General features: G+C 46.8%; 1 protein-coding gene and 1 long non-coding RNA gene across 4 annotated transcripts; both read right to left on the bottom strand.

Moving 5' to 3' along the window:
* Window positions 1–22,927: 22,927 nt before the first annotated feature.
* Window positions 22,928–26,799, bottom strand: LOC130153027 (uncharacterized). The gene is made up of 3 exons (XR_008823186.1): window positions 26,527–26,799; window positions 25,237–25,377; window positions 22,928–23,036 (listed from the first exon to the last, which is right to left on the bottom strand). It is a non-coding gene; the product is annotated as an uncharacterized LOC130153027 (long non-coding RNA).
* Window positions 26,800–48,326: 21,527 nt separating this feature from the next.
* DACT1 (dishevelled binding antagonist of beta catenin 1) lies at window positions 48,327–63,223 on the bottom strand. 3 transcript variants are annotated; one of them, XM_056347237.1, is made up of 4 exons: window positions 62,674–63,223; window positions 60,353–60,485; window positions 58,595–58,750; window positions 48,327–56,158 (listed from the first exon to the last, which is right to left on the bottom strand). In XM_056347237.1, the coding sequence occupies exons 1-4, from the start codon at window positions 63,013–63,015 to the stop codon at window positions 54,411–54,413; spliced, it is 2,379 nt and encodes a 792-aa protein (XP_056203212.1). In that variant the 5' UTR covers window positions 63,016–63,223; the 3' UTR covers window positions 48,327–54,410. The 3 variants fall into 3 exon arrangements, with proteins under 3 accessions (XP_056203212.1, XP_056203211.1, XP_056203210.1); XM_056347236.1 differs by having other exon boundaries at window positions 48,327–56,272; window positions 58,688–58,750; XM_056347235.1 differs by having other exon boundaries at window positions 48,327–56,272; window positions 62,674–63,222.
* Between the last annotated feature and the right edge of the window lie 8,465 nt (window positions 63,224–71,688).

The following is a 71,688-nucleotide window of genomic DNA, read 5'->3' as shown; positions in this document are numbered from 1 at the left end:
CAAGCTCTCAGGTAGTTACCAAGGAGGTGAAGACTTGATGAGCAAGAAGCAAAGGACCGAGTCTCCTTGCCAATCAGAAATGCTTGGCAGATAGGAGGGGAAGGGTGCGGGAAGGCTGGCAAGATGAGGATATAATTAACAGGGTATCAGTTCCCCTAATAAAAGCGTGCTGGGATAGCAGCGCCTTGGCTCCTTACTGACCTGCATAAGCTTTGTGGGCTCTTTGAAGTCGGCTGCCTGCCGGGGCTGCGACAAACACACACACCCGCTGCACGTCCCATCCTGGCGGTGGCACATCGTGCTGGCTGCAGAGCTGGGGGGATTATGAAGCGTTATGATTAGTTCCTGGAAATCCCTGCGTGTGTTTTGGCTGATGGTAACCACTCTGATAAAGTGTAAAAAGGAGACCCGCTGGGCAAATGCACTCTTACCACCTCCTGCCCGGGCTGCCAAGTGAATCGGCCTCGGCAGCATCTCTGAGACTGGGAATTTCTGCTTGCATCCTTGCCAGTCACCGTCTTGCCTGGCCAGTTTTGTCAGGGAAAGGGATTCAGTGCATATCTTAAATCTCTGAATCCTGGAGTTACCTAAGTTAAGAGAAGCATGTTGTTGGAAAGAAAATTAGAAAACCTGAACCAAATCTACCTCAGAAGTCTAAAAACAAAGGGAAGTAAAAACGTCCCGTGTTAACCATAAGTCGTGTGACTCTTAAACTCACCTTTTTTTTTTCGTGGGATGCTGCAGGACTGCAATCCCACCCGCAGGACTGATACTGCAGGTGTCCACGCAGCTGTGCAGCCTCTCATCATTTGGACTGTGGCTGCATCCAGCTCCACTGATTGCAAATCTGAGCCCTGGAGACCTATGAGCTTTACAGGGACGGCTGAGAATCACCCGGCTCTGCTATAGATAGGAAGGAAAGAAGGGCACTGAAGCTGTGGTCTCACATGTGGTGGCAGGGCTGCTTCAGCTGAGTCCCCTATCCCCTGCCCACCAGCTCTGCCCACTGCAGGGCATCTGGTCATGCAGCTCTGCTCAGGGAATGGATGTGGTTTGGAAGGAAAAACCTCATTTAGGAAGAAAAAAGAAAGAGGGGTTTTGTCACCTGGGTGATCTCCACAATCCACTAGCCTGACAAAAGAGGCAGAAGTGAGAAGCTGGAAAACAGTCTTTAGGAGAGTGTTAATATAGTTGTGAAAACACAGCCTAAGGGGATGCGTCCATCGCAATTCATTGCCCATCAGGAACAGGGGACATTTCTCCTGCTCAGCACTAGTCCAGGGTGGAGGTTTCTCACTTGTCCTTACAAGGCAGCCTGTCCCCAGACTGCCCCTCCCCACCCCCATCAGTCTGCGTAGAAACAGTCAGGGATCAGGGACACATGCCACCCACAGCAAAGGAGCATGTTTCAGATCATGCCCTATTAAAAGATCAGCAGTACAACACAGAAAACAATTTTAAAATGACAATGACAGATGAGCTTATTTCACCCTGTCTAGAAACGCTGTTCAGCCTTCCCAGGGCCACCCTCTGCCCTGGGGACCCAGCCTCCAGCTTGCTTCCAGGGGGGAGCCCCCCTTCTGCCAGCGGGATCCTGTTGTTCTCCCTTGTATGTTCTACAAACCCTACTTGGGGTTGTGAGTCTGTGATTGGGAGAGTCACTGGCCTGGCTTTCAGCACAAAGCGGACTTACTTTGACTTTATTGGATGGGAACACAAATATGGTCTGCAAATGTAGCCATCTAGGAAAGGATCCACTTTTGTTTCCTAAAAATTAGCATCCTCCAGCACCCTGTCTAATAGTAAGCGTTATTCTGCATTTTGAGCCAGCCCAGATCTAATAATTTAGACCAAAATAATTCACTCCTTTACCCTGCCCAGTAAATACTCCCAATATGTAGTTTCTGTGTCAAACTTCCCAGAGTCATTACCCACCCCAGCATCAGACTCCACGGCGACGTGCAGGGTAGCCTGAGCCAGAGACTCCTGCCACAGTCAGCAAATGAGTGTGTTTTACATTAGGCATATTAAGAGGAACAATCCTATTGCAAGGAATATTAAATTGAAGGAAAACAGCAAGGAGAAGGATTCAGCCCTGGTTATACACAGCAGAACACAGGACCAGCCCCAGATTTAAAGCATGTGCAAGCACATTATAATTTTGTTGGTCTATTTGAGCTGTCTAAAGTTACAGACAGTTATGTTTGTGCTTCATAACTCTAGAGACAGATAACAAATTCAGTCTTATGTATCTCCTCGGCTTCTCGGGACAGTCATGTTATGCCATAAAGTCCTTTAACCCATGACTCCAAAAAGGGAAATCCTCTGTGGTCCCACATTAAAGCTCAAACACAGCCTTGCTGAAGAAGCGTGTCTGTGCGTGAGCGTGTGTTTGTGTGTGTGTGTTACCTGACACATCTGCCAGGGCAGCAGCCCAGGGCTGTGACATTTCTTGCCTACGGCACAGCACCGTGTTGCAAACCGTGCACTCAGATCCCAATAAATCAGCAAACCTGTTCTGTCTCCTCACATGGGCAGACTCCAGCTGCATGACAGCCACTCACCTTCCACAGCTACTCCCCCGCAGTCCTTCCACAAGGAAGCACATGCATTTTTGCCTCACCTCCAGGCATTTCCCACTTCCTCTCAGCCTATAGTACTTGGAAAAAATATGAGATTCCCCAGCTGGCATTTACTAATACCAATAAAAAATGCAAAAGCACCTGCACTTCTGCATTGTTGTCTGCTACATGGGATGATGGCTCAGCCACAAACAGTGCTCTGGGCTTGTGCAATCACTCATGGTTTGGGGGGCAAGACCCCTTGCAGCAGCAGCGCAAAGCAAAAAGCTGGAAGTAACACCAGGAAAAATGGGGAGAGAAGATTTTCAGGGTGAGCCCATGGGAAAACTGGGCCCATGGAAAGAGTGGAGACACCAGCAGAACAACCTGCATGAGAGATACCACTTACCACATCTAGCATATAGGTTTTCAGGTGAAAACTTCCATGCACTGTCCCCAGGGCATACAAACAGCTAGGGGTAAAGTGGGCAGCATGTGGATCCTCCAAGGGCATAGTTAGGGTAAGGTCTGCTTGCTCAGCAGGAGCAGCCTTAGAAGACACAGCCCTGTGGCCAAGTGCTGATACAGATCACATGCTCTCAGTGCTCATGACAACAGCTTAAATGTAAATGCTTTACTTGTGCACAGGACAGGTGAAACATGTTTACCATCACTCAGTTGAAGGGTGGTGACTAGTGGAGGCATAGCAATGCAGCAGTATCTCATCAGGTGGCCGTTTCCTACTTGCAGCATCCTCCACAGCAGTTGCTGAGGTTGCTGCAACCATTCTGCCAGATTTTATCTTTGTATGGACATTTTGCACCACATCCTTTTTGTAAGCGTAATCCAGGTCTATACACAAGGCCACATAGTTCTCTCTTTAATCCAAGGTGGCTCGACAGAGCCTACAGAAGCTAAGCTCTAGGAAAGCCCTGCACAACCGCTGCATGTTGCATATTCCTGGAGCAGACGAGATCAGAATGACTCAGCTGAAGCTTGCCCAGAGCCGAGGTGGACTCAGGACTGCAGCAGCTGGACTGAAATAGTCAGGGGACTACTGAAAGACTGACAGGGTGGTTTGACTCCTTATGAAGACGGAGGCCAGAAGGAAACTTCAGATCCTCCTCCAGATCCAGATTTTTCGAAAACTTGAGCATACTTAGGTCTGAAGGTCTGGCTGGGCCTTTTCTCTGCTGCTAGCAGCATTCAGTGTGAAATGTACAGCATGCTGGAGAATGCTAATGCCTTGCAGACCTGCCTTATGTCATTCCCCAGTGTTATTTATATAAAACTATTTAAAAACACAGTGTAAAACTTTTAGCAGTGTCAATGTGGAAGATACATTTCATGCAACTTTATCCACCTACAAGATACATGCTTTACACTGGACACCCAACTTAGAGCCGACTGAAGTCTTCAAGGCTCCTTCACAACCAAAGGGCAGAGACAAGCCTCTCTAGCAGGTAATGTGTCTATCCTTACCTGGAAACCCATCCTGGGAAGAGAAAAGTCACCTTCTAGCCATGTGTCCCTCTCCACCAGCCACACACTCAACTTGCTTCAGCTAAACTCTTGGCTGTTAGCTGGGTAGGTCAGGTAAGATGGATCTTGCTGCTGTGATTGAAGAGCCTGATTGCCATCTCCAGTAGTGACTTCGGCACCCCTAGCTGGGCTGTTGGATTCATCAGGGAGGTAAAAACACCAGTAATGATTTGCAGGCTGTTACAGTAAGGGATGCCAGGCTGTTCAGCAGACTTTAGGTTCATTAATCACACAGCTGCCTGCATACTTTTGAAGAAGTTTCTTCCCCCTTTGGTGTCCCATGTCCATAAAGCCTTGCACACAAGCCTGCATACAGTTTGTCTATCCAAGGCAAGATGTGGGCTCTTGGGGGCAGAGCTGTTGGTCTAATTTGCCTGAGCACCACAAGACACACTGTCTCCCAGGTCTGGACTTTGAACACTATCAAGAACAAGAAAGAAAGAACATGCCAGGCAGATGCCAGTGTCATGCGTTTGTCACTCCCTTTTAAGTCACATCTTCCTTTCTCTGTAAGCATCTGAGGAACTTCAGACTTGGCTTGGAGCAGGCAGGACCCTGCCTTTAGACCTGTCTCCTGGTCTTCGTGTCTGCTCCAGCAGGAGTGCAGATCTATTCCTCTCTCTACCTTGTGTCCTTCTAAGGAGAAGGAATTGGGCTAAATGCGAGCAAGTCACAGGCAAAGCTGACACGAAGTTCCTTACCATCCGCAGGATGAACAGCAGTGTCTGTGGCAGAAATGAGCCAAAAATGCAGCGAAGGCAGAAAGCCAGGCAATTGCCACAGTGGTACCTCACACTGTACGACAGCTCCCAATACCTGTCCTCGTTAGCATCAAAGACCAAACGGTCTGAGGCAGATCATCTGCCTTTTGTTAGGTCTGGAATTATGCTGAGAGTGTCTCATTAGATCTCCAGCGCTGCCAGACAAACCCGGCCAGCCCACTCAGTGCAGCCCCAAAAGTGTTCACTCCATCTGTATTACTGCTGCATGAGCCAGCGCAGCTCTATGAAATCCAAGGTGGCCTGACAGTAGTTTCCTGTGTCAGCAAAATCCCAAGGTAAAACAAAATAAGAAAAAAGCTGGGGGGGAGAAAACATAGCAATAAACTGGATAATCAGCTGCAATTCAAAGCAGGGAGGATATCTGTTTATTCCCCTGATCTACCCGCTGCATCTCAGAGCTTTCCACTATGCAACTCCCATCCTGATGCTAAGCGACTAAATAAATACTCCCAGTAATGAACTGCAAAAATTAGCCACCGCTAAATGTTCTTGTTTTCTCTGAGCTCTTTTCAATCATCCCAGCAAAGCTGAAATTATCTTTATTAAGATAATTGCCTCACTGTAGACAATTTAGTCTGTCACCCGCAAAATGAAGAATGACCAAAGGAGCTGAGTCCGCTCCATGCTGCATCCCCGCACTAGGGTTGGAGCCCGACATGCTCACTGCCAAGAGCAAGCCCTCCCTCTGCGCGGCTGCCCAAAAAGGCTGATGATGTCCCTTCAGAGGCTGCTTTCAGCACTCCCACTGCTCCCTTTCCACAGCCCTCCAGCCCTTGAAGGAAATACGAAGTGTGAAATATTACAAACCAAAGAAAAACTCACTTTAAAGGCAACACATTCAGGAAAAGGAATAAAAATAATAATCAAGGGGCACAGCTAGGAAGACAGCTTTGAAGAGCTGGCGACATGCTTGTTAATACCCAACATTTCTACCTCCGTCGAAGCAGGGGGAGACAGAGCAGCCAGAAGGTCAGAGCCGAGTTGCGGAGTAACAGCCAGAGCACTTCATACTTGAAACAAGGCTTGGAAAAACTTTGGGAAATCAAGATTTTTGTCAGACTTTGTCACTGTTGTTGCTGGGCATTTGGAGACAAAATAGTAGAAGCTGAGGGGAAAGGGACTGCTGTAATTTAACCCAAGGACCTATGTCCTCTCCAGGGCTCAGAGGAATGGATGACCTGCAGATACTGCTTGTTGGCTTGTACACTGTGTAACATACCGTTCACTGCTTCGCATTTCCTCTCTGCCTTTTGTTTGTTTTTTTAAAACAGGCTCCCTGGGCTGTGTTTTTGCATTTTCCCCCCTATTTCAAAGATTTCCACTCTGCTGGATCTTTTGTCTCTGCTCTGAAGACCTGCATTATACTGAGAAGGAGCGAAACACACACAACCTGACTGTGGTTTCTGAAGCAAACTGGAAGTCCTCCCATCTAGACTTGCTGCCTCTAGGTGTCTGCTCCTCAGACTGGTCCCAGGCACTGGTTTATTCTGTATCCATCATGTGACCAGAGCAGTTTGTACCATCATTCCCAAATCCACCGCAGCAGTGACAAGGCAGGGTGGTTTAAATGGTTGGAAGATTTGGTGTTTCCCACCTTGATGCCCTAAAAGGAGGTGGGTACTAAGTGGCGGTGCTCAGCAAGTGCCTGGTGTCTTAGGTGGGCAAGGGCTGTGAGTGGTGGCATTGCTCACAAAGCCATCATGTTTCATGCTCGCAGATCAACAAGTTCTGATCTGCTAGGACCAGGTGGGAACGGTTTCACCTGGTGACATTTGTTCTTTTTTCTGTCTTTATGCATGAGGACACTGATTAGGAGCAGGCAGCACTGAACAGGCAGGCACTGATCTCCTGCAGGCCCTGGGTTGAAAATAAGGCAGACTAAGAGATCTTGCTGCAATGTGCATCTGATGCTTCCAGACCATCTCCTCTGCTGGCTCAGCACTCCCCACAGGAACTGCTCATCATTAAACAGAAATGAGTAACTAGTCCTTTTCCTTCTTTTTTTTTTTTTTTTTTCTTTCTTTCTTTCTTTTTTAATCCACTGCACAAGCACAGTCTGGAGAACGTTTTCTGCAGCTGCCTATATGTCACCCATCTATGTTCTCGGGGTCCTGGAAACAATGGGGCCTGGTGTTTGCTGTAAGAGGCTGAGACGCAGCTCTGCTGCACCATCTGTTCAGGGCAGTAGAATAGTCACGCTCTGCTCCTCCTGCCTGGCACTTATGCAGTGGCTCTGAAAATGGAGCAAGATGAGGCAGATGCAAGCATCCTGCAGTGGGCAGGGGGGCGAGGGCTCCTTCCAGAACACTTGCAAGGGGGAAGGTGACCCACAGGAACCTCCTGTCTTTTGGGAAGCTGCAGCAGATGACTTGGTGTTGGCCAGGGCTCAGGCATCCACCAGAGATTGGTCTCCAAGGCTCAGATGGTTGATACGAATGATTTGTCAGAGAGCTAATAAAAAAATCAATGCTGGGGAGGATGCCCTCAAGTAATTGATAACTGGGGTCCTCCAGGTAACAGCTGGCACTGACAAGTAATAATCACCTGGCCAAAAGAAAATTGCCGCAGTGCAGATCACTGTCAAAGATGTCTGCTGCAGGTGATAGATGTCACCAGTGCGTTTCTCTCTCCATCTCCTGCTCCACCAACAGGGAGTGAATCCACTCTATTTGAACCCCCCACCGGCTCCCCAATTACATCTACCACAACTAGATAATTTTAAATATTTTTCCCCAGCCACTACCTACTCTGAGCTTTGCAAACAAAAGTAATGATCACTGCTCTTTGTTTTATTACGGGTCTGCTGAGCTCAGAGACCTTAAAATGCCACCTTGCAAATATTAATTCATGATGCTGCACGTTGGCCTCTGGTGTCAAGGAAACATTCACAACCATTTTCAGCTAATCATAAAAACAGAGGCTGTTCCTCAGTATTGTTCTCAGAAAAAGTTGGCTAGGTCATATGCTCCATTCATTGCAAATGTTGTCTTTAATTTATTTTTAAAAAGCCTAACCACTCACTCATTTTTGTGCCTGCTATAAATCAGCTCTGTTTGAAAACTAGACAAAAAACATCCCATTGGTTTAGCCTCTGGGCTTTTCTTTTGTTTTTCCACAGGTCTAGATAAACCATCGACTGCAGCGAAGGTTAAACACAACAAACCAGAGCAAAGTCACTCACCTGTTTAAATTAATTTACCCACGAATCCTGTTTGTGGCTCCCACAGCTGCAGGGCGCTCCTGCACAGTAACCTTCAGTCTGTACATTGCACCTGCCCCTATATCAAACACCTTGGGCAACCCTGACCCCAGCGATTTAACCCAAATTCACAGGGCAAAGGGGCAATTTCACCTTCAGCTGAAACATCTGGAATGCATCGAGCTGCCAGCAGTCGCCTTGTACTCTCAGCCCAAAGTGCTACATCTGATCATATAGTCAGGGCCCAGTTCATCAAAAGCACCTAAACCTGAGCCTAATGTTAAGTTAACTTTGTGTCAAGTATTGTGCTGAGTAGGGATGGGTGCTTGTGTGCCCTGCTCATAGAAACCATGTGCGTGCAGACAGCTGGAGGAGCCTGTGACTTGATGATTTTTCTAGCCCCTTGTCAATCATGTTTTTCCCTCTGCAAATTCCCCAGCACCCAAAACATGTTTTCTCCCTCCACAGTCACTTATTTATGGTGCTAAGGCTTTTATATTGGTACTTGGTAAATGTCCTCTGTGAGGGAGCTGGGTCAGCACTGCCAATATTATAATACAGCCTAATAATTTATCAGTTCTCCCCTTCACACCCTTATTCCTTGTCTAACAGCTCCGGCTTTTGGCAATGAATACTAATGTCACAAGCTCATCAGTATGCTGGAGGGCTGCACGTGCATCCCAGCCATGTACACTGATAGCATGAAATCCATGGAGGGCGTGATGAAAATTCACATGCAGCTCCATAATACCATCAGCATATTTCAGAGCCTCTTGCCTATCACTGGCATAAAGACCTGGCCCCGGATGTCCCATGGATTTGGCCCTGCCACACTCATCACTCTCATCACTACAGACTTAATTAAGTCTCCTTTGTGAAATGCAAGTGAGCTGCCCAGGAAAGAAAAAAAAAAAAAAAAGGTCCTTTCCAGGCTGGCTTTACCTTTCCCATTTTTTATGCAAATATCTCATTCACCCAGCTTCCACTGTCACATTGAAAGCGTGACCTTGAGTGAAAATGCTTTACTCTTCTTAAGGGACCTAGCAAGCTCCTGAAAGCACAGAAAACCATGCAGGCACCTGCAGGAGATCAGCAGCCCTATAGGGTGTGGGATGGGATACAAAGCAAGGCAGTGAGCACCTTGCCTGAACCAGTGGGGTCCACCGCTCACTCCTCCAAGAAAGGTATTTGTCTGAATTTAATATTTTTATTACTGTATTTCCATTCCTTGTGGCATCTCCCTGGTCAGGCAAAAGGGCTGTGCTGTGGTTGGGGCAGAAGCCTTGCAAGTGTCACCTCCACCCAGGAGCAATGGGGCTGGTGGGCTCCTTCCCTCCACTGCATTTCTGGGTTTGCTCATAGCACCGAGTACTGACACAGCGCCTCTGATACGAATGACAAGCTGATGCCTGCCAGATCCTGTCAGCGGGGTAGATCCCGACCACATGGAGAAGCTATCAAAATCTAACCCAGTCTGCCCATTCTTAACCAGTAAGCAGTGAACCTGGCTTGGGGTAGAGAAGCAGCCTCGGGTCTGTAAGGGCAGGCACCTGTGAGTCCCATCCTGTTTCTCCTTAGGCAGATGCACCAGTCTTAATGCCATCCACACCCCTGATTCATGTGTTTGCACGACTTGGGACTCTCATAAAGATTATGTTACAGAAATAATGGAGAGGACAGCAAAACCCCATCATCCCAGGCACTGAGTAACTTCAGAGGCACAGATGATCCCTGCCCCAAAGCACTTACGGTATGGCTGGGCGAGAGAGAAAAGTTAGGATGGAACAAAGAGGGAAAAGATGTATCTAAAGTCACCCAGCAAGGCAGCAGCAGCAGCACTGAAAACAGATCTAGCTCCCAGCCCTGGGCTCAGCACCCTACTGACCTGCACGTGTCACCTCCCATTTCAGGGACATTCAGAAAAGAAACCAAACATAACACAGAAATAAAACACACGAGGCTAGCTAGCTGTCTCATTATATCTCACTGTACTAAGTGTCTGCTCCAGCGCTGGAGCTCTCTCTTTTCATCCATTCATACAATACACCCACTGTTAGCCCCTCTGATGGCGGAGTCGCATGACCCAACCATGAAAAAATGGTTCTGATTCATTTACATTAAAGATGTGGATATTTTAAGGGGCATAGAAGACCTTCTCTCGTGATTGTTAAATGCCCACAGTGAAGCACACAGAGCAGAAGCCACTGGGTCATGAAATGTAGCATTTCTTTCATTCTTATCTCCTTTCTCCAGCTTGCCAGAACACTGCAAGCCATCATATTGATATATAAGCAGCAAAATCTCCCTCCCAGAATGGAAGAAAAATTCACCTTTAAACAACATTGGGTTTTGCCAGTGAAATGTACAGCTACAAGTGCAGGAAACGCAACACAGGTTATTACAAATATTAAATAAGAGCAACCAAAGGATAACAAGAAAGTGCAGCCATGAGCATCATCTCGATAATTTGTGGCAAGCTGTGTGGTGCCATAGGGAAGCGAACATAGCTGGCATGCGGGTGCACAGATCTGAGTTTTCCGGGCAAGCCAAATTGAAATCAAATAGGATGGAGAAAACAGGTTGTTCTGCAACCAGACTTCAGACTCAGTTCCTCAATTAGCTTTCTGATGAAGCATTGCCTTTACTTTGAACCCACTCCTGGGGGAACCAGCATACAGCTGATGTATGCTATGTGCAGACTGCTCTCGTGTGCTGGAAATACCTATTTACAAGCAAGGCAGATCAGAGGAAGAAAATTACAGCCAGCTCTCCTCTGCCTCCCACTTACCATACAAAGTCTCTGGCTCCATTTTTCTTGCATTATGCCTAAGCAGTTGCCAAAGGCTTTGCTGCCACAAGTGCTGTCTGAGTTAAGGGATCACTTCCCTCAAACCCACATGCATGTCCCACAGACCTTAGAGAAAACAGGTATCTTGCCTTGAAAGTCAACGGCAAGCACTATGACGACCTTCAGGAAGGGTGTCCCACTGACAGCAGAACCAGTGGCTGGAGGAGACACAGCAAATCACAACAGCAGAGGGACCCGTCCCCAGGCTGGGACAAAAGGGACCTCAGGGACCCATTATTAAGACCTAATAATATAATACCCATGCACGGAGCAATCAGTCGTGTTCTGCCAGCCATCATGCACTGCAGTCTATCTTTATAAATTAGCTTCTATTTCCCCTTCTGTAAAGGAAGAGGAGGAGGAGGAGGAGAGTCTCTAGCCCATTCCCGTACCTTAGAGAAGAAATCCAATATTAGTAATATGGTCATTCGTCACGCTGTCTCTCTGTAAGAAATGTACTCCTTTTAACACAGAAATCAATCCTTTCCAATGGAAAGGAACCGCATGTAATCACTACTAAGTATCGCTAGTCCTTCTTGGCTTTTGTATCTGGGGCCCTGAACATCTTGATATTCCTCATGGATTTTCAGTCCTGACCAAAAGTTGAACTCACTGCAAGTGAAATTTCTGGAGAAAGCTGGGAGTGTCCCATCTGAAAGCTATAAAGAGCTCCATGAAAAACAACAGAAAACACTCATGTGTCTGCAACAGATTTATTTGGTGGATTAAGGAAGTCTTCCCTAAAGTTGCATTTTATGTCCCAAACTTGGGAAAGCATCCCCAATCAGGGTACTGCTCAAACACATGATTAATTTTACAGCAGGCATGCCAAACACACGATCAGTTGACGAGCTCCAACCTGCATAATTCATTCACCATGCACTATACGTCATATTCTCCAGAACTATATTTTCATTCCATCAATACTTTTTCTTGCATTCCTGACTGCAAAGACCAGCGACCTGCTACGACCAGCACAGCTGCATCTGTCTGGCTGTGTGAGCAACCAACAGCAATGATGCTGCGGGGCAAATACCATGGCCTCCCTCCTTTCAGATGGAAGTCAGAAGCCATCCTTCCCATCCCACACAGTGAATCTGGGCCACTACTCACAAATTCCTGCTTTGTCTCCCCATGGTTCCCCTGGATCTCAAAGGCAGTATTACTCCTACCAACCTCTCTAGGTTCCCAAGAGGGTGTCTTGCTCAGGGCAAGCACTCCAGCCCATGAACTGCACTCACAGGGGAATTTGGCTGCAAATTCTGTCTGCAGCATAGCTCAGATGTCTTTCCTGAACAAAGACCTCCAAAAAGGAAGAATTTAACCAGCTATTTAGAGAAAGAAAGGAGGAATGCAGAGAATGGACCCACCAACATCAAAACCCAGGAAACTGCCTTTTAGGCACCGAGACAATCTTGCTGATAGACTTGATTTTTCTCACCCCAGTCGGGAGTAATGTTTTTTTTCTTTTTTTTTTTTTTTTCCTTTTGCTGAATGTGTTCATTCTATGGAGGATTTTTTTTAAAAAAAAAAAAAAAAAAAGACAACAGACATTCATAGCTCCCAGCTGTCAAAAGCCACAAAATGCCTGAGGCTGTCTGTCTTCTTGTAAATGCTGAAGCCATTTTCCTGTAGTGTATGTTCTCATTAATCAAGTTTCAGACTCGACTCAGTCTGTATCATTGCCCCTAAGCCAAGAGAGACACTTTAGGGTCAATAATGTAACACAGCATCACCAAACCTACCACAGCATTGTTGGATGCAAACGTGTCAGCTGAGCTTTTCTTCCACTGAAGTCAGGAGGAGTTTCTTATTTTAATGTGGCTCAATTCAAAGTCAAGATCAATGACTGAGGAGTAGAGGTAATATCTACAGATTGGAGGACTGTTTCTTTGAACACCATCGCCAGAAAAAAATATAGCCCCTGACCCATCAAAATTAAATAGTCATGGTGGGTTTACTGAACTATATCCCAGCCAGACCTAATACAATAATGTTTAATTTCCACTGAATCACTAGATGTGGGCCTGGCTGGTGATTCGTGGTGTGTTCTTCTTGCTGACATCCAGAGAGCAAACAGGGTCTCGGGACGTGGATATATGTGGGATGCCAAGAGGGGGAACAGCCCATTCACCATTTGCTGCTGCAGAAACATACATGCCTGGGGTTCTCACTTAAAAAAAAATAAATGTAAAGTTTAAATAGTTCAAGGAAGAGCTCTAATAAAGGGAAGAAACTGGTTTTAAGAGAGAGGTTAGAAAATCAATCTTCTCGGCTAATGCAACAGAAAGTTCAAAGGTGCTGACATTGAAGCCTGTAGGTGTTGCAAGAAGAGACAGTTTCCAGTATCAGAGCCTCTCCCAACCAGCAGAAGTAGAATGATGTCACACAGCTGCAAGTTTGGGCTGAAGACATTCAAACTGGCAATCCAGAGCTACAGAACTCGAAGGGTGGCAATCGTGAAGCAGTGGAGCAGTCTCACCAGCACTGGCACGCTTGCAGGAAGCTCCTAGGCTCCTGCTCAGCCAGGGGCTGGGCAGAGGCAGTGCAGCTCCAGCACACTGCCATGCCTGCAAAACCCTCTAATCTTGCTCATGGCCACAGGGATTGAACAAGTTAAAACTGAGGCCGGTGGAGCGCAAGCAGTGACATGACCTGCCGCTCACTGCCAGCTCAGCAGCATTGCCCACAGGCCCAACCTGGCCAATGCGGGCTGGAACAATTGGATGTAATTGCACCTTCTTGACATTCTTACCTCCAGAGAAGCCGCAAAAGGGCCTCCCACATCTCCGGCAGTGGCGGAGGACCTGGCCCTCATGTTGGAGTCTGGCAGGCTGCTCACAAGCCAACGTGAAGGATTACCTTCATTCTGGTGCTGAGGTATTCCATGTCTTGCACTTCTCTCCTTTAAGTCAGGTCAAGAGTCAAGGCAGGATGGCTTTACCATGAAGCATTTGTCACATGTCAATATTCAATTAATGGCTGTGAAATTGTCTGTCAGAGTCCAGTGGCAGCCAAGCAATGTGAGGGTCACCACGGGAAGACACAAAGCAGCAAAGAAGCATGAAAAATTAGAAGAATCCTGCACACGATCCTGGAAGAAAACCAGGATTTTTCTCCATCTCATTTCATTCACAAAAATGCTTTTGCTTAGAAGGTTTTTATCTTGTCTCATCACTCAGGTCATTTTCTAACTGCTGTTACTTTTAATTTCAGCAGGCACTTACACTGCTAATCAAACCTGATGGCTCTCAGCAGCATGGAAAATCCCAAGTGTAGATGTCATTATTGGGCTTCTAAAGAAAAACATTGGCATGTAAAGAGAAAAAAACACACATATTTATGTGTAGGGATTATCTACTGTTTTTTTGACTCCACACATTAATTCACCCACGTTGGTCTGTTTCATACCTGGGGTTATCCAGGCACATGTTGCTGCATCCCAGAGCAGCAGGAGGGATGTGGCACGGGGCAAATGGTAATGGAAGCTCCCTGTTTCTTGTGCCATTAACCACAGCTCTTCTGCTTCTCGGAAGTTGACAGCCAAGCAAAAATCTCACATCTGCAATCCCAACAGATGCTCACAAGGACTGCGCGCCTATTCCCTTCAAGAGCAGATCTTGACAGTGGATGAAGGTGCAGATGTGGCCCAGAGGCTGAGGACAGTGCAGGCACCTCAGGCACGAATTTCCTATCCTCAGATTCCCGTGGCAGCTCTGGGGCTGGGGACCCAGCTGAGGAGATGCCTTCAGCATGGGATCCAGGTTCCCCTTACCCCTCCTTGCTGCGAGCTCCTGTGGGTGGGCTCACAACTAGGAAGAAGAGAAATTTCTTTTCCCCTTCCACTGACTCAGGCTTGTAAAATACAGCCTCTTGGAGAGACCAGCACACTAATAAATCCTAACCTGCCTGGGTGACTCATGATTGCATGATATGATCAGTCCCAGAGGGAGGCAATCTCTGCCTGACAAGATTAAACTGACAGGTCGAAGTGGGTGGGCAGGATGGGGAAACTCCCAATCGTGGTCCAAGCCTTTCTCCAGCCCCTTCATGAACAGTGGAGCTCCCAGGCAGGCCAATGTTTGATGGAGGAGGAGGAGGCTGGGCAAAAGGCTGCAAGCTACATGCCCAAAGTAAATCAGCCTCTTCCCCAGCCAGGAACAGACTTCAGGATTGATCCCAAGACCAAGAGTGGCATCTTTGCTCCCTCATGACCTGGACCTGCAGCATCCCCTGATCAGTAAAGTCTGTACTCCAGGAACTGCTGCACAGCCACCCAGGATGGTTCACATAAGAGAAGCATGGATAAAAGTAGTAAAATTTCTCCAAGGTCCCAACATAGCTCTTGCAGCAATGACGTTTCTGTGCTGCTTTCCTCCCCAGTATCACCAGTCCCTGTTGATAGCCAGACCACTGGTGCCAAGGCAGCTCACACCCAAAAGCCACACAGCCTCAATGCTCTCAGGAGAAGGAGCATCCCAAAACCAGACAGCAGAACAAGACACCCCACAGACAGTTCCACTCCAAACCACCATGGATCCCAACAGGTCCATGCAACCCCCATGCTGGAGGTGGCTCAGAAGATCCATGGGCTCAGTGCAGAGCCTAAAACAGGGGTCAGTGCAAGGCTGAGAACTGGAGCAACATGGCTTGAGCAGCAAGGTCTGGTGGTCCAGGACATGAAAACACCAAGCAGACAACGTTAATCCAGGTGGCATTGACCTGGACTGTTGTCTGCCAAGCAGCACATAGTCCAGCAGCACTGAACAGCTCATTACAATGGTAAATACATAATGGTAGGAAATCTGCCCCTGAAGCCCACCCTTTACACACAGCATGTGGCATTCCTGCCTGCTTATGCTTGCCCTCAGGTCTGCTGTGCAGTTGTCCTTGGGAGGGCCCACCAGCCCCCTCTGAGGTAGTTTTCAAGGAGATATGCAGAGAAAAATGGCCACTTCTGTAGCATTTACTTCTTGCCTGTCTACCTGCCAACAGCAAATTGGGAACTCACTGCTCAGGCAGCAGTACACAAGGGCATTCATGGTATAAGTGAGTTTTGAGATGCTCAGCTTGCAAACTCTTTGTGGAAAAACTACAACTCCTTATCAGCCTGGGTCCTCTTGCGTTTCACCTTTCAAAGAAATCCAATTAACCTGCTTCCCTTTGTACTCAGTAGTTCTAACGTCAAAGAGCATCACCTGGAGGACCTTTTATAGGCACAATAAATGCCATGGCAACTGCAAAGGTATTTCCAAGAAAACCCAGCTGCAGCTTTCATACTGCAAGTCCAGGAGACATTTCCCACATCGTAATTTCTCTCTTTCAGTATCCTCGTTTCTGGGGAAATACTGACTAAGTGTTAAGCTTCCAGACTGAATCTCTGAGTCAACCTCTTGAAAGAGCAAGAACCTATCATTTCAATTTATCTGGAAATTCTTGTACAGAAACGCTGATCACTGTGATTAATTGTCACATCTGCGGGAGCATCCTGCTCAGGGAAAAATTAGACTTAGTTCTACATGGGTTATTTATGACCCAGCTGCTCCAGCCATTAAAATTGCCCTGAATATCTGCTTTCCCTGCCAGTTTGAACAAGTGGATTAGACCCTGAAATCACAAGCCCCCATGTTTTCCAGCTCAGTACAGCTTAGCGCAAAAAAAAAAAAAAAAAAAAAAAAAAAAAAGGCTTTGCCTCAAAAAATAGCACTCTTAAGGGCAACCTCTGCTGGAACGAGCCTTCCCTAGCAATGCTTCAACTCCGGAAACAGCTTGTACTGAGCATTAAAGAAATCCATCAGAAATAACCTTGGAATTTGTATGTTTATGTCTATGTAGTTGTGGAAACACAGTGGAAAAGGGCTGGGTTTTTTATTTTCAAGGCAAATAGAAAATCTTCAATATTCCAAGGCTTCCCTCCCCTCCTGTGGCAAGCAAAGGGCTCTCACCCAAGCTGGGCTTTTTAATAAACACCTCCCCTGCCCCAGCACAGAGCAATCCAGTGTTGAGCACATTCCTTGGCATCCTCATCCCTAATCGCTCTCCGGATGTTGCAACACTTTCCCGGCTGGATGTGGCAATCCAAGGGTTGACTTGGCTTTGGAGGAGGCTAGGCTGACCCCCGGTCTTGCTGAATCCACGCTGCTGGTGGGGTGCCTGGGAGACATGCAAGGAGCCTGGCTGAGAGATGAATCACCTGTTGCTTGGGATGAAACAGATTCTCTTCTCTACAGCTTGCAGGAGATACTACTGAGATGGCTGCAGCCAGCAGAGAGGCTGGAGAGCACAGTGCAAAGCATCTGCCGAAGCATGTCTCTGGTTGGATCCTCACACAAACAAGTGCCTCAAAACCCTCCACAGGAATAACCTAGTTTAATATTTTTTCATTTTCACTGCTTCCCTCTTTTCTCCTCACTGCTCCTGCTCTTGTCCCCACCTCCTTTGCACCACTGCTGGGAGGGCTCCCTGCTGCCTCCTTCTATCTGATTTCCTTTTGAACCTGCAGCCCAGCTTCAAAGGGGTGAAGCCTGAGATGCGCTGACTGAGCTGTTCTGCCCAACAAGTCACCACACTGCCCCACCACTGAAAAGATCTCTTCCCAGCAGAGCAAGTAGCCTTTGCATCTTTGCTTTCCCTTCCCTTCCCAGACCATCGAGGAGAGTCTGGACCCCTGCAATGGGAGCAGACAGAGACTCCGTCCTGCCGCCAGCTCAGGCATTTGTGTAGCCTCCTTCTAGCACAGAAAAACTTCCAGCCAAACCTCTGTAGGGCAATGATCAGTTCACAGACACCCACACCACAAACCCCTCACAAACCCCCATCGTCAACTACTTACTGCTTACGCTGAGTCAAAATTTCTTTCCCAAGTACCTGCACAGCACCAAATGCCAATCCCAGCTGGAGCCTCGAGTGCCACTGTAATGTTAATAATAGGCACAACCCATTAGTGCAACCCAGCTATTGCATGTTGCCGCACACACGAGCTTGCCTGTAATGATGTCTGCATGCACAAGCTGCTATTCCCTGGAGCAGCCCCAGTGAACAGAGTAACCTGAGGCAGTACAACATGCTACTCTGAGGCAGGGTTAAGTAGCTGATGATAAACTATCACCACCATAATCGAAACCCACGCACGCAGCGCCAGATGTATTCAGCATCCTGCAAACAAAGGCTCCAGGCCAGCACTTAGTGACGTGCAAGCCAAAGGGTTTTCCCAGAACTAGGCTGAGTCTGGCATAAGACTTGGGAAGGGCACTGCTCCTTGTGGCAGGACTACCCTCCAAGCAAGTGCAAGGGACACAACCAGAAAAGGGGCATAGGACTGACATTGTCCTCCATTGGTAATGCAGAAGCAGAGGCTCCCTGCTGCAAAAATATCCAAGCAAGTTGTGGGGAGGAGAGGTTGCTCCATCAAAGGGGATTTTCCAGACCATCTGTTGTAGCCACACTGTCAGCCTCACCCACAAAAGAGGCAGGTCCCAGGACTGGAGGCTTCCCACCGCTGTGTTCATTAGGAGGACAAATGTTGTTAAGTGGTGGCTAGTGATCCGCAGGGAAAGCAAGGGGCTGCCCAGAGAAAGGCTTTGCTGTGAGACAGGGGTGTGACCACACTGGGGGCTCTGGATTCCTGCCGTTGCCACTTTGCACAAGGCACTTTGTGGTCAGATATCAGACCATGGTGCTCACCAGGAGCATTTATAGCCACAACGTTTGCACATGGCTTCTGCCCCTGTTTGCAGCATGGGTGAGGAAGGGAATAACCCTGGGAGCAATCTGCAGTTTTACAGGGGAAAGAGAGGCAGAGGAGAGCCCCATGCCCATGCTGGATGTTACCATTGGCCTCCTGCTGCTGATAGGGTCAGACTCTGCCACTGCTGCATAATGGGAATGAGATCCAAAGGATACATGAGGGAAATCAGGGTAATCAAGAAGACAAGCCTATTGGTATACCCATTGCACCTGTGCTGCAGCAGGACAACCAGGGCACGCATGTGTGCCCAGGGCCCAGATTTCAGCCATGCAACACATAGAGCTGAGGACTGGGCTGCCAGTCTGTAAGGCTACTGGACATCTCCAAGTCACAAACCCTGTTTTCATGTGCCCTGGCCGGTGCTCCCTGCACACAGCATTTCCTTGAGGTGGGGATCAAAACTGTTGGCTGTTGCAGACGATGATTCATGTGCCTCATACACAGGATTGGGAAAACTGCCTGATTTAACGCACCCTGAAGCACTCTGATGGCCTTTTCTTTGACCTTCCCTGCTGCAGAAAGCAAGGGGTGGGAAATGAGTGAGTCTCTGTAGCAGGAATGAGCTTTCGGCCCCAGATTTGATGAGTGGGGTAATTTTTTCCCATTCTAACTCTGCTCATGAAAGCATAAGCATATGGAGGAAAATTAAAACCTGGATTTGGGTAGGATGCAATGGCAGGACCAGGCAAGGAAACCATGAGTGAGAGACAGGTCATCCCAGGCAGACCTAGGGGAAAACCATGGGCAGGGAGAGGAAATTATGGCTGCCTGAGCAAAGTCACTTCTAGTATTCCCCAACCTTGCAGTGCCTGGCTTGGTAAATGTGTCATCTTGTGTGCAAGAGCCTCTGAAATGGAGGGTACAGGAGTCGTTTTGATGGGAGGTGTTTGAAGTAAGATGCCAGGGTAGGGATCAGGAGTCAGCCAAATCACATAAATCAATGGGGTTTCAGAGACTGATCTCAAGGCTTTTGGGACATTTAAGTGTCATTGCAGATCTGGGACCCTCTCTGCTTCACACCCCTGGTGCAGGTCAAGGCCAGCAGCATTTTCTTGATGCATAATAAACTGATTAATTCTTGCCAGGAGTGGAGATAGTATGCTGCAGATTTCCTTAGGTATGGGCATCTTAATGGAGATTTAACATACACTTTCCTTTCTGCATTAAAAAAAAACCAAAACACTTACAGAAAATTTCTTGCAGAGCCATAAGACCAGCTCCCTAAACGCTGCATCCCTTTGCAGTTGTGCATGTCATTCCCCTTCCTAGCTTCAGTTTGTAGACTATTTGAATGCTGATGGTTTTTAAATAGCTCCCAATGAGGATTTTACATACAGGGAATGGCAGGGGAAAAAATAATAATAAAAATCTGTGGGCTGGAGATTTATGTAAACACAAATTCTCTTGCAACAGCAAGTTCCTTGCTGCATGTCGCTCCTTTTATATAAACACACCATCAGATAAAGGAATGTACGTGATTCATTCATTGCCCTCTGATGTGGTGAAGCTCCTGAATGAAACGCTTAAACTATCCTGCTTTTACTATGCTGCCTAAAATCAGGCTCATAGGACTTACAGGCTGAAGGTGGTGTGCCAAAAGGCAAGTTGAGTTTCTAGCAGATAGGGAGTTGCACAAAATGGATTGCTCCATGGGTGCTAAAAAATCTCATGGAGGCTAGAAAAGAGGTTTTATTTCACTGAGCCAAGCTGTTGGTGTGTGGAAGCTAGGAAGTCACATTTATATCTGCTGGACTGCTCTGGAAGCTGTTACAGGCTCGACATTCATCGCCAGTGCCAGTGGATGCTTTATCTTTCCTTGCTTGTGTTAGAAATACCATGGGACCACAATGATGGCAGACTGCTAGATAATGCAGTCATTGTTAGACCAAAATAGATGGGCCCTGTCATTCAATAGTGCTTCTGATGCTGCTAAGTTTTCAGTCAGTCACATTTGCTCCTTCTTTCCAGGAAATGGGCCAAAGATGGTAAAATAGCTAAGCATTTTGGGAGAGAGCTGTGGGCACACATGCTTCATGGAGGGGGAGTGAGCCCACACAGCTCTCTGAGATCTGAGATAACAAGCACTTTCATGATGGAGATCCAGGACTCTCTGCAAGGAAGTCTGGTAGCCCCATTCCTCAGAAGGGAAGCTAAAGCCCTGGTAGAGTTGTTTCCAGTCCCATAAGAGGCATACACTGGGCCCTCAGCCCAGTCTGCAGATACCACCGAACTGACCCCGCTGGCTGTGATGCATCAAGGATTGTGCTGCTGTATCCAAAAGAAGAATCTGACCTCCAACTCCCCAGCCTCTATCTCCTTGCCACAGTCTGCCGAGCCACAGTGATTACTCATACTCATATGAAACAGGGGGGCCTGTTTCAAGTTGGGGCCCAGAATCCTGTTTTGTCCCTTAAACCTATGTAGGAAATGTGCGCAAATGCCCAGTTCCTCCTTCACGCCACCATCAACCCCATTATGGGTGCACCAGGGAGCACGTCTCACATTAAGAGATCTCACTCTCCATTAGTTCTCCAAGTGAGAAAACACCAGGGCAGGACTTGTGCAGAGAAAGGAAACCCTGGTCCCTGGTCACCCCTTGGTAAAACTGCTTCCTCCTCCCCAAAACACAGCCCATATCTGGCCACAGAGACCCTCTGTCACCAGCCGATCCCCCCATCTCTGCATGTATTTCAGACAAATTGAGTGAAGGCAGCCTTCAAGCACAGGTGTGAGGATTTTTGATGGGGTTGGTGGGCAGGTTTTCTCCGGAGAGCAGGCTGAGATCAGTGCACAGGGCAGATGAAACTTCCTACCTTCCTCTGGGCATGGAGAATCATCCCCCCTGACAAGAGGCAGCACATCCTTGGTCAGCACTCCAAGCAGTGACCAGAAGGGGGTTGGTAGCAGAGCAAAACTGTGTTCTTCAGCAGCCACCAAACACACTTGCCAATGGAGCTGAAAACCAGACACTTCAGAAGAAAATATTAAAAACTGTATTTACATGGTCCTAAGTCCTAGCGCTGCCTCCACAGGCCATTTGCTGAGAGCTCCCTCTCCTTTCCTATGGGATGTGTTATTCCCAGCTACTCCCCAGGGACCAGAGAGGAAATTCCCCTGTTTGAACACAACAGTCCCTGGTTTGCGTAGTGTCCCACCAACCCTGGAGTTTCCCTACAGGAGCCTGCCCCGATTTTGCTCCTGACCACAAAGCATTTGCTTTGCATTTAGCAGGAACAACCAGTTTAGTGTTTGAATGAATGATCGGTGTTAATTAGTAGCGTTCAAAATTAAAATAAAGGTCAAAAGAGGGTAGGCATTATCAAAGAGCCTTGTTTGCTCAAAGGAAACATTAATGACACTTGTTCAGTGCTTCAAGATAAACTTGTTCAGGCACCAAGTTAATGAAGAAATAAATCCTCCTCTCCATGGAACGTCACTATTCCTCAAGCACAAACCACGCATCTTTCATCTCAAGGTGTGTCCTGCCCTATCTCTCATCTCTCCTCGCTGTTTCATTTTTCCTCACTCTTGAAATGCCAGCTCCCCTTCCTGAGCGGATGCAAGATAGGCCCACCACCAGCTCATTGGATTTGGGCTGACAGCTTCCCGCTGCAGAGGAGTCACCCCAGAGCCTTCTGCAAAGGCATCTCACTGCCCTTCTTCCAACTCTCCTTTACCGTGAAGCAACAGACAAGGGGGTGTCACAGGGCTTTGGGGTATATGCTTTCAGAACCTCAGCCTTCTCCAGCCAGTCCAGGCAAGCATGAGCTCCTCTGCTTCTACCCTAACCTGGCCATCCAGAGGGACCTCGACAGCCTTGAGAGGTGGGCCCATGTGAGCCTTATGAAGTTCAACAAGGCCAAGTGCAAGGTCCCACACGTGGGTGGGGGCAATCCCAAGCACAGACACAGGCTGGGCAGAGAACGGATCGAGAGCAGCCCTGAGGAAGGCTCGGGGGTGTTGGTGGACGAGGAGCTCAGCATGGCCCAGCCCGGAAAGCCAACCGTACCCTGCGCTGCATCACCAGCGGCGTGGCCAGCGGGTCCAGGGAGGGGATTCTGCCCCTCTGCTCCGCTCTGGTGAGACCCCTCCTGCAGCTGTGTCCAGTCTGGGGCCCCCGGCGTGCAGCAGGGCTGGCCAAGGCTCCCGGCCACGCAGGACACGCGGGTCCAGACCCTTCCCAGCTGCCTGCAGGTGCTTTGCTGGTGTGGCTTAAGAAGCAATGTACGAACCACTCACCTGGCAGCTGGGCCACCTTCTGCAGGTGCTTCACTCCATCGACAACAGAGGGAGCCCGAGGATGTCTGTGCTCCGGAGTCAGGACCTCGGGCAAATTTAGGGTGGGATGAATCCAGAGCTAAACAAGTATTAATACGTTCAGAAGCCAGCAGTAGCAGCATTCAAGTATATTTATATATAAACAGAGAAAAGGAGGGAGGGAAAGTGCATGCACACGCTTTGGCTTCTCCATGACCCCCAAAATGCCATAAATCACTTCCAGCAGGAGAGCAAGATGCAGCAAGTTTTGCCTCCTGCCCCTGCCCTTCCGGCATAATTAGGGCAAACCCTGCCCTGCCATCAGCCGTGCAGCCAGGAGGCTGCGGCACCGGCGGGAGCAAGGCAGGGTGCAGGAGCTGGGGGCTTTCAGCCTGCACTGAGGCCCCTACGCCAGGCACCGGCGGGAGCAAGGCAGGGTGCAGGAGCTGGGGGCTTTCAGCCTGCACCGAGGCCCCTACGCCAAGAACGCGATGCTCCTGCTCCCACTGCTAAAACCACCGAGGGTCAAGGAAGATGATATTTCCATCTTTTGGAAACTAAATACTGGGAACACGCCTACACAGTCTTTGTCATAATCTCCCAAATTCAGTTAGAAGTAAAGAACAGGCAGAGGTCAAACTTTTCCAGGCTTAATAGAAACGCTATCAAAATTTAACCTCTTCCCTGCTAGCAGTGCTTGGATTTCCCATTCCCAACAAAGACAGGGCCACAGCATTCACGTGCATGATGAACACATGCTTGCCTTTGCAGCAGTGTTATTTTTCTTCTCCCCCTTCCCTGTGTGCACAGGCAATGCAGACAGCAATGTTTCTGACACTGGCAAGGATGAGAAGATTCAGTTGCATGACAACCGTCTGTGGAGAGATGCAATCTTGCATCACACATCCCATTCGGCTGCAGATACTCAGCAGAGCTGCTCTGCTGTGCCATGAACATACATGCCAGCTTGACGTTGCTTCACCCCATCTCACATGCTAGAAGAGAAGAGGCATGAAAGATGGGCTTCCAGGGGACCAGATGGGCACCTGTCAGCAGCCATACATCAAGAGATCAATGCTTTGGATTGTGCATAAAAGAAAAAATAAAAGAAGAAGAAAAGGGGAAAAAAAACCACCTTCTGTAAGATTTTCAAACACATGATTCTTAGATGCTGTGTGAAAAAAACCCAAATTGGCAGCTCTCCCCTTTTTTTCTGAGTGAGCAGGAGTGAAACACATTTATTGTAGCACCCCTCACCATTTTGGAAAAGCAGTAAAGAGGGGCCCATTTCTCTGAGTCACTTCCCTCTGACATTTCAGGGGAGCAGTGGGCAGCTGCATACAGATGGCCAACCTGGAGAGCAGGAGCAGTGAAGTGGTGACAAGTTGAACGCTGCAGCTCAGCACTGTCACTTACCAAAAGGTCAGGATTTAATTTTGATCTATAGATTGGTGTTCATAAGGATCCCAAGCCCTAGAAATCAATAGTGGAGTCCAAAATGTGACATGTTAGGCAGCAGAGATGCTCAAGTAACTTTATCTTGCCTAGCAGACCTCTGTGTCAAGGCTCTTTGCTCCAGCCCAGCTGTCTCCGAGCTCAGGAGCCATACGGCTGGTAGGACTTCAGAGAGAGATCAAATTCAGAGGCAGCAAAGCATACGGTTGTTTGCTTTCCATGTCCCTGCTCAACTTTTGGCCTCCTACTTCCATAATGAATTTCTCGGAGGTTCTCAGCATTGCTTGCTCTTTTGCAGACTGCACTTCCAGCTACAAAAATAGCACAGACACTAAAACAATCATCAGAAATCAGATAAGAGCTCCTCCCAGGAGGAAGAAAAAGATCTCTTTCTTCTCTTTTCTTTTTTTGTTCTCTGTGTTTAAGAAGGCTGATGTGTTACAATCACAGATTGTGATTTTCATCCCAAAGTGCTTCGCAAGAGCTTGCCAGCACCTCTGTGCAGAGCTGGCAGCAGGCACTGCTGGGACGAGCTGTACAGCTTCACTAGAGCACAGCCTGCCTGAGCTGCTCACACAAACCCTCCAAATATCTGCACTAGACATTCTGGTGTAGAAATAACTGAAGACAACAGACAACACTGTTTTCTGACATTGCTTCTTCCTAAAATGCAGCTCAGAGAGGAAAATGCATAGGTAAAAACTCTGTCACACACAGCTTTCTGTGGTCTTGGCAAGTCATTTTTGCCACTGAGTTTTGCCAATAGAGCCTTAGGGAGTCTCCCGCATCTCCCCCAGTTTCCAGCTGGCCACCCCACTCCTCCCTCCCCAGGCTGTGATGCTCACCAGACTTTCCCCAAGCCATCTCAGTTCATTAACTCAGGACGAGTGCCTGGGCCCTGGTCGGGTTGGTGTTCTCCCATCCTTGGGAGTTAAATCAGCTCTCAGAGGGGTCCCGCCAGTCCTGGAGCTGGGGTGAGATAAGCCCTGGGAAAACAAGGATGGGAGAGGGCAGGGAAAGGAGTGTGGGACTTCCACCAATCCTTCTCCCCACTCACTGCTTTCCATGGAAACACATTCAAAACCTTGCTCTTCTCTAAAATGAGAGGTTTATGACTCCCTTGTCTGTGTATCATTACTGATAAGCACTCTGATATATATGCCCGGTCACACTGTGAACTCCCTGCCCCTTGCTCATATGCATGTGCACAGAAACATATACCCACAAGCCCCCAAAAAGAGCCTTTAAATGTTACGTAAACACAAATAAATAAATACAGTACAGCAAATGGGGCCATAAGGGACCTTGAGTGGCCTCCTAGTTCATCCCCCAAGGCAGGGTCAAATTACACAGCTTATTGCCCGACCCAGTGCTAAAAATACCCATTGGCCAAAATTCCGGTCTTCCTGGGCAGCTGCTTCCCGAGACTCTCTCCTTTTCACTCTTCAAAGCTTTTCCTGGATTTAGATGTCCCTCACTGAAGTTTAAGCCCAGCCACTTTCCTGTCCCCGGCAGACACAGGGAACAGTTCATTCCCATCCTGCTCGTAGCACACATCTGGAGACGGTTATGTCTCCCACTCTGGCTCTGCTGCATTTGCATCTCTTTTCTAGACAAACATCAGCAGCTTGTTTGAGAAAAAACAAAGAGTCAGTGGTTGGCCATAATGCACAAAGCATAGCTGGTGATGGTGCTGGAAGGAGCCGATGATATGGCTCATTTGTTGGCAAACTGGTGGTAGCATGAAAATGGGGCAGGTCTCAGCAGGGGCACCAGGGCCAGGCACCATGAGACCCCAGCAATATTTTGCAGCACGACTTGTCTACTGCTAACAGCCCCAGTATCCTACTCCCACCTCTGGGCTGGCACATGTCTGCAAGACTGTTTTGCGGCATTTTTCCATTTTTAATGTTCTTTCAAAGATTGTTCTTGCAGGAGGTCAGAAAAAGAGGCATAGTTATAAAAACAGACCAAGCACATACTGGACCAAAATGACATGCTCCCACATCTGCCTGAAGATATAACTGATCTGAATATGAATTTCATCATTTGTGGTGATTCTCACTCAATGCTCCCCCCACCTTCAACATGGACCATTGCTTCTGCATACAACAGCACCTTGCAACATGACTCACCTCCACCAAGCAAAGCACATTTTCCACGCACGTAGCTGCAGCTCCTCTTCTGGAGGTCACCACTGTGACTGTGGACAGTAGCGCACGTCTGCCCCACTGCTGATGCACCTACTGAACAAACGTGCCCTGCTAGCGGTTGCACTGATATACCAACACCCTGCACGGGAGCCCTTGATAGGAGGGCTCACACTCCCATTCCTCAATGCATCTCCTCTCACAGAGCCCTTGAAATGCAAAGGAAGAAAAAGTTGCTCTCTTTTCCCTTTAACATCAGCAAAGACTCACTGAACCTTAGCTGTAAAGCTGCAATCACCAACATGTGAGAATTTTTGGAGTCCTAACTGAAAGGGGAAACACCATCTACTGCAAAAGCCACAGCTTAGCTGGCCTGTCCCTTACAGAAACTCTGAGAGTTTCACCCAGCTCAGTATAAGAGAGCTGATGAAATCCCATCTGAAGGTGTCAGGGCCTCAGGTCAATCTAAACACTCTTCTGGGAGCATCCTGAGTCCTCTTCCCTCCCCCAGCCTCAGAGACGCTGCTCCACATTTTTCCCTCACTGTTTTTCTTGGCAGCTGTTTTCTTTCAAGTCAAGCTATGGCTGTGTTGCTTTTAGGTACTTAAATTCATATTCTTGATTCATTTCTTCCCTAATCACTTGGGATACTGCATTTTACAAAAGGGAGTATAATTAATCTTCCAGGTTTGTGCACGTGTGATGAAAAAGATGTGATCCGTGACAATTTAATGCCCTAGCTATCTGCTAGACAATGGAAATTTCTGAATTATACCCAAAAAAGCCACACCCAGGCTCACAAAGACTGCAGCAGCTGACAAGCATCTTCTCCAAACTCTTAAACAGGAACATTTTTCGAGGGCTTTTTTGTTGTTCTTGTTTTAAACTTGGCCCCAAAAATCAGTTGCAAAAGAGCAAAGCTGGCAACTTATGCAGTGGTTCGATGAGTTCCAGAAGCTGTTGAATTTCTCCCTACGTTTTCAGCCATCAGGGAGACCCACCAAGGTGCATTTTGTATGGTGATTGCTGTTAATGTGCTCCCACTCCCCTCTAACATGCATTCCTCCTCCTGCTCCCCTCTAACATACATTCCTCGCCACCTCGGTGGTGGTGACGGTGGTTCGGCAGTCAGCATTGCTCACAGATAGCTCCATCCCATCTCAATCACTCTCTTAGATGCTAACAACTCTGCAATGACCAACGAATATATTGGCTGCCCGTAACAAAGCTATTAAAGTGATTCTGGTAGGAAATTGTGGGAATGTTGCAGTAATCAGACGGAATTATAAAAGGTTAATGAAGATGAAAGGACAGAATATACAGAGGAAAAGCCCAGGCAGCCAGGGAGATTTTGGCAAGATTTGCTAGGCTGCTGCCTGGCCACACACTAATACATTTCCTGCATTTCCCAATCCAGCTGCTCATTTCCAGTAGCCTCAGCAAATCTGTATCGCTGGAAGAAATGCTGAGCTACTGCGTGGCTGGTAGCATTTGTAGTGACTCTTGCCCATTATTGACACAATGGTCACGTTTCCAAAAGGAATTTGGGAAGAAAGCTCATTTAATCTAGATACAGTATCCCTGGGGAGGCTAAAGTCACAAGTGCTCCAGCTCAGCCTGGAAACCATAACTGATGTATCATCGATGTGTTGCTCAGCTAGAGGACATCTCTTTCCAAGTCACCTCAGTATTTTTGGATGGAAATGTTTTCGTTCAGTGTTATCAGAGAGCTGCTAAGAACAAGCAATCTTCTGTTACCGCTGGGTAGGAGAGGACAGTGCAAGGCACTCCTTCAAAGCAGAGGGGAGGAAACTTCTTAATTTCTTTCCATCCTCATCACGGGACAATTTCTGACAGTACACTTGTACTGTAGTATCCAGATTTCATGCTATGGGGCTCCACTCATTCCCCTTAAAAAGTTATTTAATGCCTTAATAGATGTCCTCATCACACTTTCTTTTTTTCTTAACCACACCACTGTTTTCTTCATTATATCTCTCACCACCTAAAATATCCCTTCTTCCTCACCAGCACTTCAGACTTTCAAATGACTGCAGGCTCTTGCCTAATCTCTCTCCTACTCTTCATCCGATGTCGAGACGGGTGCTTAGCTAAGCTATGCGCATAGCTCACTGTCAGCATCACCACATAAATCAGTCTCTCCAGCTCCAGCATGCTGCCGGTGCTATTCTCTGAATTCCTGCCACTCGACACCGCATCTCCTTGGGCAGATGCCAAGAAGGGGACACAGACCTGCTGGGTGGGACCAGACAAGCTCAGCAGAGAAGGACTTGCAGCTCTTGTTGTCCCCAGCACAGGGTATCTGCACATATAACCAAGCTCACCACCCAGCAGGTTTGCTGCTGTCTTCTAGAATTCACCTTTCATATGATCTTCCACCAAAATTTCTCCATGCTTTTTCCAACTTCCCCATCTCCTTAAAGAGAAGGTTATTTTTGGCCATGTTATTTAGCTTAAGTATTTCCAAAGCAAGCCTTGATCTCCTCTGTTGCTCATTTCTCTCAGTTCCTCCCAGTTCCACAGTGACTGCAGGTTTGACTACACTGCATTTAGCACTGAGATTATTTATAAAGGGACCATGTTCAGCCAGATTTACCACCAGCACTGTCTGTAAGCCAAGAGACACCTCTTTCATCCCACCCACATGTCCCCCTGCAATTATGGCAGTCAATACTGATGCTAAGGGTACGTGTAGGCAAACAGAGTTTACTCACTGCTAACTCAGTCTCCATGCAGCTTGCCCTTTGGGAAACTGGAACAATTGCAGCCTCCTTTCCCTTTCCCCATGACAGCACAGACATTTATGTTTCGTCGTTGATGTGATCGTGGTCACAGTGCACAACACTGGCCACCCCAGTTGCAATGCTGGCCATCCCAGACACTGCACAGCCTTGGCAGCAGAGACCCAGTGCACAGCAATACCCACAACTGACAGCAGCATCAGCCTCCCCAGCCTCCGGATTTTTGTAGCCCTGACGAACTTTGAGCTGGCTTTCAATTTATGCAAGCTGCTGTATGCGTGCCACTTTGAACTGCCTGCATGAGTAAACCACGCTGATGAGGGAGCTGGAGTTCATGGGGACTGCAGTCAGTCATATCACAACCCATGACAGATTTAATTGCAGATTAGAAATTCCGTAGCAGAAATATTACAGGAGACTTGAGATCCTAATTGTTTCCTGCATAAGGTAGGAGCTTAATTTTATTTTTAAACTCCCAAGCGCTGACAGCCAATATTTTGGTGTGAAAAAACTAAAGAAGCAACTGCTACCTCACTGTGAACAGGTAACAACTTCCAGAGTTTAATCTTACACCTTAATTTGTTCTTAATATTCAGATCGTGGCAGCAGCCAGGAAGCATTATCAAGCTAAGTGCTCCTTTGTGTCAATACACAGCAGTAGAAAAATTCCCCGCCCAAATGAGCTGTGATTGTTGCATCTGCTGGAAGAAAGCCATGCTCTCTCTTGTGCCATACTAATGCACTTTTAGCGACAGAACTGATTAGGATTCCTGCTTTGGATTTGCTCAGATCTAGCTGGGTTGGTTTTTTAATCTTCGGGATAAGCTGTGGATAGAGAATTAGCCATTTAGATATAAATGCATCGCTGGGAAACGGTTTGCCAGTGACGGCCGCAAAATGACTTCAGTGTCTGATCTGGCGAGCGGCTGCTAGATAATGAAGTGATAATCAGGGGTGTGAGGGAAGAGGGGGGATTTTTGTCTTTCAAGAAGCACCAGATATCTTTGCCTGATTCTGTCTCCACTAGCACAGGAGTCAGAAGAGTGCTGAGGAATGTGTGCTAAAAGTGAAAATAAGCACCCTCCCCTCTTCTCAGATTTAAATTGATGCTTGATAGCGGAATTACAGAGTCACCACTGGCAAGCTGAGGTGCAGGGAGCATCGCTGGGGCTGTTTGAACCTCATGGCTCTCCGGTGCTGTATTTTGATACGGCTGCCTAATGAAGTCTGGCAGGCCGTGCGTCCTTCACATCTCAGCGAGGCTGGCAAGCAGCATCGCACAGGTGAGAGGCACCAGGTCTCAGGTTTAATCCGACGGCAAGCTTCTCCCATCTGAGTCTGCAACGTCTGACAAGGGGAAATGCTCCCTGGCGTGCTCTCATCTTGCAAACAGAAAGGAGGTCAGGTGCGCTTCTTCCAGAAGGCTTCTTTCTCCAAAGCCATTATTTTTCTTCTGTCCTGAAAAAGTCTGACTTAACCACCTCCCCTCAGCTGCCAGTCGCATGGTCTCTGAGCAGGACCCAGGAGTGACACACCACCACGATGGTCTTTGCCACAGCACTCGAACACCACAAACTGCTGGCACCCTGCTCCCACACACTTACCACCCCACTTGCTCTAGGGCCGCCCTCAAATTGGGCAGCAGCACACACAAACCACAGCCTAAAGATCTCGCATTCTGCAGTACTGGCCACACTCCGCCTGAAATTGATGTCCTTTCTAATTCTTATGGATGTCAGAAAGATTTATCCAGAGAGATCTTATTTTACGGCCTGTGTCTGCTGGTGTATTTGCTCTTTCAGCACTCTGGGTTCACAAGCTACTGTACTCTCCCCAAACCCTCTCTCACCCGTGCTGGAGGGCTATAAATTATAACAACCTGCAATGCTTTCAGCTATGGTCCTGTCCATCATCTGTGCGTGGCATTAACCCTGTGAAACTTGGTCACACAGATCTGCATTTCCCAAGCTTTGAATCCTTATCCATTGCTAAAGCCCCTCAGACAGCCAAAGAATGAAGCTCATACAGCAGCCGGCATTTCTAAAGAAAACTTGATGGCTTTCTGACACCCGACACATGCAATTCCCAACAGAGTTAATTGAAGCTAATTCCTCAAAGGCTGAGATGAGAATATCCCCATAAATTATGTTCCTGCTTCATTCCAGACAAGGATGGCATGAATGCATTACACGCAATCCCCCAATTTACAGTATTAAAACTGGCAAGTCAATCAAGGAGACAGCATAAAGTCACTTGAAAGCTGAAATTCATTTTCAGCCTCACTCCATCTGTACTGTAACCTGAAAGGTTGATTTTTGAGGGCATCTTTCATATTCCCCTGCACAGCAGGACCCATTCAGCAAGAGAAGAGCCTTCTCCATGGATGCGACGTGTTTGGTACAGCAGAGCCCCTGCTTGGTGTATTTTGCTGGGGTGCAGGTTTTCAAGGCCATTATTGAGGCATTCTTCAAAGATGTCTGTAGAGACCTTTGAGTTTCCAAGACACAGAGAAAAACAACGCAGGACCAAGGGCACCATGTCTCTGCGGCCGTCACAGAAAGCCAGGGCTGATTATCGGAGAGGGCATGCACACACACACACACAAAAATATCTAACCTATAACATTGCTACTGCCAATCCATTCTCATGAACAGAGAGTTATTTTTAAATCCTGTGTTTTTTGGACACAGTCCTAATAACAAGTTATTTTTAAATGGCACTTTAAAGAAATAAGCACATTTCGTGTGCCATTCATGTCACTCTTTTAGGGACTGAAATATCACTGAATTGTACTGTGGGGATTATGCAAATTATATCCAGATTCAATAAAAGAACTGCCCAGCTTCTGTGCTGCTCAAAATCAGAAGGACTGAAAATACATTTCTGGGAACTTTCACTGCCTTGCAGAAGCTCTGAAGATGTAAAAGTTGGAATTTATTTGAGCTGTGGTCTGTATCAGTTAGTTATCTGTTGCAGGACACATGAGTGTTTCACGTTGGATACTGGAAAAGTAAATACCTACATGAAGCAAAGGTGGAGCTTAGCCCAGGTCAAATAGAAAGCCTGTGACAGAACCAGAACCTTGTGAATCCCACGTTGGCTTAACTCCAATGCCATGCTATAACCTGATACAGGCTAAAGACCAAGACTTCAGCATAGAATCATAGAATTACAGAATCATTTAGGTTGGAAAAGACCTTTGAGATCATCAAGTCCATCCGATAACCCAGCACTGCCAAGTCCATCACTAAACCATGTCACTAAGCACCTCATCTACGTGTTTTTTAAACATCTCCAGTGGTGGTGATTCCACCACCTTCCTGGGCAGTCTATTCCAATGCTTGACCACCCTTTCAGTGAAGAAATCTTTCCCAGTATACAATCCAAACCTCCCCTGGAGCAACTTGAGGCTGTTTCCTCTTGTCCTATCACTTGTTACCTGGGAGCAGAGACCAACACGCACCTGGCTACAGCCTCCTGTCAGGCAGCTGGAGAGAGCAGTAAGGTCCCCCGAGTCTTCTTTTCTCCAGGCTCAACAACCCCCAGTTCCCTCAGCTGCTCCTCATCAGACTTGTGCTCCAGACCCTTCCCCAGCCCCATTGCCCGGCTCTGGACATGCTCCAGCACCTCAGTGCCTGTCTTGTAGTGGGGGGCCCAAAACTGAACCCAGGATTCAAGGTGCAGCTTCACCAGTGCCGAGTGCAGGGGGACGGTCACTGTCCTAGTCCTGCTGGCCACACTATTTATATAGCATTATATGCCATGTCATAAATGAGCCATAGAGCAGCACTGCTATATCACTTCTTCACTTATAAGGTATCTTAGACATGCAGTATTTGGCACTTAAATTACACCAAGTTGAAGCCCAGCTATGGTGAATCTGCAATAACTCTCACTGGAATCCATAGACTTTAACAGCCCAGGGAGATCTTAACAACTGTCTCACCTGACCTTCTGCACACCACACCACACAGCTTCTGCCTCAAGCCCATAACTCCTGACTGAGCTATGACCCATCCTCAGGGAAATATGCAGACTCAACAGAAAGACTTGAAAGATGGAAAATTCAACTTGTCCTTGAATTACTGTTCCAAGGTTACCTGACTTCCTTGCTTCAAGTCCTCCAGCTCTAATTAAGCTGACTCTTGTTTCCACTGTAACCTTTCCTGCTCGAATGAAGCGCCACCTCCTATTAGAAATTTCTTCCATACACAAGTGCTCTAAGACCACAGTCAAGGCATCTCCTAACCTCTTTGATCAGCTAAACCAGGGGGGCTACTGTGCAATAATATATTCACCACTGGCTGCATTGTAGGTCTGTTAAGTGCAGGGATGTTGCTGCTCTGTAATGAGTAGCAGTTGCCACAGGTCAGCTGAGGTTCAGTAAATGTCCACACAAATGCCCTTTGCCCAGAGCTAACACAGGATTATCTTTGTAACCCAGCTCAAGAATTCATATATATTCTTTTCCTTTTGTCTGATTGCTTTCAAGAGAATAATTCATGAATGAAATGCTCAACTCAGGAAGTGTTAAATGCATTGACACAGCATCCCAAATATATTTAAATAAAGTAATATTTACCTATAGGAAAATATAATGGTGATTTAAACACAGTTTTCCATAATTAAATGGCAAAAAATGTGTTACCAGTTCAAACGCACAGAAAAGAACCCACTTTAGGGAAACACATTTTCACTTCTAGAAATGAAAGGTTGGAAAAATATTGTTCATCAGTGATAGATGAACAATATAATGTTCTGTTCCTCTATTCTACCCAAGAGATAATGTTAATCCTTTTGATTTATTCACAACTCCTTAACTAATACTGTAATAAATGGTATTGACAATTGAACTCACTTCTGTAAGAAATTCATTGTATTTGCAGCACCTACAGTAAGAAATGCCTTCATGGTCCTGACAGGAGATGTAAACAAAATTAAAAAGCTGAGAACAAAGGCTGTAGAAAAATCAGATAGGCATAGCTGATTAGGAAATGTGGCTTGCTTATATGGGGGGTAATTGTTGTATACCTCTAAGGCAGTATTTCACACATAAAAATGTTGGGCGATTTCTTCATTTTAAACACATGAATCTTCAGTTCTTTGCTTCTCAGCACAGAGATGCCTGAGCTGACCACCAGTTACAGCGCTGGCTTTGAAAAGGCTGGCAAAGACCTGAATCACCTTAATCTTATTAAAATACAGAGCATTTTAAAGATATGATCCCCAGTGACTTACTGATGGCTCAATTGCTGCTACAATCTATGCAAGGCTTCGAGTGATGAAACTGTATTAGTTCCTGCCTTTTCTCTCCTTTTCAAAACGGTTTCAGAGGTTACTGCTATCACTGGCTCATCAGGGCTCAAAGGAAATACTTTCAGAAGCAGAACTAGAAATGTCTCCTCTTGCATTACCAGTATGTAATTAGGGGAAAGCTGCATTCCTTTCAGCTGTATACACAAAGTCACACAAAGCGTTTTCTAGAAATGGACTTAACTAGGGTCAGACAACAGTAATCAGCTATAACTCACTCAAGGCTATTCAAAGGAATTAATACCGATTACAGGTTATGAGCTAATTCAGTCATTCTTCTAAAAAAAAATTAAACCCCCCACTCTTGTTAAAAACAGAGCACCTGGCACAACAGAGCACTGCCAGCCTGCCACAAAGAGCCGTCTATTACACCCCTGCGGTGCGTATGCAGCAAATCCACAGAATCAGCAATAGCGCAGGATGAGGCACCAACCCAGAACCAAATTTGTACCATTTAAACACCGACCTATGATTATTCTCAGGCAACAGCAGCAAAAAGCAGCATAAGGTTTGATTACTAAAAAGAACATAATGTTACACAATTGCACGACAGCAATTATAATGGTCGTGAACTGCAGGGCTATGGCAACTTCCTTCTAAGCTCATAATTTAAGAAGAGAGAAAACGTGGACTATATCTGAAAAAAATGAAATCTTCTCCTGCTTGGGGAGTGCAGGAGAGGGAGAGGTGCCTGTGCTACGCAGTACAGCCACCTTTCACTTGGTCCAGCGACACTAAGCACACACGCGCCGGCAGCTCAGCTATCGCAATCAGCAGGGTAAATTGTCAGCTTTAATGAATTTGAAGTGTCTCCCAGGCAAACTACCTCATAATGAAACAACGCTCGCTCTCAGCTAAACTCACAATCCCACACAATGGGACCACCAGGAGCTACAGCACAACTGAAGCTCATAGTGGTGGCTTGGCTTTTTAAAGGCATTTATTCAGTTGTCTTTCAATGAGCGCTAAGCAATTTGTGTTTGTATCCTGCTATTTATTAAAGCTGGTTCAGGAAGGAGGAGAATTCAATGCCTACTTCAAATCATTCCCCCTAGAAATGGTCATTTTTGCCCATAATGAAAATAGAGGATTCCCAGTGCTGGAAGGGCATAGCTTGAGTCAGAGTAATCCCTCTGAAATCTCCCTGTGAGGTGATGAAAGATCAGGAGGTTTTCCGAGAAAAGGGGGCATTCCCAGCACAGTCATCACCTCTCTGCTCTGTGGAAGGCTTTTTAGTCTGCAAGGAGAGGAACAGCTTAGCACAAACAGAAAGACACTGAGATACTTGCTCCGAGCACCACATTACATTGTCTGGAAAACTTGCAGAGGGACGTCCTGTTACAGAAAATGTTCATAATTTAGTGGATGGCAGAAAGAAAACACAAACCAAAATGTTTATAAATGAAGCGTTGCCCAAAACATTTCAGTCCTTCAGTTTTTTTTTAAAACGGCTGGGATGCTGAAGAAAACACGTTGCTGTTTCTAAGGAATGCTACCCATACTGCAGAGATGTAAATCAAAATTTAACAAGGAGGGTGATGCAATGGTTTCAGCCACCCATGGGATTTCTCCCATGGACTTTCTTCAGAGCTTGATAGTCAGAGAGAAGAAACATGGATGGAGAAGTTTGGGACATATTTTATCAGGAAAGGTAAGGATGAGAAGCATATGATGGGGAATTAGATGGTTTGAGGTGTGAAAGATGTCTCTGTGAAGCTAAGAATCTCTGTGCTGGGGTCCGCTGGAGGATGTGACACTCCCAAGTGAGGGGGAATGGCAGGAAATTAAGCCCAGAGAGTTTCATAGCCACACACCACTGTCACCTCCACAGTCAGACCATGACCAGACCCAGATGTGGGCAGTCACCTTGGGATAAAGTCATGAGCTACTGGTAATACACAGTGGCAGATAAAAGCAAAACCATACCTGTGACTCATGAGATTTAAAAAAGAGGAAATGGAGATTGTTGTGCTGCAGCTAGAAAAATGCTTTGTGAACTTCAGAAAAAGGGATCATTCTGTATAATAACTGCACTATGCTCATCTCCCCGTTCTCCAGACAGCTTAACCCATCTTTGCTTATTTTCATTTGCATCTCAAGGCCAGAGCCAGGCTCTTCAAGTCCTCTGCTGCACCACTCACCATACAGCAAATAGGATAATTCTGCAGCCAGCATTCTGACTGCTTTACAATGCCTAACAACATTTAGACTGTTCCCTGCTTTACTTCTGTGACAGCGTGGCAGGCTCTGCCAAGAGGAAACCTTCAAAGGACTTTGCATAATGTCATAACAAGGTTGCAGCAAGCAGCCAGATCTGAACTTGGGATCTCCCTTGGTGAGCTCTGCTGTGCGAGCAACCCTCCAGTTATTCCTCCCCTCCACTGCTGCTCAGAGAAGACCTTGCACTCCTGATGCTGTTTTAGCTACAGAAGAGTGCTTGAGAAAACAAACTGTAGGGTATTCCAGACCTCCCAGCTCCCGATCCCAAGCCTTCCGCAAAAATCTGGAATTTCCAGATATGTTGTAAAGCTGCTGCAACATCCTTTTGCAAGACAAGTGCGCAAACTAAAATCTGAGGCAGATCTAGGAATCACCCTACACAAATGCCTCTTTCCAAATACCTAGTGCTATTGTCCAAGTCTTTTAACTGAGTCCAGCGTCCTCTTGGTGATTACCCAAGGCTTTGTTAGACATGCAAATGAGACACTCATCTAGGATCTTCTTAGATGAGGACTTGGTGATGCGCTGCCTGCCTTATAGTGACAATGAAAGGGTTTTTTTGCTTATACTGGAGACTTGCTGAGTGTGCATAGGAGAGCAAGCACTCAGAAACCAAGGTTTTGAGGAGCTGACAGCATTCCCAACTGACAGCACACCAGCTCGCCTGTTCAGCGAAACCACCGTGAACAGTAGTGGCAGGCAGGCAGAGTAGGCAGGCAGCCAATGGAGATTGCTGCCTCCTGTGCTCATCTTCACCTTCCTTTCATCCTGCAACCTCACTTACCCTTCTAACCAAAGCCGTAGGTTTCAGGCTGAGGCTGGTTACCTGTTTATGCATTATTACTCTGGCCTCCTAAAAGGGGCTTTGGTACAATGGTGTCATGCAGACTAAGAAAGGAAATGCAGTCATCGTTTCAGAATTAGCATCTAACACACCCAGTAGTATCTGAAACACCAGATTAATCCAACACTCAGGCTAAGAACTAGTTTTCCAGCTAACTGCTGAGAAATGTTGACATTTTGAAACACATTCCCTGATGGATTATTGCAATCAAGTTCTGGGCTACTATTTAGTAGCATTTATTAGGTGCTGCAATTTTAAATAGTTTAAATATCATCAATGAATGAAGTAGACAGTTATTAGATAATAACCTGGACCCACTAAATATTCACTTTTCCCCTGCATTATTCATTCCCCTACAACAACATTTAGTGATTCTAAAACATTTTGTTACAATGAAGGTATTCCGTAGCTGTAGGAACGGGAAAAGCAGGGATCAAGGGATGGAAGGGAAATATTAAGGGAGGAGCAGATTAACTCATGGGCAATTGGCAGCTTGCAGGCTGAAACTGCTAGATCCATTCTTGAAGTGAGCTTTTGCAAAGCAGATTTGTGAGCTAGGGCCTTCGCAAGGGCAAACAGCACTGAAGAATCCACTGACCTGCCAGCCGCCAAGGAGATGCAGCTCTGGCCCAAGATGATGACAGAGCCTGAAATGCCAGTTGCTCTGCATGGGCAGCAAGAGACACACACCCAGCGTTATGCACAGCAGCTCATCTCAGCCCCCAGGGTGGCACAGCCCGGTCAGCACGGCGCTATACCCACACTAATAAACCTTGCCTGATGCACTCTATTCTGCCTGCTCCAGAGCCAACTTCAGCTCTCCACTGCGCACCATTAACTACCATCAACTTGCTCCAAGAGACCAAGACTTAAATGCCGATACTTATATTTTTAGAGTCCAGGATGGGCTCCCCCGTACTGCATTTGAGCATTATTTCCACATGCTGCTGTGTTTTGCTAAGCCATTCTGCTCATATCCAGGAGGATCCCACAGGGTTAAGGAATTAGCCTGGGGCATGGGAAAGTTGAGCTTCATTCCTTGATCTGCCACAGAAACCCCGAGTGCCATTGGGCATATCACTCAGCGCCTGCACTTGGGTCTCCTAACTGTAAAATAGGGATAGAAACCCTGTGAGGGTGTTGGTAAGAAGATAAAACTGTTACCATCTGGGAGGTGCTGCGATGCTGTGATAAGAGGGGCCATGCAAGAAACTTAGATAAACAGTTTCAAAACTCTCAGCTTTTTGGTGCTTTCTATTCTGCAGGTGATGCACTCTGTGATTTCACACAGCCAGCTTCAATCTCACAGCTTCCTAAGCATCAGAGGTTTCCAGCCCAAATAATAGGTCTTCCCTCAAATTGCAAAAGGTCGTGGTCTTTACAATGGCAGTTTGCACTCTATGTTTTCATGAGAGTAAGCAGAAATCTCCATAATGCTTCAAGGCCAGTGCACCTAAGGTTTTACACTTTGAGCATGAGAACATCTGTGTCATTTCCCAACGCTATCTCATTGACCACAACATTCATTCTGAGAACACACCATCAAGTGAAGCCTTTTCCAGAAATGCTACATAATGATTGTAAGCTCTGTTTTGCCCATCAGCACTCCTGCAGACTTCAGGAGAATTATAGGTAAGTCATCCCCCAAAAGCCCTAGAAAAAGAAATCCAATCCTGTAAATACTTTCTAGGATCAGTGATTTAAGCTTTCATAGACAGTGAAGAACTATGAGAGGACATGAAGTCGCTGCAGGAAGATATAAACAACCCATGAAAAAAACATTGCATTTCAAAAGATAGGGTACTTCTAAGGCCACGGCATTCTAAACAGAATTATCTGATGCCAGCACTGTTTATTTGGTGTCAGGGTCTCACATGCAGGGCAGCCACAGCTTATCAGAGAAGAGTTGTCACCTATTTAGAGAGAAGCTTTAAGCTAACAAATTCTTGCACTGTGGAGGTACCAGCCACATGTGAGAATGAAGCTAATGATACCCATTTTTCACTAGGGAAAGGAGCTGCCAGCACCACTACCTCCTTCCTCAGGATTAACACCAATCAAACAGGACAAGGAACAAATACGTGAGCCAACCATGAGTCCTAACACCAGTATCCAATGTGCATATATTATACAGCTAAACACTTAACAGATTCAGTAACTTCAAAGTGCATTACCTGGCTGAATTAACCCCCACTTCCACCTTATTACAGGATGCTTAAGAAAAGAAGAGGCTTTCAGTCATGTTCAGCAATAAGGTTGCCACGCACACTGTTATACGCTGCACAGCAATCCAGCAAGAAAATGGTGTGAATCATTTTTTTCAGTTTCTGAAATGACTTTGCTGACAGGCCAGTGTCATTCTGTAGGTTCATCTAACATCAAATCTCCTTCTGGCCCTTTGAGAACCTGTGAATTACAGTTAAATAAGCTCTAGTATAGCTTGTTCCTTGACATTAACTATGGAATCGTGTTGACATATGAAGAGTCACCTCATGTTGTGTTGCTCAGCATTTACCCTGTGCCAGCCAGGAGCATGCTTGGATAATTCTGTCTAAGTAGTTACGAAAACAGCAGAACTCAGGAGAAAAGGCTCCTGCAAAATTCGGCACCATTCCAGTTCACCAGCTAAATGCTTCCATCTGATATTCAAAACAGGCAGGTGGAAAATTATCCAGAGACACACCATCATGTTCTGCCTGAACAAATGCAAGAGGGACTAAAATACCACTTTGGACAGTAAGTCAATTTAAATCTAAGTGTTTTCCATCAATCCTCCAGTTTTTCTGGAAGATGCACAGGCTGTTTTGCTGTGGAAGAGACCTGTGCGCCTGAGGGTTTGAAGGGGAGTGTTAATTTATGTTTTCCTCCTCACTTGGTGGGATTCAAAGGGACTCCAGCTTGTTTCGCCATGCCAGCCTGTCGTTTTATTCCACCAGGCCTCCTATGCAAATAAAATTACCCAGTGGGTTTGTAAGGTCTGCTCACAACAGTGTTATAACTCATTACCCACAAAAGCCATGATGACGCTAAGTAGAGCATGCTCAGAACTGCATTCCACCTGACATCCAAAAAATTAACACACATTACAAACACTGATCCCAAAGGTCGACTCCTCTCACAACAAGATGGGGTTTGCTCTCACTTAATAGGAGACACATCAGATGTAGTTCTTACATGGTATGATCTCCTCATTCAATACACTACCAACCTCACAGGTTGCAAAGAGTCAGCAACCATGTCAGTGCTTCTGACACTTCAATGTCCATTAGAGTTTATTATAAACAAACAGGCTTTGGTACAAGAATCAGTATTTCAATTACTTAAGCCCTAATGCCAAACTTGGTCTGTTTCAGAAGCAAGATAATACAGCACTCACATATTATATTATCCTTCCTTTTCAGTAGCCATAGATAAGTATCATTATGTCACTGTGAAAAAATGCACTCAATTATCCTACGTTGTTATTACTTAATCTGCGTTTCAAAAAAAGCTTTAGACTGAAAAGATGTTAGATAAAGGCTAAGTATTGCAGATAAAGGCATTGCTTCACTGAATATATGCTGTAAAAGCATGAGCTGTGGTTGCACACATTTAAATGAACCAGGCTCCTCTCAGCGCATTCCCATATTGGCAGAATCGCAGCCACAATGGGCTGCTTGCACAAGAAGGTGATTGGAGCGCTAAAAGCAAAATGCAGAGGTAGGCTGGGAAAGGAGCTTGCTTCACGTAGGAGAGAGCCTTTGCAAAAACTTCCGTAATGCTTGGCATGAATCTCCTCCCCTATACAGGGAGACTGGGTCCCTGCTAAGGTCTGTCCAGGCACCGCACATGTGGCCAAGCTGTGTATGGCACGACTGAAGGTGATGGTCCAGCCTGAGGCTCAAACGGGGAAAGGAGCTGTATTCAGAAGAGCATGGCAGCCAGATTCTCATTCCTCTACACAGTCACTAGCGAGAGGTAGCAGGACTCACTTTGGATGCCCGTGTTTGGATTACAGCTGCAGCCCCGCATCAGTGCTGTGTACTTTAATGGTCTCAGAAAATGGGTCTGGCACTCTGAATTGACGACAAATTGATTGAAACCAGATGTTGTGAAAAATGCCTTTTCCAAGTTCAATGGCACATGAATGGTCTCAGCATGCCCCTGGATAATCTGACTTCTGTGGCCCAGTCTGCTGCAATAAACTAATTGGGACAATAATATTTTGTCTCTGCATTGTGGACTCCTTGGGGAAAGAAGCTTTTTAATTGCATACACAGCTCATGGCCTGGTAGACTCTAAATCTCACTGGATGATGTGAAAAGTTATAGTGGGACCTCAGCTGAACACCCTGAGCTCATGTTACTGTCTGGATTAGCAAAACTTCAGACTATTAAATCGTCTATATTCTTCAGGCATTGCTGGAAGTTTGGTTTCCACACTGATCTAAGCTCTTTTTTGGCACAGTCAAAAGATGACAAACAACACACCAAAGGTAGAAAAGCACAGAAGTGAAAAAAGCATCAAGCTGTTTTTTGGCCAAGACGGCAGATGCACTATGGCAATATTGGCTTTGTAGGAGAGTAGACACAGCCAGAGCCTGCACACTCAGGCCTCATCACTTTGCAGACCTCATCATAACAGATATATTTACACTGGCTCCACCTAATTAACACACCCTGCCAGACCCAACCTTGCACTCCTCAGCCTGCACATGCAGAGCAAGACCCCAATTTGGTCAGCTTGCACTCCCCGAGGCAGATAAAAATGACCTCAAAAGCCAAGCTTGATTCATGGACTGCCATTAGATGGTCCCTGGGAGGATGATTGATTGATCCTGTTTACCTTTGGCACTGCAAGACATTTAACATCAGGTTGGGAGTAGCACAGCTTTGTAGTTGTTATTCTAATGGGCTTCAAGACAGAGCTATTTGTTTAGGAGCATGATAAGACTTTTCAGACCACCAGCTCCCGCACACTCTGAAAGTCTATCACAGCACAGGCAAAGTCATGACGCTAAATACACTGCAGAGTATTACCAAGAAAACCTGTCCCTGATCTATTTCCCTGTCAAAATCACAAAAAGCTCAACGAATCCTACTGTGTTCAGCTCGCATCTTTTCCAAAAACTGGGGGCAGAAGCCTGCAGCTAAGGTACGGAAGAGAAAAAGTTGAGAGCAGACTTTCCTGGTGAGTAATGCAGCCGAGAGATAAACATCTAGATGCTCACTAAAACATACAGTATCACACGCAGATTAAAGGCTCCTTCCGAGATTTTGCAAGCAGCCAGCAACTCCTACCCAGCCATCTGCCCAGAAAGGGCCTCCGACTGCTCAACCAATCCATTTCCCGCCAGTGCCACAGGCTGGGCGATACCGATCTCTGCTGTGTTTTGTTATGAGAGCTTTGATGTACGAGTCTCCGCTGCAGCAGCAGCCCCCTTTAGGGAACAAAGCCACGATCTAGCCAGGCTCTTCACCAGTTGTCCAGGTATTAGGTTCTTTTTCCCAGCTTCAGGGCAACCCTATCACCAACACTTTCCTGTGACCTTTTGCAGGGAACCTTCTGCTCATGGCCATCTGCATCCTCCCCCTTTTCTTTTAAAGCATTCACCTGAACATTAGCAGCAAGCAATTACATACGCACTGGTTTGCATCAGTCACAAAAGCTGTAAGCCTCCAATTAACCACCTCATGCCTTTTAATGATACAACGCTAAACAAGGAAAAGAATTAGAGGGAACATCCTCAGAAGTGGTTTGCAGCAGGACAGAGCAGTCTTTATTACTGTTTATATTAGGGTAGCACCTAGGAAACTCAGCTAGAGGCTGTGAAAACAAATAGAGGACTTGGCGAATTAATTTAATATGGAGAATTTATAGTCTATAGGACTGTAAGAGTAGGTGGATGAGGTGTAGTGTAATGAGGAGAACACAATGATTTTCTAAGGATCAAAATAACCTACCAGCACCCTTCACTCGTCACTGCCAAGTTCCTGTATCCTCCCGTCTCAACACCACTTCAAGCGTGCAAATGCTGGCAGAGGGCTCAATAGCAAAGACAAGTGCTTCTTTGACTCCCAGAAGACCCATGCTGCAAAGCGCAAGAGAACGCATTGTCTCTGTCTTCAAAAGATAGCTGAAGATACTGCACCTGCTCAGAAGGTTTCAGGCAAAACAGCATTTCAGAGGAATTCACCAATTCAGCAAAATCTCAACAAGGTGAGTCAATTTTGCCCAGGTTCCCATGAAACTTGCACCGGGCTCCAAACATCAGAAACCTGCTGAGTTTCCTGCCTGGTCACCCATCTGGTTCCTCCAGCATTCAGGTTTCCAGGGCCCTGGGGCAGCCTGCTGCCAAATAGGCTGCTTTGCAAGAGGGGATTTCACTGCTCCCACACTTCTCAGTCTGGGGTGTCCCAGATGTTAGACCATCTCAGGGAGAAAACACAAGAGCATCCACAGACGGTGAGCCCATGAAAGCCAGTGGAGAGGCTCAGCACTCCAGAGATGAGACGACCCACAGTGCAAGTTGGTGCACTATTCCCTTTTGCAGACTTTCTACCTGGTTGTGTTTTGCTCCACTTCAGAGAGACTTCAGCCTCATTTCATCAAAACTAAACTTCTTCCTGAAACAGAACCCTCTTTTTAAGCTCATTCCTAGCAGACACCCTCACAGGACAGCTGTAGCCATTCCCCTCTCAACAGCAGCCCCTGCATATCAGTCCTGTTTGAGCTGCTCTCAGGTCAGAGGCAGAGCTGTATATCCTGTATAGCCCACCAGAAACATTGTGGGGATATACAAATCAGTCAAACCTAAACTGCCTGGTCTGGAAAGCAGATGATACGCACTATTATAGTCCCACGAGCTCCACAATGGAGAGAACAAAGTGAAATCTCTGTAGTGTATCCATCAGCTTCTAATGGAAATATTTGATCTGCCCGAGGACTACACACATGATGTTGCAAATGACTACATTGGGACACGAATGGGACAGCATTCGTGGGCTGACCCAGGGCTCACACCAGTTCATCAGATTCACAGACGAAGGAAATGGGGAAAAAGGAAGAGATTCACTTGGAAAAATCACTGCCTAAATGAAATTTTTTCTATGATTTTCTAGAAAATATGTGGGATAGATTTTGCAAAGACTGACAGAGGGCAATACCAAAACAAAAGCGACTGAAGGAAACTTAAAGTATACGCGAGGTTTCTTGTTCTGCTTCATTTAGCACTGAACATTTCTCATTGCTCATGGACCAAGAGATAGCAGCAGCAGCTGCTGTGCACGGACATCTTTGCTTATCCTGGTCAGCCACCAACAGGCTCCAAAGTCTGTTAGGAGGAGCCTAACTTTATCCACACTATGAGAAACATGTTTCCAGAAGTCCGTGTTGTTCCCAAAGACATACCTGCAATACGTGGAGCAAGCGCCGAGGCTCCTCCTTGGGATGCAGCCAGGCGTGCTGTGAAAGCTGAGTGCTCCAGAGCACGCTGGGGGGAAGTTCTCCTGGGAAACATCTGTGGGAGACACTGACACCAGCTGTAGGGTCATGTGGGGCTTCAGCAACAAACCATCTGTCAAGACCTGCTTATTAGGATGTTTACTCACAAAATTGGGTTTTTCATCAATGCACCATAAGTGTTTTTTGAAGCAGCCCCGACCACCAAGAAAATGGTCTCAGAATCAATCAACAGGAACAAGAGTGGATCCAGCAGCCAGAGGAATCAGTTTCTAGCACAAGGACCAACTTCACAGCTCCTGTTTGTCCACATTGCTACCCCTACTAATCGTAGAACAGTAAATTATTTTGGGGTTTAGACTAATATCAATGAGGATCCTTTGGCAGGACAAAGGGCCTTTTGTTTCCTTCCCCCATGCAAAAGCATTGACTCTCTGCTGTACATTAGGGATGGTGATCTATTATTTTCACTTCTTTTGCTGTGTTTCCTGTCCATATCATGATGCTTGAGTTGAGAAGTTAATGAAGGGGGAAAACACAACAGAGAAAACCCAGCTGTCTTCTCACCTTTTTCCCCCCCCCCAAATCTGAAATTCATTGCTTATTTCATATTTTTGCAATAGACCTACAAAGTTTACTTAGACCAAAGATGTAAGTGCTGTTCTCTGAAGTCATGAGGAACACCCCCACAGCTGGATGACTTCAGATGAGAGTCAACAGGACAGAGGATGAAAATTACACACTCCCACTTTAGTGGCAAAGAAGAGGGAAGGGAGGAAGGCTCAGAGCGCCCACATTACCATATACATGAGCCCAAGCAACCTACCCAGGGTGATGGTGGACATCTGCAACAGCCCCAGGGGAAGACACATGCTCTGAATCAGAAATCAATGGCTCAGCAATAAAATCCTCTCTCAGGGCTAAGACCATCCTTCAAGGGCAGCAAGTCTTACCTTAGCTCAACACAGGCAAAAGAAAGCAGCAGGGACCACAGCAGAGATCACTACCTCTATAGCAGAGAAGGCGAGGGGAAAGAAAGGGAGCCTGTCATTCACCAGTGATAATAAAAATTTCTGAGTGTGCTTCCTCCTCTCCCTACAGGAGCATCTTCACCCTAAGCGCTGATGGGCTTCAGGTAGGACAAGTCAGATCCAAACCTCCCAGTCCTGATATCCCTCTCAGGAAAATATCTTGGGATAGCTGTGGATTGTGCAGATAGAGGGCTGCTTCAGGGTGTCCTGCACAGTGCTGAGGAGAGCAGCGTGTTGCTTCAGTATGTTGTTCCATACAAGCCACTCAGAAGACACCTGTAAAAAATAGGTATGTTGTGGATGAGAAGGGGATGGTTTCTCTTTCTTTCAAGCAACTGAACATCAAGGAAAACACTATCATGAGCTGTTTGACACGAGAAACAAACCGGAGCTTCAGTTTCATTCAGCGCTTGTGCTTTAATGCCAGGTCACAATTTATTTCAAGAAGAAGAAGAAAAAAGCAGTAAAGGAAACACTTACAGGATGTACCTGCTGTCTGCTGTGGCCTGGAGGCACGAAGTGGCTTAAGCAATAGCATAGATTGGGATATCCAGGTCAATAGCCAACACTGCCCTTGACCCCACTGGCTACCTGGTGAGATGGTTGCTCGCAGGAGGCACAGGCACTGCTCCTGAGGTTGATGCTATGGCTTTTGCAAGCTGCTCCAACAGGATTTACAGACTGCTTTCTTATCAAACCTGAGGGATTTCCTCTCCCACTCCTTTCCCAGCCCTTGCCCTGCACTGGGAGATATAGGGCATGACACAGTGCTGAGGACTGACCTTATGTCTAGAGAGAAAAGGCAATCACCCTGATTCATCACCTTCCAAGGCTCTGGATTTTTAGCAAACTCTTACTCCTTCCTGGGTTCACCTTCCTGAGAGAAGGAACAACTTCAGGAAATCGGGTCAGTCATGAGTCCAGGAAAGAAAGCTGTAATGTGATATAGGTCAAACCCACAGAAACGCTGGGAACGTCTCCTTTTACAGTGGGCCCTTCCAAAAGGAAACCAACCCACTGTAAATAATGTGTCTGGGAAGAGAAGACAAATTTTTAACCCTTCCCTTGCGCTTACTGTTTGTTCAGTCAAACCGCAGCTTTTCTTGAAGCCAGGCAAAGTCACCCTCTCTGCACTTCCTAGCTCTGTCTCCAGTTCTGGGTAGCCCAGACATCCCACTGTTTTGCCAATCCCACTGCCTGAAACTGGGGTTCAAGTAAGGTTAGTCAGGCACATGAATGGCTGCTGTTCCAGACCCTGCAGGTCTGGTGTCTGTGCCTGGCCCTCCCTGCCTGCATCACTCTCCTAGGTAAACCTGGACATCCAAGGCAAGCAGTGAAGGTAGAAAGGGTCATTCTGTTCCCGAGTGCCGTTCCCAGGACTTACACAAAGTCCTGCTACTGATACAGAGCACAAGTACATTCACTCTAATATATCTCTAGGTGGTTCTGGCTCAGTGCCCTCAAATACAACAAATAACAAATGCATCTCTTCCTTTAAAAGCACTTCCTTCTATTACTGCTTAAAGCACAGACTCAAGACCCTGCTTCTCCCAAGTTCAGATTAACAGTTTGAATCAAGTTTCACCATACAGGGAGAGCAGGGAGTCTTTCCAACATTAGCCAAGGGAAGTCACTGGGACAGCTTGTACAAACAGACGTAGGACGCTTGCAAAGATGAGCTTAGAGACCTTGATCCACTGGCATTCCTGAGTGTGTGCTTAATTCACCCCAACCACGAAGTACCCAAAGCATGCACTGAAATGCTTCGCTGAGTAAGAATGGGCTTAATCACATACTTAAACACTTACTGCATGAGTACTTCAGAGATTAAGATTGATTAGGTCCTTCTCCTCCCTGTACCTCATACTTCCCCTCCTCTTCATGAAAATCTCACTTCTGAAGCCACGAGGCTCACAGTGTACAAGGAGACACAGGGAACATATTTTTCAACAAGTTGCAAGTTTTCCAGCTTCCTGCCCTTGACGGCAGAAGACTTGAATGTTTTTTGGAAGAAAACACCTAATTTGCTTACAAAGCCATCACATCATGAGGTCAGAGTCCAAATCATATAGATTTCCTTCAGTATTGTCACAAAAATCTTAATTCCCAGGACCTTCAACTCCAACTCCTTTAAAAAGAACAAAAGCCAGATTTTCAGAGCTTGGCTCAGTGAAATCAAGTTATTAATGTTAATATACTTTATTGATCTTAAAGGAATACAACATGGAAACAAAGGCCATTAATTGAGAGGCTCTCTTTACATTAACAAGTCATTCAGCACAAACAGAGCAGATCCAAACTGAGGTCCCCCCAGGTACAATATACACAGTTCAAGTGTTTACTTCAGCCTAGATTTAGTCTAGTCTCCAATGTCATTTGGACCAAACTTGTCCACATTTTTTGACTGGAAGCTATTTCAGGGAGCCGTCACTGGTTCTGACTCCCATGTCCCTGTCCAGGTAGAAGCACATTTGCTGTGCCCCTGGAGTAGACTGTCTGGGTTAGCATTCCAGAGGCATCTAGCTAGCTTCCACCAAAACTGCTCTGCTGTCCAAACCAACATGCAGTAAGTGCAGATGACCATGGGATTCACTTCCAGATTGCTCTGTTGCTTCAAACAAAAGCAGAAAGGTAGAGACAGTCAGAGGGAGAGAAAAAGCTCTCCAAGGACAGCAAAGTCGCAAGGCAAGGTGCAGTAGGTGCATTCTGTCACTAGGATGGTTCATTTGGTTTGGAGGTCATCAATTTTTTCTACAGTTTAGAAGAAACTGTAGGGTGTAAAATTGCTGCCCAACAGTGACTCACACAGTAGACTAACATAGGGACTATGTCCATAACAGTGTTCTCATTACAGTGGGACGACGCTCACCATAACAGAGGACATCAGCACAGGTTGCCCAAGTGAAAGGGTGGATGAAATTATTCTGCCATAGGACAAGAGTGGCCAGAAATACATGTCCATAGCTTGAATAAATGCATGCCACCAGCAGCCAAGCCTGCAAAGTGAACCGCTTTGCAAAGCAATGCAACACTTGTCTTCAGCAGCAGTTGGGAGGCCAAATAAAGAGTGAGGAAATTCAATTGCATAGACAACGCCCATCAGCTGCACCAAGATCCTAGGAATGCAGGAAATGGCCTGCTGAGTCAGCAGGATGGTGCATCTCCTCCAGCTAATGGTGCTTCAGTGGCTGCAGGAAAAGTCTTTAGGGGGAGCACGCAAGCCCGGCCACTATTTGCAGTCCATTCACCCCACATGCCTCCTAGCACCCACAGTCATTGGGGATGGTAGAGCACACATCCTTCCCTACCTTCTCTAACCCCTTTGAACTTGCTGATACTGTATCTGTCTTGCCCTTTCCTGTGGCAGAAAATCCCCCGCTGTGTAAAAAAGCACTTTCTATTTATCCCTCTTAAACCAATCTCCCACTTGTTTCCGTATGTCTCCCCTCATTCCAGCATTGTGGGTTTTTTTTAAACTCCAGAGCAACTGTTTTTCACCACAGTGCTCCATCTATACCGTTTAGTTAGAGAAAGAAACATCATGCCATGCAAGGAGCCTCAGCACAATTCCTGGCAAGTTCAGAAAAACTCAGGAGAAAGGCAAGTTTGAAAGATAGACCTGAGGTTTCTGAATGGTCTCCACCAGTTTGCAGTCTCTGCATCCTCTCTGCATTGTGCAGAGGACACTGCAAAGAGCTGAGAAGGGTTCAGGTTTTTTGTACTAGCAACTCAGTTGTCTGTATTATTGTTAGCTACTCCAAAAGATATGTACTAGATACTGAAGTTAGCTATTAAAAATGTCTTTAGCTGTTTCTGCTTCCTCAAAATGTTCATGTCCTTGCTCCCTCCCATGAGAAAAATCACAGGGTGAGGGAGACCCATACCCGCCCGGCGTGGCGAGTCATCCCCCGAGTGGTGATGGCAGCTAATAAAAGGCTCTGCTGTGGCAGGAAGGGATGTAGATCCCTCAAGGATGGCTTTGCCAGCTGCCACCTGAGGAGTGCCCGACCTTGCTCTGAGCCAACAGACAGAGAGATTTGGGATTAGTGAAGGCACAGGACTCATGGAGAATCTTTTGTCTGTCCTTACCCAGGATGAACCTCAAGCCAGAAGAAAACTTGCAAGGGATGGACAGATTCCCTCTGAAGCTCCAGGACATGGAAAGCTGCAGAGGGCTAGGACCAGCAGGCTCTTTTGCAAGCAGGGGTTTTGCTATGGAAGGTCAAATACAGACCTGGGGGACTGGTGCTTATCACTTGTCCTAGTAAAGCTCTTGCAGGACTTCACCAGATGGTTAAAGAAACTGGCAGTGCTGACAGTGGCCTTGATCATTTAAAGAGTACTAGAAGAAATGAGGCAGAGACCTGCAGAGGACCCTGTTTAGCCCAGTCCAATTTACTGAGCTAAGCATCAGACTGAAACACCTCCTCTTTCAGCCTCTCCTGGAAATACAGATGAGTCAAGGTTAGATGACTCCATTTACGGGACTCTCCATTCTCACCTTCCTTCAAACCCAGCTGTCCAAACCCTTGTGCCACAGGCACATCAAATTTCTCATGACAAGCATGAGGTCCACACCACAGCTGGGACATCTAGGCACAATGCCAGGGCCTCACTGACCCTGCACACACCGGACACAGCTCGCTTCGTCATCTGCTGACCCACAGCTGGTGGCTGGGGTTAGGGAGCAGAAGACAGACCCAAAAAGCCTCCTGGAAGGCAGACAGCCCAGTGACACTCCGCCCTTTCAGATGACAGCACCTCAGAGGGTGTGTGGCACTGATTCCTGCAGCGGGAGAGATGGTACTTCAGAGGTGTGCAGCAACACTATATAGCCTGAATTGCAAGGAATCCAGCTAAAGGGGTCTGTCTGCCTTTGTCCTTTATATTAAGCATATGCTTTCTGTACTTTCCCGCACTCAGTTACATATGGAGCACAGGGGTAACTAATCCCAAACCTCTTCAACTTGCCCTCACCTTGAAATAGGCCCCAGTGCAATGAAGAGAAATGTTCCCGCCTCAAACTTCCAAAGACTATCATAAACACTGGGGATAATTAAAACATGAACATTATGAAAAATATACTGGCAAGGCCTCAAGGCTGTGGAGCTGGAAAGCCAGGTAGCTTAAAGAAGTGCCAGATACTGAACTGGTCTCCAAGATTAGCAGATGTTTTTCAACCTAACATTGCAAAAACTTACTAACTTCGATGTGTTTCCTAAATCAGAACCAGAGAAGAGAATGTGTGTTGTGTATTGGGACTGTATCAAGTACTTTTCCAGCACTGAAAGATCTTCTATTTAAAAAAAACACAAAGGAAGGGGTAGGGGTGGGGGTGGGGGTGGGGGTTGTTGTAGAAAGAACTAGGCCTGTTTAAAGGATTCTGGATGCTTACCTAAATCATGTAAGAAAAGGAAAATTCCTTCCCCAAACTGAAAAGACTTGGATGCAATTAAGATGGAGATAGCATCAGCTCATTTCCCTGTCTGGTATTAAACTATTAAACTATTCAGCACAAGTACTGCAGAATACAGTGGTTGCATCTGATACAGTCTTACAATATTTAGGTGGTCATTTTCTTTTTTTTTTTTTACTCAATTATCTAACAAGAAACTATTCAGCAGCTCACTTTTGAAAACCAGCTTCCCTCACCTGGGACAAGACAATGTGCAATTAAAAACTCATCATCCCAAAGCCACTGGTTGGTTTGTCTTCTCACCAGCAGCTACTTTACAGCCAAAGAGACAGAGTACATGTCTGAAGATCCTCCCCACTACACTTTGAGGAGATTTACAGGGATTTGCATGTTTTTCTCGCTCAAAGAGAGATTATGTGGCACGATTAAGAGATAGTCCAGGAAAGAAACTACTAGCTTCGACAAGTTTCTTGACATTCCCTTTGTTTGATATAACACCCATCAGTTATTAAGGGGAATGCACTAAGTTGCTGCTTAGCCTTAGTAATGCCATGTTTAATAACAAACATTACTTCTCTCCCCTCTCTGCAGTGACAGCCATTGTCCAGTAATTTCTGGATGAAATATTATATATAAACATTTTACGCATAGACAGATATAAGCTGCCTTTCCATGTGTAAAGCCATGGGAGAGTTATGACCAGAGAAGACCAGTTACAGCTTTTCCTGTTTCATGGGAGATGGAAGTACAAGGACTTTCTGGGTCACTGAATGCAGAACCTTGTGACCATACTGCAAGACCCCTTCACAGAAACTGACATTCTTCTGTTAAGAAAAGGGAAAAAAAGTAATACGAGAAACATATTTTATACGTAGGGGTTTGCTACACTGCAGATTAAAAAACAAAATCTGCCACTTAGAAATTTACCACTGTCTCAGAAGATGCTCCATGAGACATTTAATTCTGGGTAGATATCTCCTTGCCACACTTGCAATGCAAGGAAAACTGAGAAAAAACCCTCTGCCTTTCAGGTAGGTGACAGCCCAAAGGACACAGAGTCATCACAAAGGAAGGTGTCTGCTCAGCAGACCTTGCTATGGAATGGACAAGCTGTACACATATCCCTGAAATTCATAGCAGTCACAGCATCCACACCAGTTGTACGTCCACCACTTCAAGGGTGCCAGAGCAGAAGATGAACCTGCAGAAACCAGCCCAGCCTCTGGGCCCTGCCACAAACCTCCAGCCTTCCCACCAGGCAGCTTCAAAGCTGCTGCTGCGAAGAGAAGCAATGCTGTCTACAGTTAGCTCCTTTCTCCTTTGTTGGCAGACTCACCTCCAGTCCTATGGGAAGAAAGAAACTGAGAGAGACCAGTGGGTGACACAATTGTCACTTCTTTCCATAACCTTATCAGGGCTGTGATAGCAGTCAGCTACCATACCTAAAGAGGGCACCAGGGACAGCAAGTCTGTGCTCTCCTCCACCCAGCCCAGCTTCCAGAGCACACAGCTCTTGGGGATTTATTTCCTGGACATTTCAGAGGGACACCTGTTGCATTACACAGATCTATTTGGTTACAGAAACCTACCATCTGCCCCCATGTTGTACCAACCAAAGTCTGCAAGCACCCTGACAGCAAGGAGGATTAATATTACATTTCCATCTGCTCCGCAACACGAGCTGCCTGTAAGCAACAACCAAAAAATGCCTGTGAGCTCCTAAATCCCATTTTGTCCTTAAAAAATGCAAGTTACAGAAAGAACAAGAGGAGCCGTGACAATCCGGTTCCTTCAAAGCACAAGTCACATTCCCAGCAACATTTTAATCTTACTCCGTTTCCTGCATGGTTAAATGCAGAGAACATTAACAGGTCACATCGGAGACATCTAAGTGGTGACAGAGTCAATATAAAACCACTGACTGGGTCTGCATCAATGTAACAAACTTTAAGTATTAAAACAGACTGTTTATTACAGCATATGATGTGTTATATTAATTTACACAATGATATATATATATAAAAACAGCCATTGATGATGTACAGTAAATTGGACATCAACAGGAATATTTAAACTACTGATACTCATGCACGTGACATGCATATGGGTTTTTTTTTCTTTTTCAAAAGCAGTTTTACACAATATACTGAAGTTACTACACCTTGGTCAGCTACTCCAACAGTTTACTCTCAACACCACCACCGTCCGGAGTGGGACTCCCAGGAGATTAGAGCAGAGTGCACTCCAGAGAAGATGACTTAACCTCAGAGAGATTGAACAGGAGCCCTTTCCTGGTGGGGGAAGGCTGGGGGAGGACAGGGGTGAGTCTCAAGAAGAGAATCAACAAGAAAAGGGAAAAAAAAAAACAAAACCCAACCAAAAAAAGGCCAGGAGGAAGAAGTTCCAGATGTGGCAACAGGAGCAGCAGAAAGGGACAAGTAAAAACATGAAGACCACCCACATACCCTCCCCCTTATCCCCTAAAAACTTATGACCTTAAGCTGTTGATATCCTGTATAAGACCCAGAACTGGAAAAACTAGGCAAGGAAGATCCATTCCCAGAAACATCAGCCTTTTTTCAAAGCCTTCTGACACCATGCACTGGAGGCTGTTCACCACTGAAATGGCATTGTTATGGTTTTGTTTTTTTAAAAACAAGTATAACGGTCTTTAATTTCCACATAAAAGGCACTAGTATCCACCCAAGTTCTGAAGACAAGTGACATAATTTACCTTAAGTTTTAAATATTTGTATAAAAAGAAAAAAAATCTGTGGAAATATGTACACAAAAGCACCTTGCTTCGGAAAGCAGAAGCAGATACATTCCACCGAGTCACCTCATTAGACAGTTGTCATGAGCTTCAGGGAGCCCGACCGAAAGCGAAGGATTTTCTTCTTGAGGTTATGGGAGGCTTTGATTTTGACAAAGGCCTTTGCTGCATTTTCATGCAGCTCTGGGGCTGTGACTGTTTGGATGGGGAGTGTCTGGACAAACTGAGACCAAATAAGGCCCCCGCTCTCATCAGAGTCACTGGTTGTCGTGCTCTCCCCTACGAACTCCACCTCGCTCAGGCTTGACTCGCTGTCCCCAAAGCAGTTCGTCGTGTAGTTGCTCTGCTCATCCTCGCTCGTGTCCACCACGGTGGAGTGGAACAAGGACTCGCACTCCGCCGAGTACTCCGAGTCGCTGGCCACATAGGCGTATGGGCTGACGTAGGGCAGGGGGACCTGTGAGTAGACCCCCACACCTTCCCGCCGGTTCCTCCTCGCCCTCCGTAGGGCCTCCTCATACGAAATCTCTGCCGATGACTTCCACCGGCGGTAGTCAGCCCTCTTATGTTTAGGCTTGGCCACCACGACCTCTCGGCCATGCCCATGGGACCGAATGGCGGATTTGTGCAGGCCAGCCTGCCGACTTGGGATGCCCGACTCCTGCTGCAAGCTGCTGCCTCTCTTCCCCCGTGAGGAGGGTTTCTTCAGTTTCTTATTTGTATCCAACTCATCAGGAAAGCGGCACTTCTTGCCAACAGGCTTGGTTTTCTCCCGCAAGGTCTGCACACTGTTTTCCAGCCCGTTGGCAAGGTGGGGCCTGTGTTTCAGCACGGAGCTTTTCAAAATCTTGACATTTCGGGTGCCTTTGTGAAGCTTCATGCTTTGCTGCTGGGCCGGTATGTACTGGGCGTTGACCAGCAACCCATCGTCCAGGCTCTGGGAGGAAGAGCCCTCGCTTTTGAAATCCAGCGCGGGCCTCTCCTCAACAGCAGGCGATGAGGAGCGAGCCGCCTGCAAGCTGCTCTTCAGCAGGACTTTTTTGGGAGGCTGGCTGACCCGGTGGTTCTCCGGCTGCAGCACCACGGGCTTCCCCGGGCTCTCTTTGGGAGATGCAGCAAAGAGCTGACCGTTCTCTTTGGGGACATCCCCCGCTGCAGCCACTGCGTTGCGGCTGAGCTCTGGAGGTGCCGGTTTGACACCCCGTGACAGGTGCTTGCTCTGAAGTTCACTTGTCGTGGCGGGTGGGAAAGCTGCTGGCAAAGGTGCCTTCCTACTCTCCAGCTGCTCACTGGCTGGCTCCCTTGGCCTCTGCTTTAATGGGGAGGGTGCCGCATGGTCCAGAGCAGTGGTCCCACCAGAAGGCAAGCATGCTTGCTTGGAGCTCTTCAGGTTCACGACGTTACCATGAGCCACCACCCCAGCAGGCTGCCTGACACACATGCTTCCATGCCTCAAGATCCCTTTGGTGGGATCGGCATTGAGACTCGTCCTGGGTTTGTTAGTCCTTACCGCGTGAGTCTTTTTCTGAACCAGGCTTAAGATGTAACTGTCTATCCTCTTGCTGGTGGAAGGACACGGCGCCAGCCAGGAGCTTTGCGGGACAAAGGTGTTAGTGGATTTTCCAGAGTCTGTTTCAGATCCAGCGCAAACATCGCTAACGTCACAACCAAGCCTCTCCTCTTCTCGCTGGGGGTTTTCAGTCACGGGGAGAAGAAACATGGGACTCTGCACAGCTACTGCATGGAGTGGGCTGGGGTACCGGTAGACGTCATTCCCATTTTTAGACACCAGATCACACTGGTACTTTGGATGTACATCTGCAACGACATCGAGGGAATTTGAGTGCGGTGTGGACAAAGAGCGACAGACAGAGCCTGCGGTCTGGTCCTCATGCTGGCCTTCCTTATTATAGTCCATCCAGCCTATGAGATCTGAAAGGCATTTTAGAAAAGTTTAGAGAGCCTGCCAGGGACAGTTCTGCTACGTTTTTCACGTGCTGCCAAGGACGCTGGTCCCATCTACGCATACGATGCAATGTTTCAACTACAGCAGCGCTGTTCAGAGGAAACCTTGCAACCAGGGATGTGATTCAAGCAATACAAAAGCAGCACTATTCTTCTGTGGGTGTCTTTGTAACTGCAGCTATGTAGGATTTACCCCAATATGACTACACGGTTAAAAAAAGAATAATAAAAAAAATCACAGCCCTAATGACAACATTTACATTGGTCTCAAATCTGTGCCTAGGTTGCTAAGAGCTTCCTATTTCACTTGCAAGCCATCCAGAAGTCTGTAAGGGTCTCCTATGATTATACGTTACACAGCTACCTGTAAAACTCGCTGCTGGCCTCAGCACATATGAATCTTATATTTTACTTTACTAAATCCAGAGTAACAAAAAATATAGACAAGACACCAATGAATTCTTTCAGCTTATTGACAAATTTAACTTCCAAATTTTTTCAAGCATACCTTGGGTCACAAAAAAAATTCCAGATCTAATTTTATTGTTGTTATTATTATCATTGCTATTGTTTTTATCATCATAATTATTTCATAATTATAATAATGCTAATAACAATAACAGATGCTCCTTGTGAGCAATAAAGTGTTAAAGAATGGGAAACAGGCTCAGCCTTCCATAGAAGTACAAGAAGTGCAGGTCAATCCAGCTGACATCCTAGCCTTAGCTCTGCAAAGAGTTCTGTAAGAGAAATCCAGTGCGTTTCAAGATGCATGAGTCAGACTTAATGGCTAAGGCACTTACTTGGGAGGTAAGCAACCTTAGGAGCAGGGCTTCGGTCCAAGCACCTAAGATTATTATTTTCTCAAGCTTATGTTGCCCTTGTCTACTTGGGTAGGGGTACAATCTAAATGATCCTTCTAGGTCACTGTCAGTCCTGTTTTCTACCCTTAGGCTAGAAACTTCAGACAGGGTACTCAAATTTGAATGCTCAGTGCTTGTCACTTATCTAAGGCTTGTTTCAAAAGAGGTCTCTCAGACCTGACAGATATCATGTGTGAACAGGAGAGAAAGAACAGGGAAGTTAGGAGCACGAACTTCCTCCAGATCACCTCACAGTTCTCCCACATTTCCTAAGTTCTACATCGATGCCTGGAAACATTGACAAAAAGACTTCTTTGAAACATGCCAGTTGGTGAAATTTCATCTCTAAAGTGAGACAGTATGAATAATGAAAATTTTAGGTTTTCATGACGTATACAGAAAACAACCAGCTACGCAATCAGCTGGAATTCCTTGTGTATGTTTTTCCTTTTATGTATGGCCGATGAAGATCACATATACCTTACAATGGGGTACATTAAATTACCTCAAGCTGCTCAAAGGATAACTTAGAGGACTTCTCAGCATCTCAGTATGAATGTATCCCAGGCTGTATTTTCCCACTTCAGAGTTAGAAGAACGTGAATTATTGTGTCCTTGATTCACAACAAATCACTATAAGTTAACCTTAAAGAGCAGAACGGAAATTGGAAATACTATGGTTAAAAGCATCCTCCACAACCCAAAATGAACTAAAACTTTTGAATGAGCATGTCTGCAACCAGTAACGATCACAGAGTCCTACTGAGGTAGGTGTCCTATCTGGACAACAGACAAAGGAGGCTTCCTATTTAACCAACCTCACACATTAAGGTTTGCATCTTCAGCCTAGTGTCCAGGGAAAGTCTCTGTCAAAGAGACCTGTTTTTTCCCTGTTCCTGATGTCTATTTGTTTATATGACATAAATGCAGGACACACCTCAGCATGGTCACCTGGGGGTTGAGGACCATCAGAACTGACAAAATGACTGCTATAAACAGACTGACATGCAGCCTGACCTCCTAAAACCTGTAGCTAGCTCCTTACTCTGTCACTTTAATGAAGACATGGCTGTGATCTGTCTTTAATTATTGCTATTTGCTGAAAATGCTTTTCTAAAGGAAACCATGAGAAATTAGCCAACTAATGTGCTTATGTGTATAGTTACCACTGCCCTCTACTGGGTAGAGCAGCTGTCATATTTTCACGTGTTTAGAGGGACATTTTCACATGTAAGGCTGGACTAGCGGAGGGCAAACAGTCCCGCCTCATGACCCATGTACATGATAGGCACTGGTACCTTTTCAGAGCATAGTAAGTCAAATGAAAGGAAGAAGGGTTAATCCAACCCAGATACTCCTGAGGCAGTATTTCCAAAGCCAAAGCCACCTCCTGGAGTATGATGTATTCGACCTGCTTTTACTATACCTGCAGATTTAGGGCGTCCATCTGAGATATTCAGTGTTGCCTCCAAAGGGCTGCAAAAGCAAGTGCTAGAATGGCAACTGGATAAACACTCACTGAAGACAGAGTTAGATGAATTGGAGAGCGATCCAGAAGCTCCATCACTCAGCTCATAAAACCCTATAAAAATAAGAGTTTGGATTTATATTAGTTATGTCTACACAAAGTTACCATTTGTGTCCCTAGAAAGGCAGTCAAGCTGATGTTTATGTTGGCTTAGTCTATTGCAATTAGTTATGGGATTTCATTCAGTCACCCAAAAAAACAGTGTACAATTTAGTAATATCCTTATTGCTATGAAGGATTCCATTTAAAAGTAAAGCGCTTAAAAGTAAAAAAGCAGAACTTTACTTAGCGTATGAAATTTTGAACTTTTTTTTCTTTAACCTGTACAGCGGCTGGGGTTTTAACCTTTACAGGGGTTTTCAGACTTTAGCAAGAGGATCCAGGCTGTGTTTGACAGCCCACTCATTTAACAGTGTATTATACTTCCAAGACAGACTCTCCAGCTATTACTTGACTACAAAATTTCTACCAAGTGTTGGGCCCAATGCTATCCATTATTTTCCTCAAAGTTCTGGTGATAAATATAGTATTGGTGGAAGACATGAAAGAAGAAAAATGGTAAATAATGTGCAGACACAGAAAATATAATTTCCTGGTAAATTTGGACTACTCAAGAAAAATATGACATACCATAATAAAAATTTAAATTGTACATTTAGGAATAAGGAATGCAGGTCATGGCTACAGAATGGGGATGCATCCTGGAAAGGACTTAGTGTGGAAAAGCAGCTCAATCAAGCTTAATGATATGGCAAAAAAAGCTAATGAGACTGTTGGATGTACAAAAAGACTGAATAGCAGCAGGGAAATTACTTCAGCAGTCTATACAGCACTGGTAAGAAAGACATTGGGAATGGTGTGCCTGGTCCTTGAATCCAGCATGCTTATAATAACGCTAAAAAACTGGAAAGGGGCCATAAAGCTATTTAAGAGCTTGGAAAAATGTCTTAAAACAAATGACCTAATGAACTTGACCTGTTTAGCTCATCAAAGAAAGTCAGGAATTACATTGTATAGCACCTCCAAGAGGAGAAAAAGCTGGATACTGGAAGACCTTACTCTATGGGAGAAAAGCATATAAAAAAAAATCAGTGCTGGAACAAATTGAATTCAGATTAGAAACTACCACGGTTTTAACAATTGCAAGTGGGTGGATTCTCTACTTCTGTGTCTTCAGAACAAGTTTAGATGCCTCTAGGAAAGGTTCCTCATTATTAAATACCACTTACTGGCTTCAACGCAGCTAGAATGGGATGAAATGCAATATGTGGTCCCCCATCAAATTGTTTGATTCAGTACTCCCTTCTGGCTCTAAGATCAATTTTGACATCTTCCTCCTGCTGACAGTGTTTCCTTTCACCATTTTTCCTGTAGCCTCCTTCCTAATGTGCAGGAGAATTAGAACTTTCTGAACTAATTCGTGGGTGACCTTGGAAAAAAAATTAAAAATGCCCCAAACACTAAAAATCTAATTGAAATTGAAATGCTCCTCTGAATATCTTGCCTACAAACAGCAACCTTTCCAGTGGTAGGTGAAACTTGCTAGTAGGCATTAATTATCAGAGTGTGAACACGCTATAGACATTTACTACTGTAGTACTGAAAACTACAGCCAGTTTAATTCGAGGTGCCAAGGGAGGCCCCATTTTGCCTCACCTGAACTTGGACGACTGTCTGTCTCGAGGTGTTCATCCGTCGTTTTCTCCACGTCCAGGCGGAGATCACTTATTTGCTTATCTAGCTCTTGTAACTGATTTAATAGGCCGGCGTCCCTCCTCCTCAAGCAGTTCTGGAAAACAAGAAGACAAACAACATCAGCTCATTCAGTGCAGCAGACATGAAGGGGCTCCAAAGACAATCAGCTTTCTCCATCTCAGCATCGCAAAAATGCCTTGTCAATATTCTTTTATTAAAAAAAAAAAACCAAAACAAAACAGAACAGAGCTCTGAAATTCTAGATAGATGCTCTGGATAAATATTTAACTGAAGAGTTACGCAGGCACTTCGTTCCAGCCTCTTCCAGCCAGTTCTACATAAGGAGCATGCTCCACAATTTGGGAAGACCAAGATGTGATGCTGGCAAAGGGCCCCTCGCCCCTTTGCGGGACCACAGCTGTAACAACAATGCTGTATTGTATGATACGGTCAAACCAGACCTGTGCACGTGAAACGGGCCACTTCAGCGAACAGACAGCTTTGCCACTGTAATAGGGGATGTTCACCACCACGGTGACATTAGTCAAAGATCACATCTGTTCACATAAAGGGACGAAACAGCTCTGCCAACAAGTGCCTGTAGTGGGGGAACCACCTTGTTCTGCTGCACATTATGAGCTTATAGTCTGCCATATAGACAGCAAGATTCCCAGAGCTGGGATCACAGCCCTTTTATTAGTTTTTCAGTGCAGCAGGAAGGAAGAGTAATTCTTCCTCTTCTCCCATTATAATTGTATAAAATTGCTGTGAGATGAATTTTAAGGCTATTTATGAAGGTAATTTGATGGCATAAAATAAGCAGTAAGAAATGATTTTGTAAGGCACTCATTAACCCACGGTCAATGCAATCAGTTTCTCTGTGTGTATTATAATGTTGCTTATCCATCATCTGTTCAGCTGCATACCCTTTAATTGTTCTGGCTTTGAGGAAAGTGGGGGAGTCAGGAGGAAGGTTTCTCTCTCCCCCCCCCCCCCCCTTTTATTTTTTAAGTGCATCATTTGATCAGCACCCTGCGGTGCTCTGATACGCTCATTGCAGAGTTTTGATGCTCATAACTGGACTCGTTCTAAACCCATTAAATCCAGGACAACCTTTCCCCTGGGGTGGGCCAGTCCTCAGGCAAAGGGAAAGCAAATGCGAGGCCGTTTGAAGAAGTGCTGGCATTTAACACCATCCTCGGAGAACCAAAGGGGCGATCCCAGGTCTTTGTCCCCCATTTCTAATGGGAGCCGGCTGGAAGCCAGACTGCCAGAGGTGATGGGTTCCAGCGGTAACTCGCTGCGCCTGCTACTGCCACCGGTGTCCCCCTCCCCCCGCGAGCACCGCATCTGGTTCCAATCTGCAATGTCAAGTGCACAAATTAAAAGTGCTACCACAAATCCACGGGGGGGGTTTGGGTTCGGGAGTTTTTGGATTGGTTTTTTTTTGTTTGTTTGTTTTTTTGAGTAATGATTCCCTGGTCCTTCACTACGACTCTTTAGCAGCCAGCCTCTTTCTCAGCAGACGCATCGTTTATTTTTAGCTTCTACAGAAGGAAATAATTCTAAATTAACTAAACCGAAAGATCAAGAAGAAAAAAAAAAAAGGGAAAAAAAATGGGGGTGGGGGGCGGGGAAAAGAAGAAATCAAGCAAAAAAATCACGCAGTCCAACTTCTCCTTGGGTGAAAGCAAATGCTGAGCCACGCACAAAGACGGCCAGGCACAGCTGTACGCTATTTTCATTGAAAAATGATCTGCCGCTTCATGCCGCCCTCCATCTCTTCCCACAGCAGCTACACAGCGCGTCCTTCAACAAAAGCATCCCTTATTTTAGGGGGCCCGATCCCGCCCGCGCCGGAACGCTCGTTACCTCCTCCCGGGTTGCGACCCAGGCGCTCGCTCCCAACTTCCATTCAAGGCAACGGCAGCGCCGCTCACGCCTTGAATGGCGATGGGCCGCCGGCCTGGCTCTGGAACCGGGAGGGGCACGGTACACCCCCCAGCGAAACGCCGGCAGCGCCCGCCGGTGTCACCGCTCTGGCCGGCCCCCCGGAGGCCCGGCCCCCCGCGGCCGCTGCTCCCCGCCGCCTCACCTGGGCGGCCGCCACCGCCGCGGCGGCGTGTGACAGCGGCGCGGGCAGCACCCGCGGCCCCTCCGCGCTAAGCCCCCGCCGGCCCCGCCGAGCCCCTCCGCGCCGAGCCCCCGCCGCCCCGCCGGGACCCCGCCGGCCCCGCCGCCCGCAGCCGGCCCCGCCGCCCGCAGCCGGCCCCCCCGCTCACCAGCTGCCTCCGCAGGAGGAGGATGTTCTCCTCCAGGAACTTCTCCTCCAGGCTGCGCGGCGGCGGCCCCTCGCCCGGCGGCTCCCCGCGCCCGCCCTGCGCCCCGGGCCCCGCGCCCGCCGGCCGCCGCAGCAGGAGGCTCTTCACCAGCAGCTCCTGCCGCTGCCGCAGGTACTCCAGCTCGCCCAGCCCGGCCAGCGTGGCCTCCAGCCGCTCCCGGGTGCGCTGCCGCTCCGCCTCCGCTTCGCCCTTCTCCCGCCAGCGCGCATCGGGCTCCCGCGGCCCCCCCGCCTGCCCCGGCCCCGCCGCCGCGGCGGCGGCTGCCGCAGGGCTCGCCTTCATCGCCGGGGAGGGGGCGGCCGCCGCTGACAGGCCCTGCCCGCGGGGGGCAACCGCCGCCGAGCCCCGCGCTGCCGCCGCCGTCGCCGCCGGTCGCGAATGGGCCGCGGGGCGCCCGGCTCCCTCCCCGGCTGCCGCCGCCCCGCGCCCGCCCACCGCCGCCCCTCCCTCCCTCTGCCCTCCCCGCCCGGCGGCGGCTCCACGCCCGCGGTCGCCTTCCTCCTCCTCCTCCTCCCCCCAGCCCGCGCCTCCATCGTCCCCCGGCGGGCCGGGGGAGGGCGGCCGTGCTGCCCGCTCCCCTCGCCGGTGACCCCCGGAGCCCCGCACAGGCCGGCGGCAGCGCGGTGCGGGTCGTGCTGCTCATACAGCCCGACGCGTCCCAAACTGGAGCCGAAATGATGCACCGGGGGGGGGGGGGCGGGGGGAATCCCGGCTTGAAGGGGCGAGGGTGGAGGGAGAGGGTAGGGAAAGGTGGGAAGCAGAGGAGGACGGGACAGTCCTTGCACCAGGGTGCTGAGCACGCTGTAGGCACAAGGGTCAAGACAAAGTGTTGCTTCAAAGCCCCATTGAATCGACTGGCCAAAAAAGCCGTAATGAAGTGAACTTCCTAACAGCGTGTAGACTAGTTGCAGCAAAGGGTCTGCAATTAAGTTTTCAATGGCGAAGCAGTGGAAAGGCGGGGGCGGAGGGGAGCAAATCCAGATGCTGAAGAAAAATCTTAGTATCGAAATACAGGAAGAACTGATTTGCAGACATGTGCCAAGGGGGGGATATGGAAGAGGAAGAAGAAAGCATTGAGGGAGCCCTTCACAGCATGGGGTTTGTTGGAAAAGATGTCAGCCTGCCGTCCAGCGGCTCTCACAGACATCATGAGCATAACGACATGGCCTTTCCTGCTCTCCCTCTGCTCTCAGGAGGGTATGAGCGTCTGTGGTACTGAAAGGTCTCAGATGAAATTTGTTTCCCTGCTCCCATGCTCTTTGCAGTAGACAATACATTGCGGTGTGCCGTACACTCACCTTATCTGTTACAGGTGGTATTTCTTCTTCTGAGAGCCTGCAGCTAATACGGATCATTATTTCACAGCTGCCTTAAACTGATGCATAGTGCTTTCTCAAGAGGAGATCCATTTTCCTCCTGCAGCTTATAATTAGCCCTCCCAAATGTGAGTCCAAACGCAGGTGAGGCCACATGCACCAGCTCAGAGGACGGTCGAAGCTAAAGCTAGCTCCATTGATTTTTGCCTTTGAACTCTTCCCAGAGCTGGTTCACCACACAGCCGTGTCAGCACAGCGCATCTATGTTAATATTTTAGTTTGGATTAAGAGTACTTTTTTGAACGAACTCTCTAGCTTGTTCTGGCTTACCCTGCTGTGGTTCACATCACAGAGGGATTTGAGAACAAATGAACTGAGCTGATGAGGGGTAAAACAAAAGCAGAAGAAGGGAGCACACCTAAAGCACTCCAGCCACTGAGGGATGTTCATTAATGGCCATTCCATCTGTTCGACAAGAACACGACTAGCCCAAAGTAACACCCTTGAAATAGCTGCAGCGTGGCTGGCTGCTCCTCGGTGCAGCCATACTGCTCCGTAAATCCACACCTGCTACACTGTCCCAGCTGCTTATGTAGACATAGGTGTGTGTGCCTGCACAAGGTGGGAAGTGAGGCAGCACAGGAATAAGCCAGAGGTGTCAGAGCCACTCTTGGGGGAGCACTGTCACTCCTGCCAGACTGAAGAGATCATGAAACTGCAGCTGCAGAGGGAAGTCAGAAACACTGAAAGAATGAGGGATACCCCAAGGGCAAAGGATTGACTGAGGTTACTAAGCAAAACTGGAAATAAAACCCAAGTCTCGTACTGGACCACTGTCCCTCCACTCATTTTATGCATCTGGGCCCATAAAAGGCCCAGAAGTAGGTTCAGCCCCTGCCCCGCAAGCTATAGGTCACCACTGCTGACCCAAAAACCTGCTCCATGGCTTTCTCTCCTGTGTGGACCTTGGCATGCAGCACCCTCTGAGCATGTTTATGCTGAAAGCCATTTTGCAATGGAGCTTTACTTTCCCAAGGAGGTACCAGAAGCTCTCTAGACATGGAAGCAGAGAGCTCCCATATTTTTCTTCACCTTTTTTAGCCAGACTTTGCAAGTAGCTCTGTGCCTTGTATGCAGTTGTACACAAAGCTTCATGCAATATTTATGCAAAGCTATTTCAACTATTTCTGTGCCGTTGTACACTATGCAATGTAGGCATTACTTCAAAAATAAATTACAGTGCTAAATAAAATCTGTCTTAATGTTCAGTCATTACTACCACTTATCATTTGGTAGATTTCAGTCCTATTCCTCCCTCCCAAGTCACCTCTTCCACTCTGAAGAGTATAACATGCTGCTTATCTCCTGCATTCCCTGCTGACATTTCCGTGTGCATCCTTCTCAGTGCAACAGTTCCAGGAAGGAAAAGAAACACAAGAACTGCCAAAACAGTCAACTACTTATATCACGTGGAGAGGAGACTACAGCTTCCACTGAATCAGAGTCACTGTGCGGCTAGCATTATCAAAGAGGAAGGGAAGGGGAATCTGAAGAAGAGGAACTCAGGTTTCACCCCACAGACGAAGGAATAATAAGGTGCCAGAGAAGCAATGAGAATTAGGAGGCTGGACAGCATGGTAGAAGGAGATGTGCAAGTGAAGAGCTAGCAAGAAATGTCAGATTATGTGAATAATGGAAGAAAACCAAGATGTGACGACCTAAGACACTGCAAGTGAGGGCAGGGCCACAGAAAACTATTCAAGAACTAGGATGCAGCTCAGCAGGTGATGGAGACAAGGGGAGGGAGAGCCCGGAAGGGCAGGGTTTGAAGGCAGCAGAAAGACTAAAGAGAATGAGCATAAAATACAGTCCCTTTAGTTTACCCAGGAAGACACTGTTCAGAAAGCCACAAAATCAAGTCCGTGAACAGCAAGAGGAAAAGTCCAGCCATAGGTGGTGGGATATAGATGAAAGACAGAACCAGAAGAGGACAATAAGGTCAGAAGTTTGAGGAAAGGGTGCCTTGGCTAGGTATCGTCTTCAAGTAAAGCAGGTATTTTAAGCACAGAAGGAAAAAGAGACTAAGACTGGTCCTCTTGGTTACAATGCAGTCAATCATTCCAGTGAAAAATTAGGCTGAGATAAGAGGGAGGCCCCAGTCCCCAGATTAGCTCTGACTGGACAACCCTTGGAGGCCTTTATCTCAGCAAACCAAACGTCTCAAAACTCTTAGCTAGGGCTAAGTAATAGAACTCTCATGTGGAAAAAAAATCTCTGAGTCCAAAACTCTTCCTTTTCTCTCCTAGCTTGTGGCAACTGCTGAGGGACTTGCTCTTACACTCCTTTGTAAAATTGCTATTCCTTCACTGGGATAATCAGCTGAAATTCTCCAAAACCAAATAATCCCAGATTCCCCACCCTAAACTCAAACACAGAAACCACAAGAGGGGAGGCAGTGAGTTATCTTCAGGGGAAGAAGAGATGATGATTGAGGAGCTCTGTTGCTAGGATGTTATGAGAGGTGTAATTCTGTCTGGTACAGAGGCGGTTATAAAATGTCTCATCTTTTATGATTATCCTGGCTCATTGCTTATGATTGTATTATTAGGTGGCAGAAATGCTGTGTCCCCTTTGCATTTCATAGACAGGGAATAAAGAGGTGGTCTCTGCCCCATGGAGCTTACAAGACAAGAAACAGCAGGTGACTGCCACTGGAATATTAAAGGGGCCCCGAGAAAGTAGTGCGTGGCATGATGGGCAGTGAATTCAAAACACACAGGCAAGGGGCAAGAGTTTCGGACCCTCACCTCACCATTAATTTCCTTCCCACTGGGAGTGAACCCCTACATCTCAACGCATACATTTGTCTTTCCTTTTTCTACCCCTGCTGATCATTAAATTCAGTTTAGATTAAATGAGGCCAATTGCCAGTTGTTACTTCTCCTAGGTTCATTTGTGACCATTCACACTAAAATTAGTGCAGGAAATTGCAGAAGTTGAGAAACATTGCAATTCTCTGTTTGTAAAATGAAAGCAATTGTGCCCATCGGAGGCAGAGTGATACGTTATTCAGAAAAATCCACTTGAGGACGATGCATAAGACCCACAGCTGTCACTATGCCTCTGATACTTTATTTTAATCTATTTTAATGTTAATTTTCTAAGCATTTCTTAATTGCATTGGATAATATAATGGGGTATAAATCTTATCAGCAAATCAGACTGACATCAGTTTGTGTTATCATATTACCATGGTTACATTATTATTACAAGTGAACCTTGCGCTCATTACTAACCACAAATAATTTTAGCAAATAACCTAAACTGAAGCAAAATATCCTGGCAGTGTTTCCATTTTTTTAAAAACAAAACCAATTTCTTTGAGTGATAGGTAACTGCAGCATAGTTATGATGCATTTTATTCTTCTCATTCTTCTGCAGCCTACATTTATTTCCTTGTGTTTGTACAGCATTAAAACATTTCCATGCTGTCAACAAGACACAGAGGCCAAATTCCTTAAATGTAGCACTAGCACAGCCTGTCAAAACATTACCACATTTGTATTGTTACGGCAAAAACTGCTAGGGACTGCTACATTAGGAACCATAGACAATTTGATCAGGTCCCTCAAGGGTCCTGTTTCCTCTTACTCTAAGCTGATCTGACTGTGGTCTCCCATCAAAAGACACAGTCCCACTTTCCCTCACTCCCAGTGCCACTGCACGTGTGCTAGGTGAAGGGACAGACATTTCCCATGGGGTCACTGCAATGGTCTGACTCCCCTGACCTGATGTACAAGAGGGGAAACATGCTGGAATGGGGGAGGACAGCGATGCTGTCCCTTTCCCTGCTCCTGACTGTTCGTTTGGGCATTTCCTACATTTGGCTGTTCCTCTGCTGCAGATCGTCATCCCACCAGTTGTGCAGGGACCATGGCTGGAAAGCAGATTGCTACCCTGATTTGAGTTAAAAATAACCTCTTCTTTCCTTTTTGCTAACCCAGATATTTCAGCGATTCACTTTTTAAGCATGAGCAGTTGCACTGGCATGACTGAGAAGGCAAAACTGTACAGGAACGAAGAGACAAGAGCAGGAAACCCTCCAGCAAAAAGCTCTATCCAGAGGGAATGTGGAAGGAAGGATGGACTGTTTGCAAAACAAGTCACCCAGGAGGCCATGGAAGAGCACACAGACAACAGCTGCTTCTGGGGAAGCGACATTAGAGCTTCTCCAGACATTCCTGTCAGACTATGAGCCATGCAAAGAGATTCATTTCCTTTTTGCAGGCAGCAGCCCATCTGTTGAGTCAGGAAGAGGACTGATTTTGAATTGCCCATTGCTGCCTCAAATGGTGTGGTGCTCCCCCAGGCCGTGAAGCCACTTCTGCTTAGCCAAGGAGCCACAGCAGTGCAGAGCCTCAGGAGGGCTGGTGAGCCCCGAGCCCCCCGAGGTATCCCAGTGCCGTTCCAGCAGCGCCTACTCTCTGCATCAGGTATCAAAGTAGCAAATAAGATGTAAAACTTGCTTTTCATCCCTAGATTAGGGAAGACATGCAAGAGAATTGCATGGAAAGGGTGGAAAGCTGGGCAAGATCAGCTTCATTTTTACCTCTGTTTTAAGGATAAGAAGGGGTCTGATAAGGACAGCATGCGGGGGGGGATGGGGGGACATGAAGTTAAACAAACCAGTGTCACCCACAATGTTCACAGCTGAAAAGAAGCAGAACCCGAAGCTATCCTCCTCATTGTTCACCATAAAGAAACTTTACCAGCATTTTAACAAATCACCTAATACATCATGTTGGGATGGTAACTGACGGGGGCTGCATTCCCTCCGCAGGCTCATGGACACTGTTCAAATGAAAGTCAGAGCTGGACACTTTCTCACTTTTTTTTTTTTCTCCCTCATCACCAAGCAGATGATGTCAGTTGAGTTCTGCTGTGATTACTTTTGATTCATCCTTACAATATCATATCTGATGTTCTTTAACTCCTTTTCTACTCCTAGCCCGGGTTTCATATTTACTTTTAAAAATGCCTAACCTTTGGTGACACAGACTTCTGCTTAGTTTAATGTCTTCTTGCAGCCATGCTGCCCTTGTTCACCTCAGCACATGAGGCTGGGAACAGCCCTCACCAGCATGGTCTTTGCAGAAGAATATCTATTGAATTGTGAGTAATCAGACACTGGGAGTGGAAGAATTGAAATGATGGGCTTAATTTACAGCTTGAGATTTAGACAGCCTGGGAACAATTCCCAACAGAAGGAAACGGAACAGTCTGAGGAGAAGAAAGCTTCTCCATCATGAGATGCGTTTGACAAAAGGTTAGACATGGACATATCAGTATCAGAAAAGACTCTTCAAGGGACAGCAGTGCACTGAGCATGAGTTTATCCTCTTCAGGTCCCACATGAATATAGGCTCCAGTGGGGAGTCAGTCTACTAAAGCAAGTCTGCACAAAGGCCATACCCAGCCCTACCACTGGCTGTCCTCCCTTCTCCTCTCCCCCTGCCTTTGGCACTCGATCTGCCCTAGAGAAGCACACGCATCCCTGATTACCAGGAAAGGGAGACCCACCACACCTGTGCTTGGCTAACAGATCTCTTCCTCCTGCCATTACCCATACCCCTGATTCAGCTTTCAGACAGCCACCCGTGGCAGCTGGACAGAGGACCACTTGTGCTGCTGAGGCCTCCCTTGCTCCTACATATTGCTAAGACCATCTGCTCCCCCAGTAAAACCCGAGTTCCCCTCTCAGCCCCACATGCCCAGCATCTCCACTCTACTCCAGCTGCCTGCCAAGAGGAAGAAGGATAAAGTGACTCTCACCTCCAGTCCACCTTTCCCCCTGTGCTGCAGCAGCAAGACACCCACGTAGGGATAAGGGAGGAAGAAGGCAAAGCCCCACAGGGCAAGAGAGGCAATGCTGGTGCCAGCTCGGCTTTGGGGACACTGCAAAACCATGGTAACATTGCTGCTATAATTAAGTATAGCAACAGCCCTCTTGTTATGCAGTAGAGTAGCGCCATTTCAGCCTGGGTGAACGCTTACCCCATACAGGGCTAACCTAGCCAGCTAATGTATGGGTGGCAATGGAAGTGTAATAATAGTGACAGCTGCATGGTCCAAATGTTTCATCCCAAACACGCTTACACATTTCATGCTCTCCTTGGTAGCTGAGTCATTGCACCTACCTCACCACACATCCATAAACAGCCACAGCTCAGCATTCAACCCAGGACCAGAGAGGTTCATGCTCCAAGCACTAAACCCTTCCCAGAAGAAAGGACATAATTTGCAGTACAATTTGCATTCAAACTGCCTGCAACAAAGGCAGAGCTGGCTGCAGTTGCATGCTTTGGATGGCCTTGGGACCCCTCAGCTGAAGCAAGCCATGCGCTGGGAGCCTGGAGCTGGGCAGAAATGCTCATGGGAAGGCTTTCCAATCAAGCCTCCCTGCACACCATGGAAAGCTGAGCAAGATCAAACTGCGCCCATGACATATTTTAATTCATACAGATCTGACAGCAACAGCAAGGACTTTTATGGGGTTTGGGTGGGGTTTTTTCCTCAGCAAATTCTAACCCTACAGTCTTTAAAGGAGTTCATTCAGCCTCAGCTGATGCTTACTTGGACAAAGGCCCCTTTACATCAGTTCCACCTCCAGTGAAAAATAGCCCTTGAATATGAAACCGAGACAACCTGCATGCATCTTGTGTGTGCCAAACAGCACGTTTTATGATCTGGCTTTTAACCTTCTTTTGAATATGGACAAGCTGAGGTGGGCTAAGTAACTCAACCAAGGTCGCAAGCCTTCAGCAGCAGAGGCAGAAGAGATTAGGTGTACCATCCCCTGCTATTTGGAAATGTCACATGTAAAGGAAGAAGGCTTAAAAGATCTTGTGGTAGTAATGGCCTGCTAGGTGCACCACTTTGCTCTCACCATCTCACCCTCCCATTCTTTGCATCTAAGAGCTTAATTTTGCTTTTAAGAACTTAGCCTAAACTTTTCAGCTTTATCTCCACACATTGCCTCCCTGCTGGTTTTCCATACTCAGAGGGTTAACAGGAGTGAGTCTCATTTAGTGTATAACAATAACAGGTCAAGGAACCACTACAAAAAAAAAACCCAACCAACAACCAACATAAATCTCTCCCTGAAATAATTCCTTTTCCACTGTGCCAGGGAGAACAAACACAGACCTCTTCCTATTGCTTAAGGCACGTGCCTGGAGGAAGGAAGGTGTCACTGGCTCCAGGCTTTGCATCAGTGAGTCCCATAAAACTTGGAAGGTCAGGTATGAAGTCATGGAACCCCTGACATGTAAACAGCAGGGTCTGAATCGGAACAGATAGGTCTCCGGAGGGACTTGCTGTCAGTCTCTGAGACTTAAAACCTGAGCTGAGAAACTGCCACGCATAAAAGGCTGGCTTTGAATTCAGGTGCAAACTGACCTGCAAGAGTACCTGAATCTCTGTTGTTTTCATTGTTCCGTCATTTTTTGAGTACTGAGCCTCTTATCAAAGTTGGCTTAAGAGGAAATGTCACTTTTAAATCTTCTTTAATGAAGGCTTTGTCCTGGAAGAACACATTTTCTATCAACCCAGGCAACTGCAAACGTGCAAGAGAAAAGAA

This window comes from Falco biarmicus, chromosome 7, assembly GCF_023638135.1.
Source record: "Falco biarmicus isolate bFalBia1 chromosome 7, bFalBia1.pri, whole genome shotgun sequence".
NCBI classification, from domain to species: domain Eukaryota; kingdom Metazoa; phylum Chordata; class Aves; order Falconiformes; family Falconidae; genus Falco; species Falco biarmicus.
This window is presented reverse-complemented; position numbering and strand designations above follow the sequence as displayed.

What these genes read in the sequence shown, in the direction of transcription:
- DACT1 (XM_056347235.1), bottom strand. Translation starts at nt 63,015, where the DNA reads ATGAAGGCGAGCCCTGCGGCAGCCGCCGCCGCGGCGGCGGGGCCGGGG. An exon ending in AGACAGTCGTCCAAGTTCAG is followed by an intron (nt 58,751 to 60,352) that starts GTGAGGCAAAAT and finishes TTATTTTTATAG; the next exon opens with GGTTTTATGAGCTGAGTGAT. An exon ending in TGGACGCCCTAAATCTGCAG is followed by an intron (nt 56,273 to 58,594) that starts GTATAGTAAAAG and finishes AATGCCTTTCAG; the next exon opens with ATCTCATAGGCTGGATGGAC.